The 72,089-nt window shown below is 36.6% G+C and overlaps 1 protein-coding gene across 1 annotated transcript; it reads left to right on the forward strand.

Moving 5' to 3' along the window:
• Nucleotides 1–18,602: 18,602 nt before the first annotated feature.
• On the forward strand, nucleotides 18,603–57,830 carry LOC131077614 (hexokinase-1). The gene is made up of 9 exons (XM_058015143.2): nucleotides 18,603–19,353; nucleotides 23,869–24,019; nucleotides 24,144–24,326; nucleotides 35,124–35,198; nucleotides 35,453–35,608; nucleotides 35,773–35,871; nucleotides 35,994–36,124; nucleotides 57,015–57,096; nucleotides 57,240–57,830. The coding sequence occupies exons 1-9, from the start codon at nucleotides 19,034–19,036 to the stop codon at nucleotides 57,579–57,581; spliced, it is 1,539 nt and encodes a 512-aa protein (XP_057871126.2). The 5' UTR covers nucleotides 18,603–19,033; the 3' UTR covers nucleotides 57,582–57,830.
• Nucleotides 57,831–72,089: the final 14,259 nt, after the last annotated feature.

The raw sequence follows: 72,089 nt of genomic DNA on the forward strand, positions 1-72,089 counted from the left end.
CTTTTTTCATCCACAGACTGATGGATAGACAAAAGTTGTTAACCAGAGTTCGGGAAACTTGTTGAGATGTTTAGTGGGAGATAAAACCGGAAGTTGGGATTTGATCCTTGCATAAGCAAAGTTTGCCTACAACAATTCAGTGAATAGAAGTACCAGAAAAACACCTTTTGAGACTGTTACCGAAGTGCATCCTAGAGGAATAGCAAAATTGAGAGACATAAGTAGTGAAAACCAAAAGAGTTCAGAAGCAGAAGATTTTGCAGATCACATGGAAGCATTACATATTCAGGTTAAACAACATTTGGAAGACATGAACATCAAATATAAGGAGAAGGAAGATGAGAAGAGGAGATATAAGGAATTTGAAGTTGGTGATGAAGTGATGGTATATTTGAGAAAAAGAGAGATTCCCGTTTGGAACTTATAATAAGTTGCAGATGAAGAAGTTTGGACCTTGTAATAATTTGAGGAAGTTTAGTTCTGGAAATGCATATGAAGTGGAGCTACTAGATAATTTAAGTATTTCACCTATATTCAACATTGCAGATCTTCATGAGTATCGTGAACGAGAATTTGGTGAGGACAATGTTGCAAACCTTGAGAAACAATTGCCCCAGAAGGAACCGGATCAAATTCAAGAGATTTTGGACAGTAGGATTGGGCGTAGTACCCGGAATAGTCAGTACAAAGAATATCTTATGAAGTGGAAGAGAAGACTAGTTGAAGATTCATCTTGGATTTCTCAGGAAGAGGTAGACCACCTTGGTTTCCCTTTGATCACTTTTTCATTAACCCTCGATGTCTGATGTAGGAACATCCTTGGTTCATAGCAATCTTGCATCAACCAAATTAAATTTTCCTTTCTATTTTGTTTGCAGTTTCAATTTTTCTTTCTGTGTGTCCCAGTTTTGGCTCACTAGATCCTGTGGAGTTGGATTCTACTTGAAGACTTGATCATCTTTCTTCTTTCAGATCGCATCACATTTGGATCACTTTTTGACAAGATATCGCTACCGGTTGTTATGACAGTTTCTTGTTACTGGTTGGTCTTTTGTTACCGATTGCATGAGACCTATTCTGGTGACCTACCAGAACCCATTCTGAAGCTTGTGGAGCCTTGATCATTTATCTCAATGTTTCTTGGCATGTGGTCGACTTTCTTTGTTTCATCCTTTGGATTTTCTAGAGGAATCTCTTAGTGGAGGCCGACCTTGTTCATTTTGCACGTTAGGTCTTGTTCTTCGGGTTTTGACCCCTTTTGGGCTGACAGGATCCTTTGGATTGATATATATATTTTTAATCATGCTTTAGAATGCAATCATTTTTAGAACCAATCAGAGTATCAGATAGATAGACTGTGCCTAGAAGATAGATCTTTCAATTCAAGGTCCTGGTTGTGACCTATTCTACCAGGCTTGTGTGTCGGTATGTTGTAACCCGGTTGTTACCGATTGTTACTGGTTGGATGTAATCAAATCTCATGCAATAAATCTATCTGTTTTACATTCCCTCCATCATATCGGTGTGTTTTCATTGTGTTTACTATTGCTGGATGGTCCAGATTGATCTGCTTGAGGTCCCTCCTCACCAGTGACTACTTTAGATTGGTAAAATAATTATACACAATATGCCACCCCTGTGTGGTAGTCCTGATTGAGGTTGACATGTTAGAAGAAGTGTAAACCACGTTTGAGGGCCATGGTTGAGTATTTCCCATAGGTGTACCTTGTTTTAAAGGGATAAGAATATTAGGAAAAAAGATATCAGTACTTGTATTTCTTGTGAGTAATAAAGTCATCAATTGTTGAGAAATAATCTCCCTCTCTTTCTCTAGTCTAACCCTTTCCACTTGGTCCCTTAGGGCTTATATTTTCAATTTGATTTCATCATCATTCAATCGAGCTGTAGAAACTGGACCACTAGTAATATTTATAATTTGTGAGGAAGCAGGGGGTTAGACTATGTGGGATTGATGTGTCATTAATCCTTGGGATGGAGGCGGATGATAGAAGGAAGAACTTGGATCAAGGGGTGGGAATACCCATTGAGTATTCACACCTTTATTTTGTCCCTAATATATATACAACAAGTTATTATTTTGTTGCAACCATCTCATCAAATCATATGACAGTGACATTAGGAATTATGTTTTCTGATGATATTGGACATGTACTCATATCTTGAGGATTTACACTTCTCTCCATTCCTAAACTCATTCCTATAGGAGACAAACTCATCTATTCTCCATTCTTGGGGTTAAAGAAAGGTTTTGATTTGTGAGGGTAGGAGTATTTGGAGGGGATGATTAGCATAAATACCTAGAAACCCAAGTTTTTCTCATGGTTTCTTGACTCATATTTTTATCGAATTGAACTTGAGCTCTAGTTTTTACCATTCTCTTATCAAATTATGTAGGGTTTTTCACAATCTTTGCACTGGTCACTTTAAAGGTATGCAAATTATAGATAGAGTTTTGACCCTTTAGGTTTAGGGATAAAAATTAGTGGGAATCTAGTCATAGGTAATAAGCTATATCATAGCCTATTTTGATTACAATTTTGAAAGCACTTACAAAGGCTAGGGATGAATAATTTTTTCAACTTCTGCTTCTATCAATTCTTCCTTCCTTTCTTCCTTTGTCAAGATTATATCGAATTGCATATACTCAACAAAGCTTCTCTTATGGTTCCAAGTAGTAGTACCTAGATGACAAACAATATTGGTGAGTTCATCTTGTCTCCAAGTTGCAGCGAGCCTTCTGAAATGAAGTTCATTGTAGGGTAATGCTATTATGAGGATTCTCTTAAAGCATTTTCTCTCTTTCTTATTCAATCCCCAGCAGAGTCACCATTTTGTTTGTGTTTCCAACTGATTGCTCCAATAAATCTCTATGAGAGGCCAATCTCAATCTCCAAGACCTTGGATCAATGGACCAATTGATAGAGTGAGGACTAGGGATAAGGAACTAGTCACACTCTCTACACTTTAGGCTCTATAGGACCAAGGTGGGTCTCCCTTATGGTAGCGTTTTAGTCTATTTAGGTAGATATGATGCTACAATAGATGAGTTCTCAAACTAATATGTGAATCAGTGATCTTTAGATTCTAAAGGATGTGGACTTCATCTTTATGTAACTCTGATCACAATGAGAACTAATTTTCTTATATACTTGAAAGCAAAAACTAAATAAAATAAAATGGTTATTGTAATGTTTGATAAAACTTTCTCATTGTCATAGTTAGCAATACAATATTATGATCAATGCCTTATCCATTGGACTATGCATTAATGAACCATTATTACAATAAGAAAAATATGTATTCCCTATAGTGCCTTGGGCTTAGTGTGGTTAACACCTGGTATTAATCACTGCATATGACGAATTTCTCAATTGCGACTCAATACTTGCTCTCTACATATAATCCTTTTGAATAGAAGTTAGCAAATTTTAATCTCCTACTTTAAAAGAACTTAATATCAATTCAAAACTCATTCAACACAATGAAGAGATAATGAATTTAAAATCCTTGACTCCATTAACTCATATAAGATTCTGGATCACAAGTTAAGAGAAACAACTTTGAAATTATTAAACTGGATTTCAAGGTGTTCTATATATGCAAAGCTTATACATATGATCCTTTGCAAAATTTACTATAAGTAGGACACATATGGTCACAATACTATACTGCAAAAATTCTTAAAACCTATTGCATACTATTCACCCATAGTGAAAATAAGCATAGCTTCCCACATAATTAGTGTTCTATATTTCCAATTTTCTCAAAAAAGAAAAAGAAACAAGGCCTTGAGTATCCTTTTATATAATAAGGATGCAACAAGCTTCGGGCCTTTTGCAATTTCAAAATGTAGGTAACCGACTGACAAGAAAAAGATAAAAAACTTTTAGCCCTCTGACAGGAACAAACATTCCTTTATCTTCTTTCGTAGGTAGTAGGTGTTGGAGATGATCTGGAATTCTTCTTCTCTGCATATAGGTTCCCTTATCACATTGGAAGATATGATAATCCTATAGACTTATTTAATACCAAGTGATAGAGAGTAGCTTGTGAGCCTTTTCCCAAAGATATGCAATAAATATACAAGACATGATATAAATCTTTGAGATAAGAAAAAGACTAGTGATTAGATCAAGAAATACATCATTAGATTTTTTGCCATCAAGAAAAAGAAAGAGGAAACTGAGATTACAAAAAGGGTGAGAAACTATGAATTCAATAATTTAAATTTTAAAATTCAGAAAAATATAGAAAGAAGAAAAAGAAGGGATTATAATTCTCCAAATCCATGTTTCTTGAGGTCTTGAAGAGCCTTGAGGTGTTGCTGGTACTCTTTTTCTACAACTTCTGATCCGACAATGTCCATTATGGTCATACCATTGTCAAGCCTTGAGAGGGCATCCATGTATGACCCTAGCTTCTTGTCAAGCAGCGCATAATCTGAAGTAACATCAGAAAAAATTTGATTATAGAGTGTTCTGATGTCATCTATCCATTATGTTTTTGACCTTAATACCCTCTTTCCCTCTGTCTTGCTTCTTTCCCTATCAAACAAGGTGGGCATATGGCTAGTGATTAGGCATTGGCAGGCTCTAAGTTCATTGTTGATTCTCCATGTGTATATCCTATGAATAGTGAAGAGTTGCTTTGTCTCTTCAAACTTGGCCTTAAAACTCTCTACTATAATATGTAGAAAACTTGGGAGAGGTCTAATCAATGAAATTTACAATATTGCAATCACTTTGCACATATGTGACAATGAGAAAGCTATAAAGTGCTGCCAACTCAAATGTTCCTGAGAAAAACTTAACAATTCTTTATGCTCATCCAATGTTGCATCTTCATGCTCCAATATTTCATTGATTCTTGATTGTAGTAATAATCTTGCCATATTCACCTTCACTTACCTTTTTGTCTGCAAGGCATCCACTTTTAGGATATCCCTTTCATTTCTCAGATCAACAATTTCCAATATAGCTTGAGCCAAATCATCTCTCAGCCCAATGCTCTCATCAGACACATTCTCAATCCTACTTGGGGGTGTGTATGTCGGTACTATCCCTAATTGTTCTTCTATTGTACTTACCTTTTCCCTCAAGATTGTGATCTCATCTTTTGTCTTTAAAGACACCTTATGAGAAAACTTTGCCACATTCAAATTGAGGCCTATTGCCTCTATGATGGAAGTGTCAGACACTCTCTTGACTAACATACCTCCAAACAATTGGTCAATCTCACGGCTTATGCTAGGCTTCTTTGTGACCTTGTGAAGGCACCAAATAATAAGTTGATCGAGATGATCATAAAATAACGCTCCTGATAGTACCTTATCCCTTTGTTTGGATCCATTGAATCCAAATCTCTGTCATGTCTCCTCCTCAATTCATAAAAAACAATGGCAGAGGAGATGCCCCGTCCCTCCAAAAGGAGCATTCCACTTTTCTCCACAATCTCCCTTCCTATCCCTAGAGTAATTGTAGCAAATTGTTGATTTGCAGCCTTCAGAGCCTCATCTTTCAATTTTGTCCTTCTTTATAACCTAGTTCATCAAAATTGATACCTCTGGTTCTTTCTATATGATCTGTCAAACATCTGATAACACAATGTTTCAACTCCCTTGTGTGGATCATCATCACTCATAAATTCTTGGTAGGTAGTTAATCTTACATCTTCACTCAAATCACCTCTAGGCTTGAATGAATCTAGGGCTCACTCCTTAGAAGGATCCTAAATAGTGACCCTTGTTCTACTGTCAAATCTAAGTTGCATTTTATCATTACATTAATTTGCACTCAATTAAGTGCATTTTTATTCATATAGTGTATCATCATTATAGTTTGCATTATCATTTCATTTAAGATCATTTAGTTTCATCTTTGCACTTAGATTCATAATCATTATAAACATTACAAAATAAAAATACAAAAACATTTCATATAGATCATTTGCATCATCATCAAAAGCAAATCGATCATTCATTTGCATTCCATATAGATCATTGAATTTGCATCATTTAAAGATAATAATCATTTTCATTTGCATCCAAAACCAAAAATAAAAATACAAAAACATATAATCATTGCATCCATCTAATCACTGCATGCATAAATATCATCATCCATCTAATCATACATCCATATAATCATCATATAAAGCATCATCATCATCAAATAGAATAACATGCATAATAAAGATCATCATCATAGAGAGTCTGTGTCTATGTATAGATCATCATAAAACAATAAAAGTCCAAGTATACAATGATATCAGATCAAAAGTACAACTGCCTCATCAATACAAATCAAGTCAAGAATCATGACTGCCTCTCGAGCCTGTGGATCTAACACTTGGATCACCTACAACACCTGCACTAGCATCATCATCCAATGGAACCATTCTTTAATTTCATATCTTCATCATTCATTCAACTATCATCTATCAAGTCTTATACAAGATGTATCATTCCTGAAACCAAACGTTTTGATCATTTATCATGTCTTACAGAGGATGTATCTTTCCTGAAACTAGACGTTTTGATCATCTATCATATCTTATAAAGGATGTATCTTTCCTAAAACCAGACATTTTGATCATCTTTTGTCTTATATGGGATGTGTCCTTCCTGAAATCAGACTTGATCTCAATCCAATCAATCTTATCAATCTAATCAATCTTATCAATCTGCAATCTATTCACTCATCTATCTTTCATATAACATTCTTCTTCTATTGAGAGATCATCCATGTCTTTAATACACAAATGATCTCTCGAGGGGGCATCATCATCAAATCAATATCCAAAAATCAGTATTTGGGGCACACAATCAAGATTTTTATCTCCATCAAGCACATTATCCAGACTTGATTTAATCTTTGAAACAATGTTGTCTTGACATTATTTCAAAGAGGGGCAAAATGTATACACATAAAATTGGCTATGAGCAATTAAATAAATAATTAATATTTATTTAATAATTATTCTTCTATTAAATAGTTAATTTGAAAAGATTAATTTATTTAATTCATTTTCATGTCTTTCTATTAATTAATATTTTATTAATTAATTCATCTATCCTATTCTTCTAATTAATTAAATATCTAATATTTAATTAATCCTTTTAACCAAGTTAATTAAATATCTAATATTTAATTATCTCCTCCAAACAATTAAATATCCAATATTTAATAGTTATTCTCCTATCCTATAGTCTCAAATATTAAATAATTTCTTTTCCAACTCACCCTCCATCTCCACTTCATCTTCCCTTTGCCAACTTATCAAAAATGTGGCTAAAGAAATTAATATTTATTAAATATTAATTTATCATTTATCTTCAACTTCCAAAATTAATGAAAATTGTGTACGTACACATATTTCATAACCATTTCCTATATCCTCTCCAACACCCTCTACATCTTAGGAAGGACTTGAGTCCACTTGTCCTCTCATGCCTAAATTTACTCCAACCATTCCTAGATTCTCTCAGTCAGCAACCCAGTCAAGGTGAGATGAGTGACACTTGTCTTCTCCTTCCCCCTTTCTCTCAACCTTCACCTTTGCTCATAGCCATCCAAATCTGTAGATCTGATCATGACTATTGATCTAAGCCACATCATCTAATCCTCTCAATGTCTATAAAATCCAGAGCTTCAGTTGAGAGAGTTAATCTTTAAGTTAGACTTCAAGTGCATTTTGCAAGCTAATCATATGCATCTGTGAGTTTTTAGTTTTGAAGCAAATAACAAAATAGCAAATATCATATAGCATTATAGCATAATCATTTAGCATAATCATGTAGCATTGCATATCATAGTATCAGTTAACTACAAGTTATCAGTCCATTTTTCATATGCCATCTTAGAAGCCAACAATGCATTGTCTGAGAGCACACCATCTGCAACCAAGAACAGTGGAGTTAGGACACAATGAGACATAAACCATGAAGGTAAAAATAGCATGTTTATTTCATATGTACTTCATGTAGTTTCATTGGTTGAATTTGGATTTCCTGTATGCATTTCCATTTGTATTTTGTGAAACTAACTTATTGCATGTGGATGAAATTCAAGCTCGCACATTTTGGTGCCCACCGTGGGGTTCATGGTCCTCGCATATACCTTTAAAAATCTCGCAAAAAGTGAAATTAACGCATTTGTAATGGAGATTCACACATGTGTGAATTCTGACAGTGCTTTTATTCGACAGGTTAGCGCATTTACATCATAGGTTAGCGCATATGTCATGTAGGTTAGCGCTTTTGTCTGAAAAACTACTCATTTGCATCATAGGTTAGCGCATATGTCATGTAGGTTATCACTTCTGTCTTAAATTCTATGCATTTGCATTATAGGTTCGCGAATTTATGTCTTAGGTTAGTGCATATGTCAAGGAAATTGTGCTTTTGTATCCACATAGTAGCGCTTTTGTAGTCTAGGTTAGCGCTTTTGATCTGCAGGTTAGCACTTTTGAGCAAAAAGATACCACATATGTTAGATTAGCGCTTCTATTTATAAAACTAACAAAATTTTCTTGCAGGTCCGAATGTCCAAGAAATCAGATTTTTCAGATTACTAACATGCATGTGCAGGATGGCATTTAAGGCAAATTTTATGCATTTTATCATCTAGCTAATTAAAAGTTTTCATTTGGGAAGTAATATATCGTATCTTGTTCATCTAGTTTAACTAAGAGGATGAATTGACAATATGCAACTTGCATTTTTGGTATTTTCTCTAAAATAGTTGCACATAGACTTTTAAAAAGGCTAAAATGAACACCATGCTTGTTGGAGCAACATCTCCAAATAGGACTTAGCCAACAATTGCTTTGAAAAGGTTAAAAAGAACACTTGTATTCCATGTCTCAAAAGTGGTAGGTATATGCTCTCCCCTTAATTGGGTGACCAAAAAGCCAAATGCACTCTTTTACGCTTTCTTTACATTCAAGCAATTAAATCCTTTAGAGGGCCCGCCTTCCTGAGCTGCCTTGAGGGGGCTAGTGAGAGGGGAATGACCTAAAGTGGAAACGGGCTAATACTGAGTCCTTCCAATCCACTATAAATAAATCGTATTTGTGATGAAAGTCACAAGCAACATGTGCTGATAAGTTCATACCGACACTATGTTTCCCCATAAACCCTTTGGAGCGTAACCTCTATAGGTTGGGAACCTTTTGTATTTATAGAGCTGAAAGTGCCGCATGTATGGCCACATGACTGGAAGCCTTTACTAAAAACCACTTGTACTAGTTGCCAAAATCCTTCTAGTTGTTGGCGTAGGAGGTCGAACCTCTGAAGCGGCTCTCACATACATACGGTTCCTAGTAGAGATATAAAGTTTGCCATGAGGAGTTTTCATGGAAACTAGTGCTTGGCTGCCTCGAAGAAGTGAGTGCCGAGGGTGGAGCCAGTGGGGTCAAGCATCTAAATATCTTCTTTGAATAGCGTAGCCTCGAGGGAAACCTCACGTGAGATTCAACAACTATTGTCTCAGCCTACCATAAGATTTGTACTTGCTTGTGCATTTTGTTTATTAAACATTGTGTCTTCTATTTCTATAACATGTTCCAAATGGTCAAAAATTGAAGAAGATTATCATCTACGAGTGAGCAAAAATCCAACAAATTGCTGAAAAAAAAATGATCAAAAGGGTAATACAAAGGCTTTCCAACATTTGAAACACCGGATCAAACCAAGTGATCAAGAGTATATCATCCAACTTTCTCAACGACAACAACACCTAGCTAGGTATTCAAGTTAGTCAAATCAAGTTTCCATATCAAGAGACTTTATACATATCATTTGATGTGCTTTGTCATAGGGTCCTATTGAACAAACCCTCTATTCGACTTAGTGAGCTTGAGTATCCCAAACAAAGTAGCCATCAAATCAACAACATCAACCTATCTAAACTGAAACTTTGATCACTCATATGACCATCTCTTGTTTCTTGAAAAAGAAGAAGCTTATTTAAGGAAATGAGTCCTAGCCTAAATCAAGATCAAGATATCATGGCTCTCCAATCTAATCCCATTTTTTATCAAGATCCTACCAATCAAGAATCTTATGATGATCCCCTAAAATTTTGGTATTCCATCCATGATGATTCCCTTTTATCTCAAGAGCAGAGTCCCATTCAACATCCATCTCCTAAGCAAGAGCATGATAGCCCTTCCATCTCCTTCAATAATCTAATTCAAAATCAAGAGAAAAACACAAACTCAAATGATCCTACTCCAAGTCAAGATCAAGATCAAGAAAACTCTTTATCCTCCAAATCTATTTCAGGTCCTTTCATTCCAAATTCAATCTCTTTATCCTCCAAATCCATTTTAGGTCCTTTCGTTCCAAACTCAATCTCTTCATCCTCCAAATCCATTTTAGGTCCTTTTGGAACCAAATCCATTTTAGGTCCTTTCATTCCAAAGTCAAACTCTTCATCCTCCAAATCCATTTTAGGTCCTTTCCTTCCAAATTCAAACTCTCCATCCCTTCCATCCATCTTGGGTCCTTACTTCCATCCATCCACCATTCCATCACCTCAAATGATCCATAAGAAAGATCAACAAAGGAACGCATTTGGGTTCTTATGTGCCAAAATTAAATTTTCCTCCATCTCTTCATCACTTCTTAAGTTGTGTACCAACACTCATCTTGAATACATTTACATCTATCCTCGCACAAATCTTCAAACATTCTATCTATTATCCAACACCTCTTTTCTATCCTTCCATCCCTTTCATTCAATCCTTTGCATAAATTCATCATCTATGAAATAGGCATTTGTGTCATTTTGTCACATGCTTGCCCATGCGTGAATCTCATGTTCAGTCCATTTCCTAGATATCTATTCATGACACACTTCAGAATTTGAGGTGGTTCCTCTTTAACATTATCTTTTGGTTAGGATACACACTCAATCTAGAAAAGAACCAATTATCGTAACCTTGTATCGACATCTTTTGATTACTACATCTCATACACTTAATCAATTGCTCTAAATCATTATGATCTCTTAGTCGAAGACATGGCTAGTGAAAAATCTAAAATCTTACTTCAGTGCCACTGTAATTATCAGACCCATGTAAGTTTCATTACTTACAAGCCAATGCAATCAAAATAGGAAAAGAAAAAGACAATATCAAAAGATCCAAAGCATGATCAAGAAAAGAAATATCTAAAAGAAAAAAAAATGAAATATCAAAAGCTTGGCTATGGGAAATGCGAGTAACTCCATTGGGGCTATGGATGCCTAGCTAGCAATGGAGCAATATTTATGATATTACAATGATAACCTCATTGGAGCTATGGACATTTTTTGGCAGCGAGGCGCTATCCATTATGCTTTTGAAGTCAAGGTAACTCATGTAGCTAGCCACGTTGGATTCTAAAGATTACAATGATCATATGAGCCAGAATGAACCCAACTGCACACACATGAGTAATCAAAGACTAAGTACCTTGATCCAGTTTGGGATTCTTCTTCCCTTTTGAGTCTACTTCCTAGTTTCTAGATATGTTTGGTTGAATTTTCCAGAGGTTCTAAGTGTGGGTTGGGTCTCTATCTTTGAAAAGTTCATGAACACTTATTCAGGTGGTGCTAAATATTGTGACAATCTTACATATCACCTCTTTACAAATGGAGACCTCTATACTTAGGGTCAAAGTTCCATCCACTCTATTATTCATACCACATCTCCCATTATCCTTCCTCTAGTATCCATTACTCTATCTAAGTTCATTCAGTGCTATCTATGATCTTGCTTCATGCTAATCTATACCATCTATCCTAACTATTCATTTCTTCCATCATGTATCACTACCTATGATCTTGTTTCTCCTATCCATATCCTATCTCCATCCATATCCCCTTTTCCATCCTTGATCTTGATCAAAACTAAGGACAAAAACATGATTTCAAAAAAATCTCTTGATGTGTCTCCTCATAAGCTACCTCCATATTTCACCCATTCATCTTCAACTCAACAATTCATCCATTCCTTGTCTTGCTATACATTGGGGAAACCAAATACATCTTTCTTCTAATCTAAAAAGCTCAAAAAATAAAAATGTCCAAAAACTAAAAAAAAATAACAAAATTGAAAATCAAAGCATGAGTGCATGGCCCATCCATCAAATCAACAATAAGAAAAATATCAAAGTCTGCAATCAAACTGAATCAATCATCAATTATCAAATCTATCAAATCAAATTGAAGCAACTTAAGCTATCAAATCATTTTTTAAAACGTATCAATCATGGTTTTCTATCAATCACTGAGTTCAATCAAAACTCTGCTAGGCTCTTGCATTAGAGACTAAATTGGTTTCTTAGAGCCAATCAAATCTATCAAATCAAACCGAATCAATCATCAATCATCAAATCTATCAAATCAAATTGAAGCAATTTAAGCTATCAAATCATTTTTTAAAACCTATCAATCATGGTTTTCTATCAATCACTGAGTTCAATCAAAACCCTGCTAAGCTCTTGCATTAGAAACTAAATCGGTTTCTTAGAGCTAATCAAATCTATCAAATCAAGCAATCAATCAATCAATCAATCAATCAATCAATCAATCAAGTAATCAAATCTATCAAATCAAATCAATCAATCAATCAAGCAATCAAATCAATCTATCAAATCAGTTTATCCAACAACATCAATCAATCAATCAATCGATCGATCAATCAAATCAATCAAACAAGTCCTTATTTCATCATACATGTGCATCAAACACATTAAATCTAATCATCAAAGTGATTTTTAGCTTTTGTGCTTATCAAATACTGCAATCAAACTGATCACATGTCTTGTTAATCAATTCATCACTCGAAATCTATCAACATCAACGTGTCTTATACAGGGATAGGTACACTCAAAACCAGATAGATCAGTCTTACATGGGGTACTCACTCTTTGCAACCAGACATTCTTATCAATCATCGAACAAATCAAAACAATGGCATAAATCAATATGACTGTTGGATTCTGTTCTGGGTAGTCTTATCTTTATCAATTGATGGCAGGACATGTTTCATCTCTCAAAAATCAGGAAAGACAGAAAAAATCAGAAAAATAAATCAAAATGTGCAATAAAAACAAGTGGTTAAAACCTGGTAAACAGACGTTATCTAAAAAGTGAGATCCTCCATCTATGAGATCACTTTGTGCACCTATCCACGTCATCATATCCAATCTATCACTTCCATCATATCCTAGCTTATTCATTCCATCTTTTGCATCCATTGCTCTGAACCATTTCATAGGAAATAAGCAGCTTACCAATAGTTCAATCTTTGACATACTTGTCATAGTCATTGTCCTAAATCTTATAAGAATCAATAATCTGCATTTATATTCCTGTCATGGTTTGGATCTTGATCAATTCATACATCCATAATAAATTTTTGTTTCCACTGGGGTAAAAATCCTAATTCCTTTTTGATAAGGTGATCTTTTGAATCTTTAAAAATCCCAAAACATTCGAAAAACTTAGAAAATCCAAAAACACCTAGGATTTTGAAACAGATAACGAGCAACAAAGCAACAAAAATCAAGGCATTTCATAACAACTGAATCGTCAAACTTAGAAAATGAAGAATCAACCAGCAAGCTATAAAGGATTATCAAAGATCATTCATTAAGATGATTATATCAGTTAATGACCATTAGAACATGTGAATGACATACAAGATTCGGTGTTTATATCTTGATTTTATTGCTAATCATGTACTCTATGCGACTCAACAATGTCCATGACTAGAGAAGCTATGATGGGGCATGATTATTTTCTTTGATTGTTGTCTGTGGTTTATCTCTTACTACGGTATGAACTTGTCTCAGGATATGATCAACAAAAGATCAAGGAGGACGTTCCAAGTCATGCATGAAAGGAGATACTCCTTGTCTGTTCTGCAAGCAATACTCAGGTCAACTTGATCCATTATAACAAGTTGCTTGTATTAACTTGTTATATCAAAATCCATGTAAGGAATACTCAGGTCATCTTGAATCATTATGTCAAATTGCTTGTATTTTCTTACAACATTTTAAAGCTTGATGATGAAATCAAAGCATTGTTACAAGATAGCATATGAAGAATGGTAGTATCATTTTTAGTTAGATCATTTAATTAGCTCATTATTCATCTACATTATAAGCATTTATGGTCAGTTGCATTATAAGCATATCATTTCATTAACAGATCAACGATCGTAAATAAAGATTGAGTATACTTGGACAAACAAAAACAATTTGCATTTAATCATTATAGGTGCATTCATTTTTTTAAGAATCATTTTAATCATTATCCATTTCATTTAGTTGCATTTTATCATTAGATTAATTTGCATTCAATTAAGTGCATTTTTATTCATATAGTGTATCATCATTATAGTTTGCATTATCATTTCATTTAAGATCATTTAGTTGCATCTTTGCACTTAGATTCATAATCATTATAAACATTACAAAATAAAAATACAAAAATATTTCATATAGATCATTTGCATCATCATCAAAAGCAAATCAATCATTCATTTGCATTTCATATAGATCATTGCATTTGCATCATTTAAAGATAATAATCATTTTCATTTGCATCCACAACCAAAAATAAAAATACAAAAACATATAATCATTGCATCCATCTAATCACTGCATGCATAAATATCATCATCCATCTAATCATGCATCCATATAATCATCATATAAAGCAACATCATCATCATCAAATAGAATAACATGCATAATAAAGATCATCATCATATAGAGTCCGTGTCTATGTATAGATCATCATAAAACAATAAAAGTCCAAGTATACAATGATATCAGATCAAAAGTACAACTGCCTCATCAATACAAATCAAGTCAAGAATCATGACTAGCTCTCGAGCCTGTGGGTCTAACACCTAGATCACCTGCAACACCTACACTAGCATCATCATCCAATGGAATCATTCTTTAATTTAATATCTTCATCATTCATTCAACTATCATCTATCAAGTCTTATACAAGATGTATCTTTCCTGAAACCAGACGTTTTGATCATTTATCATGTCTTACACAGAATATATCTTTCTTGAAACTAGACGTTTTGATCATCTGTCATGTCTTATACAGGATGTATCTTTCCTAAAACCAGACATTGTGATCATCTTTTATCTTATACGGGATGTGTCCTTCCTGAAATAAGACTTGATCTCAATCCAATCAATCTTATCAATCTAATCAATCTTATCAATCTGCAATCTATTCACTCATCTATCTTTCATATAACATTCTTCTTCTATCAAGAGATCATCCATGTCTTTAATACACAAATGATCTCTCGAGGGGGCATCATCATCAAATCAATATCCAAAAATCAGTATCTAGGGGCACACAATCAAGATTTTTATCTCCATCAGGCACATTATCGAGACTTGATTTAATCTTTGAAACAATGTTGTCTTGACATTATTTCAAAGAGGGGCAAAATGTATACACATAAAATTGGCTATGAGCAATTAAATAAATATTTTATATTTATTTAATAATTATTCTTCTATTAAATAGTTAATTTGAAAAGATTAATTTATTTAATTCATTTTCATGTCTTTCTATTAATTAATATTTTATTAATTAATTCATCTATCCTATTCTTCTAATTAATTAAATAACTAATATTTAGTTAATCCTTTTAACCAAGTTAATTAAATATCTAATATTTAATTATCTCCTCCAAACAATTAAATATCCAATATTTAATAGTTATTCTCCTATCCTATAGTCTCAAATATTAAATAATTTCTTAAATTATTTAATTCTTTTCCAACCCACCCTTCATCTCCACTTCATCTTCCCTTTGCCAACTCATCGAACATGTGGCTAAAGAAATTAATATTTATTAAATATTAATTCATCATTTATCTTCAACTTTCAAAATTAATGAAATTGTGTACGTACACATATTTCATAACCATTTTCTATATCCTCTCCAACACCCTCTACATCTTAGGAAGAACTTGACTCCACTTGTCCTCTCATGCCTAAATTTCCTCCAACCATTCCTAGATTCTCTTAGTTAGCAACCCAATCAAGGTGAGATGAGTGACAATTGTCTTCTCCTTCCCCCTTTCTCTCAACTTTCACCTTTGCTCACAGCCATCCAAATTTGTTGATCTAATCATGACCATTGATCTAAGCCACATCATCTAATCCTCTCAAAGTCTATAAAATCCAAAGCTTCAGTTGAGAGAGTTAATCTTCAAGTTAGACTTCAAGTGCATTTTGCAAGCTAATCATATACATCCGTGAGTTTTTAGTTTTGAAGCAAATAGCAAAATAGCAAATATCATATAGCATTATAGCATGATCATTTAGCATAATCATGTAGCATTGCATATCATAGTATCAATTAACTACAAGTTATCAGTCCATTCTTCATATGCCATCTTGGAAGCCAACAATGCATTGTCTGAGAGCACACCATCTGCAACCAGGAACAGTGGAGTTAGGACACAATGAGACATAAACCATGAAGGTAAAAATAACATTTTTATTTCATATGTACTTCATGTAGTTTCATTGGTTGAATTTGGATTTCCTGTATGCATTTCCATTTGTATTTTGTGAAACTAACTTATTGCATGAGGATGAAATTCAAGCTCACACACTATTCATAATTGAAAATCTTGCAAATATTTTCTTCAATTAACTATAAGTAAATATGTAATTCAAACATTGTTTCTATTGTTTACTATAAGTAAATATGTAATTTAAACATTTTTCTATTGTTTTACAAAATATTGTATCTATCTCAAAATCATACTAAAAAATTATAAACAAATAAACAATATATGTCCATCATATATTAACTTACAAATACTTTCCTATCACAATAACCCTTTTACCTCCTTTCAGTGCAAGTGTCGATGATACACCAAAATGAAAAACCTCAATATAACACATCTTTCTCTTTGAACTAACAAAGGAAGGTATCATTCACAATTGAAAAAGTTGCAAATCTTTACTTTAATTAACTATAAGCAAATATGTAATTCAAATATGTTTCTATCGTTTCACAAAATATTGTATGTATCTCAAAATATACTAAAAAAATTAAAAAGACAATACTTAATATAATTCCATTGTATATTAACTTATAAATACTTTCCTATTGAGATAATGCTTACACTTCCTTTCAATAAAGTGATAGTGATAAACCAAAATGACAAACCTCAATAATTAACACATCTAGCTTTTTTTACTAAGAAAGGAAGGTATCTTTCACAATTGAATATGTTGCAACTCTTTCCTTCAATTAACTATAAGCAAATATGTAATTCAAATATTTTCCTATTGTTACACAAAATATTGTATGTATCTCAAATCATACTAAACAACTATAAAGACAATACTTAATATAAGTCTATCGTATATTAACTTACAAATACTTTCCTATCGAGATAATGCTTACACCTCCTTTTGATAAATTGCTAGTGATAAACCAAAATGACAAACCTCAATAATTAACACATCTTTCTCTTTGAACTAAGAAAGGAAGGCATCTTTCACAATTAAAAATGTTGCAAGTCTTTCCTTCAATTAACTATAAGAAAATATGTAGTTCAAATGTTTTTTTATTGTTTCACAAAATATTGTATGTATCTCAAAATCATATTAGGAAATTATAAACATAATACTTTATATAAGTCCATGTAACTTACAAATACTTTCCTATTGAGATAACGCTTACACCTCCTTTCGATGGAAGTGCTAGTGATAACCCAAAATGACAAACCTCACATTTTTCTCTTTGAGCTAAGGAAGGAAGGTAGGGGAGAGGGAGCAATAGGTGAGAGGGGACCAATGCATGTTATGGTACTTGGACAAAATGGGACCAATATTGGTACCCTAAAAATGTCATGTCAATGCTTATCCCCAAAAAAGTACCTCTAAAATTCAAAAAGTTACCACTCATGTGATGCCACGTTAGTGCACAAATAAACGTAACTTAGTGCATACATATCGGTCTTATCACAATTTGGGACCATTTTGAACATCTTCACAAATATACACGTTGGTGTGGCATCATATTTGACCATATAAATATAAAAAAACATTTTTTTAAATAAGAGATTTCACAAATCAACTACTCTACAAAATTAAAATTGAAATAAATCTAAAATATCCACATAAAATTTTGAAAAACGCAAAATTAGAATGCACTCTTATAAGATGCTCTCCCTTAACTTTTCCTCTTTCATGAGAGACAAAAGGGCGCACAAGATGGATCCAAGCAATTTTGGTATTCCACTTGTTTACCAAATCAAGGAAGGCTTTGTTAATGGACTCCAATCTCCATCATGCACATGCACACCATTGGTTGGCAGATTTTTCTATAACTGAAATTTGAATCCGAAAAATCTAATCTCCTAAAATTCCACGTCACTAGTTGCGTCCAAAAAGGTGAACTTGGGTCCTCGTGAATTGGTCCAAAAAGCCTTGCACAATCTCCAATACGGAGACTCCACACGTTACATGGGATGGGAGGCTCAAAATGCTTTCAACAACTGACGATGTTCAGAGTGCCGCATGTGCAAACTGGGGACCCCATGCGAGTCGACCTGGCGACCTCCCCGTCGTTAAAGCTTAGATAATTTAGCGACGTAGCTTACAATGAATGGACAAGGAATCCAGCTAAATCTATTGTCATTTTGCGAGGCACCAAAATATTTGATCAAGTGTTAATTTGTTGTTCACCGCCAAAATTGCGCTAGATCTAGGCGTCCACAGCTCCTCTAAAAGTAGTCCCGCTTCTAAATTTAGCATTGAAATTCGAGCGACTCTCACTTAACCAGAGTCTTGCTGCCTTTTGTCTGTTAGTTCATAATATCTCACACTCCGCGAGCTTTTGTTTACCACAGGGTTTTGTATGCTTCTGGTCGCACGTTCTATTTCCAAGGGCAGCCATATAAACAAATGCAATCTTGGAGCGTTGGGCTGGTGTGTGCGCCGCTGCGGAGTTCATGATCTTTGGGGTTTGGAGGTCAGGAGGCGTCGTCTCTGCAAGAATGAATTCAAAGTTGAAAGTAGGAGCGGCGGTGGTGTGCGCGGCCACTGCATGTGCGGTGGCAGCCTTGATAGTCAGAAGACGAGCTCAGAAAAACAGTCAGTTTAGACGCGCATGGAGTATTGTAAGGGAGTTGGAGGAAAATTGTGGGACTCCTCTGCCTAAGCTCATCCAGGTGGCGGACGCTGTCATTGTCGAGATGAACGCTGGCTTGGCCTCGGAAACTGGAAACAAGCTCAAGATGATCATAAGCTATGTCGACAATTTGCCTACAGGGTACTTGCTCTTTTGCCTTCGCATTATGGCCCAATTTTGGTTGGTCATATCGAATTTCGCGAAATTGCCTGCGCTCTTTACATTTGCCTGTGAAAGATTTACATCTCGATGTTGTTAGCTTTCTTCTTTATTTGATTCTCTGTTTTCAGCTATATATTTACGCTGCAAATACGAGAAATTATTTACTGAAGAAAGAGAAATAAGTTTTATAGATAAGAAAAAAAGAACTTGCAGATCTTGTTTTCAGTTTCGACTGTCTGCTATTGGCTTGGAAGGAAATAGAGCAAATCTTTAATTTTCTGCACGCCTTTGTGAAAATTCGAAAAATATTTTTGAACAGTTATTATACACAAGACTCACGTTTCAATTTGTATTGTGGATGTGTTATAATTCGAGCCCAGGTCCTATCATAATTTGTTACCGGTATTGATTTCTTGTGTTGTTAACATTGCCCTCTTTTCAATCATTTAGTTTTGGATCTTGATTCAAATTTCAGACGCTGCAAATAGAATTTTCCTCCGCTCACACAAAATAAATGTCTAGGCACCCTTTTACAGTGGATAAAGGTGACATTGCTGAGATGGCATACAATTTGCAAATCTGAATCCTATTTTAAGTTCATGTTGTCTTGAACTGGCATGAAATGGAGCTAGAGGATAAACGCGTAATTTTCTGTGCTCTTAGTTTTTCCTTTTTTCATGTTAAATAATTGAAAACGTTCTTTTGTACAGCACTATACAGAAGATTAAGAAAGCAGTTTATGTTTCACGAGGCACGGAAACGCTAGGATTTGAAACCATGTCCAGCCATCCTGTCCTCCATTTGCTTTATTTGGTTATATTCCCATTAATGAGTTGATTTAAATTGCAAATAATCTTATAGAAATCCTAAATATTTGCCTTGAGCTGATATTCTATTCAATCAACACAGATGCAAAACAAGGACTCCATGCACAAGCTGGCATCCTCCCTTGAATTTGCTGAAAATTGGAGCCAACTAATTGATCATTTTCTTAAAATCTTTACAGATGGAATATATAATGGCATGTTATATTGGTTGCAAGTCGTTTCTCAGGCGTTATAATAACTATTACTTGGTGTTTGAGATACAAGTTTTGCCACTTGGCATAAGTCAAAATAAGAAATCTATTTAGTACTTCAGAATCTCAGATTGTTGCCTCCGAGTTACGTGTGTCAAGCTTTCTGAAGTAATGAAATCATGAACTGAATTGTGAGTCTTTTGTCTTGTTGTAATTGCTCTAAGCTGAGTCTATGGACCTGTGCTTTTCCCACACTTAATAGTTAATAGTAAATACCGTTAGATTCTGACAGATTATTTTGTAGACTCTGCATCCAAATCTGAAATCTAACAGCCTTTTCTTTTTGAAATGTACATCTCCAGAATCCTTTCTTCTCCATTCGGTGTCTCTCTATGCACATATAAATTTAGAATTACTAATTGTTAATTCTCTGTGTCAACGCGTATGGTAGAAATTGGTCTTCTATATTAGTTTAGTTAAAAAAAATGCAAGTAACTTCTTTCTTGTCAACAATATAGCAACTATTATCTATTTTTCTGTTAAAGAATTATGTTAGTATATCTATCTAGTACTAATCCAAATTTAGTAATCAGCTTTATCCAACACACAATTGATTATGTTATTATGCATGTGAGCAGCATACAAACTATACTAGATAAATGGGTGTCCTGGATTATAGGTACTTCATTGCTTGGAATCACTTGAAAAAAAATACACATAAAAATACTGTCTTTGGGTATTTGTTCAAAAGATCATGACAATTCTGACTTTATTAAATCTCAGCCAGTCATTGGGACGAGTACATATCAGAAAGGTATGTTGTTATTTAGGTTGTTTCGTTGTTAAAATTCTGTATTTAGATTATTAAATCTTATTTTCTATACTGTTAATATAATTATTCAAATGCCAAGAAATGAATAATTTATTCATAAGTATCTGGTTTCCTAGTATGAAGTTTTTACTTCTCTAAATCATATATGACTCTCAATATCTAAGCATGTAACGTAGGTTACAGATGTCATTCCATTTATGAAACCTTGTGACTGTCTTTTTCACTGTACTGTAAATTCTTCCAATCAAGTGGGCTATTAGCAAACCTTCGTTGTGCTAAGAGACCAATGGACATTTTTTATTCTGTGAATCTTGTGTACTTTTGTGTTCAAATATGGCCTTAAGGGTGTTTTGGAGAACCTATATTTATTTTGCAGTTTCATTGTCTACGTTTGAAATGGACATATGGTCTTGCATTTATCTTAAGAAAAAGAAAAACTCTTCTGAATTTGTTCTCCAAACAATATCTTGTATTTAGCTAAAACCAGAATAGAGGAATCAGAAGCCACAGTAAGAATGATTCAGCTTATGATGCTCTTCTAGGTTTTTAGGCATTTATTTTTCTTTTCTTTAATTAATTTTAACATTTTCATGTCAAAGGATTTATATCGCAATGGAATCTAGTCTCTGTTATTCTTTTACTTTTTGGGTATTTTTTCTGTCTTTCCACTCTTCTGGTTCACAGGGCCTTATACGAGAACATGGTCTTGTATAACGTAACTAAATGGGAACATGCTTAAATTGATGAAAGAGTCTTCCATACCAGCAATTATTACATTTGGAATGGAAAATAAAGGAATATCTCGTTAATATCCTTAAGAGATTGCATTAGTTTTTACTAGTTATTTTTTTTTTTCTCATTATATCATACAGGCCTGATATGACCACCTTCAACTCAAGTAAAACAATATTGTTAATTGTTTTTCATTATCTTCTATCAATGACTATGATTTCAGTACTTTTTTTACTTTTTTCTTAATCTTTAATAATACATTTAATACTTACTTTAAACCCTTGTATAATCTTCATGAGGATAGTCTTGGTACCTTTTATATCTAATTTTGTTATTATAATTATCTTCAACTAGAATTCAGGGTGGAGTTCTTTGCTTGATATCTGTGTCCTTTAGGTGAGCTTACCAGTAACTATTGGAGGTATTCTTTACCTTTTATGTTAAAAATTCACATGGCAGAAAGTTTAGTGATTAGTTTGCTCAGCAGAGAAAGCCAAGGTCGGTTTGTAAGTTTTGTTTCCTGTCTCTTTGATATGTGTGTTGTTTTTTGGGTGATGTTATGAGTTACTGTTGGACTCATTCTCCAATTTTTGCGTGCAATACCACATAGCACAATGTTTAGTGTGTAATTAACTTGACAGTGAAATCTGAGGTAATCAATTTGTAAGGTATGCATCCTGGTATGGCTCTTATTGTTGTATTAAAGATGTTCAATCCATTTATGATAAATATGGTGCTTTCCCTCTTCATGGAATTATCCATTTCACACATCATTTCTTATTTTGCTGTTGATCTTTTTGTGCTATAGTATGTGGTCTACACAGCAAGATATCTGATAGTTTTATTAGTCCTGATCTGATACATTAGAGACACGTAAAAGAGTACAATCCATTTGTGCGTGGACCTTCATCTTTAAACCAAATAGTTCTCTCTACATTATGTATATTCTTCAAGACTTACAGGGAAGCTGGGTATTTTATTATATGTGAAATTTGATAATTGGCTTTTCCTTATAAATTAAATTGTAGTGAATTTTCTACTTTGCATGCAACACTTCTGAAGTATAGGAGTAAGAGTTCTGCCCAGAATTAGAATACTCTTGGTGCCAAATTCTGACACAGACAATGAGATTACAAGCTTCAATGGCTACCATTTTGTGATTGGACATGAAATAATGAATGCAATATTTGAGGCTGTTTTAAATCAATTAATCATTAGTATGGTCCATATGGGAGGTTGACAATCTATTCTTTTGCAAGTCTTACTTGTTTAGGAAATTGATGGTAGTTTCCTTTATTGGGGTGAATGCTTGTATTGCATGAATAGGCTCTCAAAGCAAGAGCAGCAGAAAATTAGAGTCTAAGCAAGGCCATTGCAAAATATAACTAACTGAAATACATGCAACAAGTTGGCAGCATTCTTTTCCTGATATGAACTGATAATTAATTAGTTCCTTTGTGGCCTCTTCCTTGATTCAAGACTTTTGTTGTTGATAGGGTATTTGTAATAAGGCTCCTTAACAGGTATCTGCAATGCCCCATTATACTAAAATTGCATTTTACTTGTAATTCCTGAGTTTTTTGGTGGCATAAACTACAAACAAGTAACTGTTTTATTACCCTGAACTAGAGAAAGATGTCTAGTCTTTACAATAGTGTCTTTTAGCTGTAAAAGTTAAATTTTTTAATTCAACCCTATCCTTTAAATGCTTTTATAGTTATGAGTTTTGAATTTAACACAAGTTAATCATATTTATGTCCAATTAGGATAGTAAGCCTTTACTAGTGCTTTTGAATATGAAATGTTTTCTAATCGGAAAATCAAGTCTATGAACTTCTTTTCCTCTTATGAAATGATTAAGTAGTTGCGAATTCTATTTATGTTTTTTTTTTAATGCTTTGCTTGTTCCCAGAGATGAGGAAGGCATTTTCTATGCACTGGATCTTGGGGGAACCAATTTTAGGGTATTACGTGTAGAATTAGGTGGTAAGGAAAGGCGAGTTCTTGACCAAGAGTTTGAAGAAGTTCCAATTCCTCCAAAACTAATGAGCGGCAGTACTGAGGTCAGCTTAAATTACCTTGAAAGCAAATACATTTCCAGATATGCTTATCTGTTTGAGTCGTTATGGCCATTTCATCTATTTTGTCTATAACTAATCTGGTAATTTTGCTTGATGTTGATCACAGGAATTGTTTGATTACATTGCTTCAGAACTAGCAAGTTTTGTTGCAAAGGAAGGTGAGAACATGAGACCACCTCTTGGCCGACAAAGGGAGCTTGGATTTACTTTTTCCTTTCCTGTGAAGCAATTTTCAATTGCCTCCGGCACGCTTATCAAGTGGACGAAGGGATTTTCTGTCTCAGGAACGGTTAGTGCTTAAAAGTTCTACTTAATTTACATTTCAGTCTATCAGTATACTGCAACATCAGTGTTTCATTTCAAGGAATTCACACTGTCATTAAGGGAAGAAATGGGATTCAAAAGTTTTCTATTTGCTTAAACACTGTTAAAAATTATTGGTAAATTGAGTTTGTTTCTAGAATTGTAAGGGTTCCATGGAGGTTGTTTCAATGTGACGATGGAATGCAAACAGTTATCCTAGTGTACAAATTTCACCTTCCTACCTAAATTGTTAATGATCTGTAAGTGCTAATCTAAATTCTATATATCACTAGCAGTTTAAAAACAAAGTCAAGGCTTAGAAGAGAGCCAGTATACAAAACAAGAGTGAAGTATCAAAGTTATAACATAAAGGAGAAGTAGGAACAACTAGGCAGATTGAAAGCCTTCTTATCTTCCACAACAATGGCAGAAACATCACCATCAACGCCCTACCCACCAATACCAGATCCCTTTGCCTCTGGCCTGTATAAGAATTCCATTGACCAAGGCTCTTCAAGCATATCCCAGAAAATAATAGCCTCCTCAATCATGTCTTTGAGACTCTCTCCATGATCATGTCAGCAGCTCTAGGGATTAATCATCTATACCAAGATGAACTAAGAAGTACTTTGCAAGTGCCAGATCTGAACTAGAAGACAAAGTACCACTAGATTTGGAGTTAGCCATACTCAATCAGATGAAACATCAACTATATTGACAATCTCTAGGCAGATCGAAAGCTTCCTTATCTTCCACAACAATGGCAGCAACATCACCATCAATGCCCCGTGCACCAATACCAGGTCCCTTTGCCTTTGGCCTGTAAAAGAATTCCATTGGCCAAGGCTCTTCAAGCATATCCCAGAAACTAATAGCCTCCTCAATCATGTCTTTGAGACCTCTTCTCCATGATCATCTCAATAGCTCTAGGGATTAATCTTCCATACCAAGATGCATTAAGAAGGACTTTGCAAGTGCAAGGTCTGAACTAGAAGACAAAGTGCAACTAGATTTGGAGTTAGCCATACTCAATCAGATGAAACCTCAACTATATCCGCAATCTCAAGCCTCTTACTTCTCCTGTCCATTCTTTTAGAAGCCATAATTAAAGCTTGGTAAATTAGATCCTCATTGGCACACATATGTTCCCCATCACCACCCCTTTGATGCAAAGGACCACTTTCAGTTGGATTATCGATCTGCACCTCTGCATGTTAGATATAAGGTTGTTGTTGCACCAAAAGGTCAACCTTTTAATGCCCGATGCAACCATGAGACTTAATGAATCCATGGGAGGTGGTTAAGCCATGTCACAAACACAAGGAGACCAAGGGCGCACACCTTGCAACACTTAACTCCTCATTTCTTCGTCTTTTTCTTTCATATTAGGAGACCCCTGCCCATATCACTGAAATTTTGCTGGTTCAGCCTCTTGCCTGACCTTCCATTGATCAAGAGAATGAATTATACTTACATTCCAGTTTGGCACTAGGTCAATATTTGGAAATCTCCCATATTTAACAAGAGAATATGGGTTGTGCTTCAATGAGCCCCAATTTGTGAAGCTCTTGCATTTGAATTCAGGCACCCTAAGCTACATTTCAACCTGCAAAGCAACAGTACAAGTCATTACTTCCCCATTGAAGCTAGGAAATACTATTATTCCTCTATTCTGCAAGAACCAAAAAAACTTCTATTGAACAAACAAGGCAAAGTTTATTTTTGGAAATAATGCATTCCCTCTTCTAAATGCTAACTAACACAAAGCAAAGCATCATACTACAATGTTTCTTTATGAGCTAAATAGGCCATGCTAATAAGAACTACTTCATATGGTTTGTATACAACTAAAATAAAAAAGCAACCTCTGAAGATATTTTGTCCATAAAAGAGGTTGCTTTTTCCATCATGGTTACATAAGAAACAATATTTTTATACAGAAATTGAGCATCTCTTTTGTAATATTCTTGCAAGTTATGATACTGAAATTAAAGTCACCTAGAAAACTACATTGTAATTGGTACCATATGCATTATGGATAGTAAATAATTAACTTCAAAACCATTCTGCAGCATTTTTTTCATGTTGTTAAACTTAATATATACACATACATGCACCCTGTTACTGAGGCAATCGAAAAACAGAAAAAAAAAAAGATCTCTAGCAGCATGGAAAAAAACCCAGAAAGGTTTTTGAAGTTGAATTTTGATAGTGCTTCTTGGGGGAATTTGGTTCTCATGGGGCTGGCTTCTTTTTTGGGGGGACAAGTCAATTAATGAAGCACAAGTTAAACTATGTTGGATGGCTTGAAAGTAGCCATACTATCAAGATGTACAAGTTTGATTTTAGAAGGAGACTTGTAGGTCATCATCTTTTGGCTTGCCTAGGGTTCTACTAGGAATTTGACACCCAAAAATGGGATCTATGAAGCTTGTTCTCTATGTTTGAATCCAAAGGAGGTTTTCTTCATTCATTGTTTTAGAGAATTGTAACACAAGTATGTGAATTTTATAGCAGATGTGGGTATTGATCTGTTGCCCTTCTTGGCATTGGCTTGAATCTTAGGAGGGTCTTTCCTCCTTTTAGGTTTAGGATTATGCCCTTTAAAGATGTACAATGTTTATCTTTGAAATGGTGCCACAATACTTTCGTGCGATATGGTCTCTTATTGTTGCTCATGTCTTAGGCTTTCATGTGATAAGCATATGTATTCCCTATATTCTCCCTCTTATTAAAGTATGTATTTTCTTGAGTATAAAAGAGTAATAATTAGTTGAAGGATGTCTCCCTTGTTAGGAAGGTGTTATACACCTTGCATAAATATTTGGTAAGGTGTAACATTCATGCAAATGTGGGAGCCACACTTGGACTGGTAATTTCAATTTTTTCTTGTAATATTAATCATGCCACTTGGACCTCCTTTACAAGAGCATCTACAAGTTACAAGGGCATCTATGACACATAAGATGTGTAAGAGAGGATCTATGATGCACTATTCATGTTGTAAGAGTGTCTATGACACGAGTTACAATATATGAGCATCTATAGTGTAGGAGTTATAATGGCATCTTTAATTAGCTCTTTTTAGCTAGTGTAAGAAATCTTGTAAGGTGGAATTGAATGCATGGGTGGGGGTGCATGGTTTTGTAAGTTTAACTCAATGTTTTTCAGGGGTGTGGACTTTCCAAATGGGATGTTGGAATTGATGAGTCCATTCGCATGTATTGGGTGGGGTGGTTGGGTTCACATGGTGGATTCTTACCCATGATTACTGGAGGTTTTGTATTACCACTTGGTGGTATTGAGCATCATTGTGCCCATAAATACAAGCACTTGGGTGCTCTATTTGGTTAGTAGGCTAGAGCTACATTATGTGATTGAAACAGGTTGGAGTAGAAGTTGACAAAGGGCACATGTCATTAGAGGATTGAAGGTATACAATCAACACGATTAAATCTCTTTATATCATAAACATTCTATTTGTTAATATATAGAGTGGTGCCATGTATCTTGTTCGGTTTTTCCCCAAAAGGGTTTTCTAGGGTAAACCTTGTGTTAGTTGTGTGTGTGCCATTATTTAATTCTGTTGTATATTGGATTTTGTTAGCATAACTCCTCTCTTAATGTTTATTAGATTTCTTTATTTCCCTTTGTCCATTATGTGATATGTGTGGTGTAGGTTCATATTGGAGGTAGATCCATTTCAGATTTCATGTAGAATCCCTTATGCTTCTCTTCTGAGGCTTATAGTTGGCATGTGGGCCTTTGGGAGGTGTTGGTGGAGATGACGCTTCCTATGCACTACTAGAAAAGCAGAAATGTACATTATGAAGGCATGGTACTTGATATGAGGCTAAAGAATATATTCTTCATCCTTGATCTTGCCTCCCTTAAATTCATCAAGAAAATCTTAGTCAAGAAAGGGTTGGCCAACATACGTGTATTGTTGACTTATGCCTCCTTTATGGAAGACTTTAGAGATATATTACAAGTGAGGGTGTGTTGACGTGTATTTTGTACACTATCAAACACAGAATAAAATACCTAAAGGTACCTTATCCTCTCTTGAATAAAGCCTCTAATTGCTGAAGAAAAAGGATCAATCAGGATGACTCCAAGGTTCTTTGTTGTAGGATCTCTACATGTGGACAAGCACCAGTGGTATGATGTGATTTGCTAGAATCACAAGGGGACTTACACTTGATGACTGAACTTCTGATTTGCTTTGAATATTGCTAGAACACAGGATTTTACTGCCTTAGATTTGAAAAAAAGGAAAAAAGATGAGGGTGAGGAAAGAATCTAATCCTAATACTAAGGAATGTAGGAGCAATGATTGAGCTTTGATGAAATTCTAACTAAGTCTTGTTTTGACATCCCAGGACCATCTCCACAAGGTTAGTGCGATCTTCGAAGGAAAGCCTTATGATGTTCAAATCATCACTGTAGGCATAGACACCATCAGACTGATGCATATCAATGAAGAAGCGACAATTGAAGTTAAGCTTAAGCTGAATGATTCCAGTTGACTACACAAGGCAAGTCTGCAATCAACAAACTGCTAGTAGTATGGATATACGAATTTCACCATCAATCAAGAACATTTCTTCCACTCATCTAATAACATGAAATCAAATATGAGAAGTATAGAGACCATGCAAATTGTCGAATCGACCCATAAATTTCACCATTTCTTCAATGAAGTTACAAGTCTTTTACAACAACATCTTGGCAACAATCTTTGCCTTCTCTCTCTACTCTACTCTAATTGCTATTCTATCCCCCTTCTAACTAGTCTCTATTCACTAACTCCTTTCTAACTGCTTTCAACTCCTTCTAACTGCCTTTACAAAGTGAAGAGTCGGGGCTTATATAGTGCCCATAATACAATTTGATGGCTCAGATCAATTTGAGATCAATGGCCAAGATTCAATAATGAAAACCCTAATTAGGGTTTGTTACAACCATTACATAACATTTAATGCTTGACCAATGATAAAATTGTATTAATTGGACACATGTCTTCTTTGGAAAATTCAACCAATGGATAGCTGGGGTAGGTACATCGAAGTTTGTGCCACCTTCCATGAGTTAGGTACATTGAATCTGGACACGCTGAGGTGGACCACACTGACTGGATAAGTGATGACTAGGATGCCACCTCGTCTGACACTTGTAACTTGGTAGATATTCGATTTGATTTTGTTGAGAAGCTAGCTTTAATTAATTCATCTGGAACTATCTGCTTCTTCAACGAACCCTTTGCTCTGACTTCTTTTGTCTCTGATGTGCAGGATGATGATGTACCTCGCCTTGTAATGTTGGATTGGAAGAGGTCGCCTTTGTTGATGTTTGATTGAAGAAAGCCATCCTTGTCGATGCTAGACTGGAGGAGGTCGCCCTTGTCCTTGCTTGATCTTCTTGGAGGAGACCGTCCTTGATCTGGCTTGATTTTCCAACTCCGGGATCTCCATTTGATGCCTACACAAAATATTAAAGTTAGTCTTTTGAGCATCAAAACTTAAAGCATGAAATTTAAGACCTTTCAAAGGTAAAACTTAAGATATTAATTTGAAAAAAGTTATGATAAATCAAGAACTATACATTTTCAAATTAATTATGAGTGGAATTTGGATCTTCAAGACTTAGACTTTACAAAATTGCAATGGGATCACAACAAGTCTTGAATAAGAACTTCAAAAATGATTCTTCATACCTTCTCTTGAGTACTTAAGTACAAAACCTTGAATAATGAAGGAAGAAGACCGGATTTTGATGGACAAGCTTAGATTATAGTTCTCCCTTGGATGAATTACGCCTCCTTTAGCCTTCAAAAGAGCTCCACCTTCCACTAGCTTCTTCAAAATTTGGAAATTCGCCTTCAAATGCCTTCAAAAAATATGGAAATTATCCTCCAATCTAGCAAGAAATTCGCCTCTCCAATAGCCTTCAAGATGAATTTCGCCCTCCTTAGTCTCCACACTTAGTAGAAATTCGCTCCACTCTAGCTAGATTTCGCACCTTCAATTAGCTCTCCAAATTCGCACTTGAAAGGATGATTGAATGATTTGAAATATGAAACAAACCCCTCCAATATATAAAGCGCTCACCCCTTTGTTCCCTCTAGGCCGACTTGGCAAAAAAGAGGTTAAAAATAAATAAATTTCCAAAAAAAAGGGGGGCCGACTTGATAAAATAAAAAAATAAGCCCTCAAGCGCTCCATTTTTAATTTTAATTTCACAAAAATTAATTTTAAATGCCTTTATAATAAAAATTCAATTTTTTTGAGGCTTAAAATTAATTTATTAAATGCCAATTTAATTTAATTTTTTCAAATATTTCGAAGTTAGCAATCTGGCATCTAATGCAATTTTGGAGGATATTACCGCTCAAATATAGTAAAAGTGAAGAATGCCATTAATTTTGCCCTGGACCCTTGGAGAGGGACATGAGCGAACTTTCAATTTAGGCCTTGCATTCCTCATTTTTCTTGTCGAAAACTTCATCTAGGCATTTAAAATGGCATATTTAATTGGAGTTTTGAGTTTAATTCCACTTGATCTCTAGGAGGAAAGTGCCTTTAGGACTTTTTCGCCTTGGACCCTCAGAGAGGGACAGGAGCAATTTTTCACTTTTGGTCTTAATCCTTCACCTTTTATTTGTCGATTCTCGTTTTGGGGTAAGCAATGATCCCTTTCATCCATTCTATGCATGCTTAACTTGTTTTTGCAAGGCAAAATAGGTGCTCCAAAGATTTTCGCCCTGGACCCTTGGAGAGGGACAGGAGCGACTTTTGTGTTTTAGCCTAGGATTATCAAGTTTTGAAGTCAAATGTTCATTCACCATGCTTTAGAAGACTTTTTCCATCCTTGCACAATCTTACCTCAGCATAATCTTGGAGGGAAGTTATTGGTTTTGCAAAAAATCGCCCTGGACCCTTGGAGAGGGACAGGAGCGAATTTGCAAATTGTCATCAAAATTCATAATCCTTGCATCTCAATTCCACCTCAAGGCATTTTAAACATCATTTCAAACTTGCGCCTTGGCTTAGATTTGTCCAAAATTGGCGAGAAAGGCTGGATGTTAGGTTTTTCGCTCTGGTCCCTCAGTGAGGGACAGGAGTGATTTTGCAATTTCAAGCTCATCCGTCCTTTGCTAGCCCTCCAAATTATCTTCAACGGGCAAAACACACCTCCTTCCATTCATTTCAATCACAAAACTTGCTTTGTCCTTGCAAGAAAATTGCACTTTTAGAGAATCGCTCTGGTCCTTCAGTGAGGGACAGGAGCGCCTTTTGCCTTTCTAGGCAAAACTCCATCATTTCATTGCCTTTAATCAAATCTGGATGCTTTATCACGTTCATTTCGTCCTTCACCATGCCTTTGATGTCTCAATTTGACCAAACAAGGTCAGGAATGACTCCAATAAGCTTTTTCGCCCTGGACCCTTGGTGAGGGACAGGAGCGATTCGCCTTGGACCTCCTGAGAGGGTCAGGAGCGAAATTCGCTCTGGATCCTCAGTGAAGGACAGGAGCGAAATTTGACTTTTTGAACTCCCTATCAAGATAATTTTTATGGAATATAACATTCTTATACTTTAAGTTATATTCCATATATACTTTCAGGATGTTTGAGAGTGGTTTCAGACCTCCAGGAGTTATATTGCAAAATCTAGTTTTTTGAGGTTTTTCAGTTTTCAGACTTAGTCAAATTTCAGGATCAGGACATTCCAGACCTAGCCAATTTTCAAGATCAGGACTTCACTCAAGCCGGACTTGCTATCCATGTGATCCCCTTGGCGACACTCAAAATGCAAAGGCTAACGGACAAAACCCTAAAAGACCTAAAAAAACAAACCCTAAAAAGCAAAAAGCAGGGGTCCCCATTTGCAATGGGGCGATGTGTGAAATGGTCACAACAGGGTGGTAGATAAAGATGTGTTGGATTGGATTTTGAAGTAGCTTTTTCCTTCATCCTCAACTATCATGGCAACAAGAGCAGTGTAGGAGAATGAAATTTCCCCAATAGAAGAATGGCTTGACAAGGAGTCTTTAGGAAGACATTTTGGCCCTTAAAGAGTGAAATTTAGACTATATTTGAGAAAATGGAGGATCTAATGGTCTCCTACAAGGGGACTTGACTTTGCGTGTGTAAGGGTGGTCCACAAAGATGGCAATTTGGGGATTGCTAGTTTGTTTACTCTCCCTTCTCTGTCAAGGGAAGAACTCACTCCAAGCGGCACCCCTATTGAGACCCTAGGATGAAGATCCATGGTTTTGAAGAGAAAGAGGATAAGCAAGATAGAGTTTGCAAAGGTGGCTAGGAAATTGAGATGGTAAAGGATGGTATGGTTGGTCCTTCAATCTATGGTTGCAAATGGGGAAAAGATGGTAAAGGATAGTATGGTTGGTCCTCTTCTACTATTATTAGTCAAAGCTGGAAAATGGAACCTTACAGCTCTGAAAACTTTGGACATACTGATTGTGCACATGAACTTAAGGCAGAGCATGGGGGACTTGACATGGGAAAAAAAACAGAGGAAGAGGTCTCAGGCTCTGCTTTAAGACATGCAGTAAAGAAACCAGCATGGATAGGACAAACATAATCTTGCCTCTGTAAATTAAAATTAGAGCTTTTATTCGAACTTGAATGAGAAGATTTTGCAAACCATTTCTTCATCCTGGGATGGGATTCTTATCTATGATTAGAAAGGTCTTGAATGCTTCAATATTTTGGGGAATTTATAAAGGCATCAACATTTCTATGGAGGGTAGGTTTGGTTATAAAGCATAAATATCTCTTCCAATATCACAAAAGGCATAGATTTTATGCCAAAAACAGAGCAAAAGGAGGGGACCTCTTTACCATGCTTGGATTCAACTGCAATCCCAACTTAGATTCTTGATAGATTTCTTCAATCCTTTGTAAATCATTCTATTTAAAGGAGGAAAAGAGATTTAAACACTGTATGTTGCTGGGGATCTTAAATTTTTTTACAAGAAGCTCTACCAAGAAGCTCTTGAACTGAAACGAGAAAGAAAGAGTAATTTGACATTTCGTCAAATATTATTCAGCATAGGTTTTCCTATAAAATGGGAGAAGAGGCATCATTTTCATCTCTGAACAGCTAAGTATCAAAATCTTCACTCCAAATCAAAAGAGAATGTGTATTATATTTTTGCAACTTCCCCTGTTTGGAGCTTTATTATTTGCTCTTATGATACTTCCATAACCAGAGATTCTTCATCGAGCACTTTGAGATTGAAGAAGTGTGAGGAACAAACAACACTCTAGCTTCCTTTTTGGGACTTTTTTGTGCACGAAGAGTACTTGCTTGAAAATCTAGCTTTTTCTGTGAATGACCCCGAGAATAGTCCTTTTGAAATACTTGGTGAATCATTTACTTCCTTCTCCACTTTTCCAGCAAGCATCAGATTGTCTTTTATTTTGATCACTTGCTGTTGTGCAGCCTAAATATTGATACTTTGCTTCTCTTCAAAATTCAAAATGAATTAGACTCAGGGTGCATGGCAGCAATAAAGAAGCAAAGTAAATTGTAGGAACTTGCTTATGTGGAGCAAGAAATCATCCTTAACAATTTTTTGAAGCGTTCTAGGAAGTCTCTTAAAGAATCTTTTACATTTCCTAAATTTGGAAAATTTAGAGCAGTGATGCATAGACATATTTAGCTATTTTGAGCTGATAAAATCATTTTCTGAAGGTTAGTGCAACCCACTATGCATCCATTGTTGTGATGTTGAAACTGGTTAGCAACAACCAAAACTTCATTGGAAAATCTCTTAGAGATATCTTTGCAACCAACTCCAAGAATTCCACATGCAACAGCGAAAACATGGATATATTCATCTGCCATCTATAGAAAATATTGGAAATTCTTCCTTGAACCCAGAGTTCAATCATTGCCCCAAGCCAAAGCTAAGGGTCTGAAGTGGTTAACATGTGGACTGGAGGCAACCAATTCTATAATCTGAATGAGAGGAGACAAGGATAAAAACCACATTTTTTCTCTTCATAAGGGTTGCTGTGAAATGGGTTACTCTTGTATCTGTTGCAATTTTTGCCAATGTCCATTGGGTGAGTCACAATAATATTATAAAGGATAACAGTGAGAAAGAACTGTGCCAACACATGGGAAAGGCTAATCAACAGGTAAGCCCTTTGGTGGTGGATTAGTTAGGGGTGGTGAGTTGGTTTGAGTCCAAATTAGTAAGCCAAAGTACCCTCACATGAAAAATAGCAGAGTTTAATTGAGCACAGATATTTTCAAATTAATCAGTCTAGTTAATTTTCTTCACTATTTTTGACAACTTACTTCGTGTTTTAGATTCTTAGTTTTAGCAATTGGACATATTGGGAAAGGAGGCATTCTGCAATACCATGCTGATAACTATTATCATGTATTATGATATTAAATTGTTCAATTTTATTCATAGATCAGAGTTAATATTTTTTCTCATTTTTCTCCTCTTTCTGGAAGACAACCATTAAAATGGTACTAAGATATATGGAATCCTCACTATTAATTATTAGCCTTGTAGCATCTGAGAATTGAAAGATTCCTCTTTTCCATGATCTTTAAAACCTAATATTGCTTTGCTCTTCCTGCACATGCCAATGATTACTTAACTGGGTTTTCAGGCATGATTGGGAAAAAATGCTAGGGATAGGTCTTAATTTTTAGACTAGTATTTTTTTATTTTTTCTTTTTTTTTAAAATCTTTTTATAATCTCAAGTTTTTGATTGAGATTTCTCCATATCAGGTTGGCAAGGATGTATCCGAAGCATTAAATGAAGCCATGGAAAGGAAGGGTTTGAATATGCGTGTCTCTGCATTGGTAATTCTGCTTACTCCTAGCTCAAAAAGTTTCCATTATGAAAAATTTAAGATTATTTTGTTCAAGTTAGCGACATGAGCTATTGCAGTTATATAGAAAGGCTGTAAGATGTGCTTTTTTATAGCAAATCAATCTATTTGGTTAACCATCTTTCCATAAAAAACACTAGTATTGAATTATTTGTTGGTGCTTGCAAATTGCATATATCAAGTGATTCTTATGTGGGATATATTCAATCGTGACATCTAAAACAGGTAAATGATACAGTGGGAGCATTGGCTGGAGGCCGTTACTGGGATGAAAATGTGATGGCTGCTGTTATTTTGGGTACTGGCACTAATGCGTGCTATGTAGAACATGCAGATGCTATTCCAAAATGGCAAGGACCTCTACCAAAATCTGGCAGCATGGTTAAGTCCCATCTTGATTATTCCATCTTATTCTTTTTATTACTTTTTGTTTATTGTGAAGCAATACCCCTCAGTTTTAGCAATGTGATAACAACCACAAGACTGAAAGTATATAAGCACAAGATATTCCCTCATAATTGATTTTCTTTTGGACAAATTCACAGGTTATAAACATGGAATGGGGAAACTTCTGGTCTTCTCATCTTCCTATGACAGAATATGATGTGGCTTTTGATGCTGAAAGTTTAAATCCTGGGGAACAGGTAAGTTGAATTATATCTTGACATAGGTCTTATATAAACACATAGAAATAGTGCTTTAAGCAATTTCCTTAAATAAATTCTACTTAACATCTTGACTCTGTGAAGCTATTGTCCATTGGCAGATCTTTGAAAAGCTAATCTCTGGGATGTATCTCGGAGAGATTGTGAGAAGAGTATTGTACAGAATAGCTAAAGAAACTACCTTAGTTGGAGATTTTATACCATCCAAACTTGCAATCCCTTTTCAATTAAGGTATTGTATTCCGCTCTTTGTTTGGATTTTGAATTTATGGATTCTTTCTGATTTTTAAAAGTGCATTTGTACATAGAATAAGTCTTGCTGATTCTTGAGGCGAGGCAGGCTAGCATAGTCTCAACAAAGTCTCAGCAGACTTGCCGAGTTTGACTGAGGCTAGTAGAGTCTCAAATTTTGACTAAGGGAGCATTAAACAAGTTTTAAATCCTTAAAAATCTCTGAATTTCTTGGGTTTTTCAATTTGCCAAGCCTTTGGCGAGTTTTTGGTGAGTCTTGGCACTGAGTCCGAGTTCAAGTCCAAAATCAGCTTGCCAAGTCCGAGGTGAGTCTAGGTCTTGTCACTTTGGTTTGAAGATGCCCTTCAATCTAGATGGCTAGATATTTTTTTTACCAATAAGTACTTTTATTGCTGCAGTCCTCACTTCTTATGTGTTATGAATTAGTGTTCCACGGGGACATTGTTGTGACATTTTCACACATCGTCCCATTGCTAACGGGGACCCCCTCTTTTCTTGCTTTTCGCGTGTTTAGGTTAGGGTTTTGGGTTGCTTAGTGGGCAATTTTGTGTTTCCTGTGCCCGACTCTCGGAGTTCTGATCATGCCTAGTGTCATTTAGGGTTTTTAAAGTCATAGGATCAAGCACGTAAAGTTGAGATTTTTAAGCGATCCTAGTTTTGTCTAAGTGTAGACCTTTTGAGTGTTAACGTGTTTTTGAACGCCCACGTCGGTGATTTTAAGTGCTAAGGTGTTTTAGGACCTTTTGGAGTTGTTTTCTTGCTCCTAGGAAGTTTTTCAAGTTGATTTCGCACTTTATTACGATAGGTTTCCTTGTGTTTTGCTCAAATTTTCGGTAAATTTGCCTGGGTCCAGTTGAGTTTTATTGAGTTTTGAAGTTTCCTAGTGTTTCTGAGTGGAAAAATCTTCATTTTTTGGATGAAAATCCACATTCTAAGGGTTAAAAGGCCAAGATTCCATACTGGAGGTGCTTTTCCCCTCATATTCCTGACTACCCATGGTTTTCCCCCACTCAGAATCCAGACTGAACATGGATTTCCCCTTAAATCCATACTTGCCTCATTTTTCCACCACTGTGAATCCACACTGCGGTCGATTTTTCCCTAGAAGTGCTAAATTTTGACTAAGTGTTAGGATTTCTCCTGACTACCCACATTTTTCCATCGGGGAGTGTGGATTGGATTGCGGATGACGTTTGTCTTGATTCCATACCTGGATCGATTTTCCATCAGGTCTTTTGTGACAAGATTTTGAGGATTTTTGTGCAGACTCTCACTCCTGTCTGAAGTTGATTTTCCACTGAGAGTATTTTGATAATTTTGAGTCTGGATTCTTATCCAGACTAAGGTCGATTTTCCACCAAGGGGTATTTTTGAGTAAATGAAGTGATTTTTGTCTAGAATTTCTATTCCACACCTAAATCGATTTTCCCCTAACCCCATTTTTGTGTGCATTTTGATGAATTTGTTGGGAATTTCGTCCAAACTTAGATCGATTTTCCCTTATGGGGAATATTTTGACGTTTTAAATGATTTTAATGGGATTTTTAAAATCCCTACATGGATCGATTTTCCCTAATGGCTCAAATTTTGATTTGAATTGTAATATTTTAATAAAGTGAGCCCCATTTAATTGCTTTTTAATAAAAGCAATGATTATTTGAAATAAATAAAAAACAATTAAATGATTTGCAATAAGCATTTAATGTTTTCAACCTTCTAGAAGCAAATCGGTTTAACCAAGCAAGTATAAGAACAAGTTTTTTTTCTATCCCACATTGCTTGTGTGCTGAAAGTTGATGGTGAAAGCAAGTTTAAAGAGAGGAGTCCAACATTATTTTATTATTGAATTTGCAAGTTGTCTCCATGCAAGGGCGATTTTCTATCTTATTGGCGATTTTTGATGAAGTGTTTTAGAGAGGTGTTTGATCGAAGACTTATATTTTTCCTCCATTTTTCCATCTTGGCAATCCACTTGATTGCTGCCATTGGAATTTATTGACTCCATTGTTTTCAGATTTTTCGATTTTGGAGACAATGATTTTTTTTTCTAAGTGACGACTTTCTACTTTGGCGACTTTTGGTGATTTTAGAGGGATTCTTATTGCGATTTTCCCTCAAGACCGCCATTCAACCTGCTGTTATTGTTGGTGTTGGAAATAAACCACACCCGGACCGACGATGGACTAGTCCAAGAGGGGCCAATAGCTTAGTGGTAGAGCACTCCAGTGACATATGGAAAGTCCTAGGTTCGAGTCCTAGCTGGTCCATGTCTCAACATGGTATCAGAGCCAGGTCCAGACTAGGAGCCCCAAGCACACGAGAGGTGTGGCTTAAGGGGGGGTGTTGGTGTTGGAAATAAGCCACACTCGGACTGACGATGGACTGGTCCAAGAGGGGCTAGTAGCTCAGTGGTAGAGCACTCCAGTAGCGTATGGAAGGTCCTAGGTTCGAGTCCTAGCTGATCCATGTCTCAACAGTTATCAGACTGATTTGGCTGCCATTGAAGACCCCCATACCACGATTTTTGGTGAAGTTCGCCATTTTTGGGTGAAATCCACGATTTTGGTGAAAGGCGATTTGTTGTGTTGAGTTCCTACACTCCAAACTTTGAAGATTTTCCTCAACATTGCCTTGATCACTTTCTTTTATCAGACCTTCATTGTTGGCAGATTGCATACATATTGAAGACATGTTTCAGCTTTGAAGGTGGCGCCATAGCTGGGAAAATACGATTTTTATTTGGCATGTGTTTGTGGCATATTTTGGTGGATTCATGCATGCTTGATACCGCCATTGCTCCCTACTTGCTGTCATTGCCTCAGATCTGAGCCTAAATGCCATTATTACAGCAGGGGTGACCTCCATTGTTGGCTGTCCATCTATTTTCAGACTTGAACTTTCATTGCCAGCTAGCTCCAACTTCAACGATTTACCTTTGGGAGCATTTTGAGGTCATTTTCAGTCAATCACTTGACCATCCGAGGGCTGTTACAGGTCTACAACTTCGCCATGGCTGCTTGTCCTCAGAAAATTTAACTCTTACCAGCCATACCATTATTCTCGGATTTGACTTGCTTTTATTGTCTAAGTTGATTTTCATTGAGTTTTTGCATATTTCAAATAATTGCAACATGTTTTGAGAGGTTAACTTATATAGTTGCAGTTTTGTGACCTCCATTGTTGACTGTGGAAGGTGTCTTCAGACATAATTTTGTGTGAAAACACAACCTTTCACACCTTTCCCTAGTCACTCTTGATCCAGTATACTCCTTGCACTTTGATTTGCACGAAATTTCTAAGTATAAGGAGGTGTTGATTTCATGAGGGTTTCATACCCTAACTTTGTCACACTTTGTGTTTAAATTGTTGAAATCTATCTAGAGTGTCCATACCCTAATTAAGTTTAAATCATTAAGAAGTCAGGAATTTTATTAAGAATATTTTGTTTTCCTAAGTTCTAACTTCAAGCTTCGTACAGGTGCGATGTCGAAGTCTGGATTTAAGGAAAGGAGAGAATAACAAAAGATACTAGAGACATTCTATCCTGAATCCAATATGTTATCTAGATGGAAGGAGATTATGGACACAAACATGCATTTCCTGAACCTGAACCAGATGTGACAACGGATGTTCGGAATTGGAAGCTAGATTCCTTCCGGCAACTAGCCTGTTGTCGGCCCATTCATCGCTTGTCTTCATTATGCCGCCTTTAGAATAGTAGGGGCCCCCTACCATTCTATAGGCGGGGTGGGTGAGTGGGAGGCAATAGAACGCCACCACCCTGCTGCCCCGAGGCTGCCATGTTTCAGCCTGCCCCCACTTCTATATCCACCCACCCACTATGTGAACATTATGAAGAGTGGCATTTTTCAGGGCACTGGATTTCCACAATCCATACAGTGCACTGAGCTTATCCTGGAGTGTGCATGATGTTACGATCCTCGCTCCCGAATGATCAAGACTCCTAAGGGTGTCGTCATTACCTACCTCGCTAAGGATGTGATTGTTGAAATATTTGGAATTCCATGTGGAGCAGATATGAAGGATGTAACGAAAGATGAATATGAAGACAGATATAAGAAGAAAATGGATGCGTGTAAGGCTATGGTGAATAAGGAGTGGATGATCGAGCCTAGGCTACATCATTCCAAGGCTCCCAAGACATGCATGTGCACAGATTTCAAAGAGGAATATAGTGATTTAGTATTCCTGCTTAACCGAGTGATGGGGATGCCGCAGGGTGCAATATACGATGGATAAATGTTCTATTTCGTCCAGGATTGTCTAAGAGGAACATTGATAAACTGGTCTAGAATCATAAGTGACAATCTGGACTTTCAACTAAGGAATGTAGAGCGATCCAAGTCATTCGCCATGGCTTCCTACTTGGTATACCTACTTGCACGGTTTGTTACATACAAAGGATTGATATGCAAAGGTGAAGTCGGGAATGGACAAGGACAATTCAAGAGTTATGAATGCTATCCCCAGCTAAACATGTATAGAATTGAAGATTATAAGAGAGTGAATGATGTATTCACAATGTACATCATGTGGATGCTGCAAGGCGGAATCCACAGGAGGTTGTCCAAAGAGGCAACAGAGCTAATAGAGAAATATTGATCGTGGTATATTCAGTTTCTCACTTTCACATACCTAAGGATTCATGGGTTTCAATCCGAACCTTACAGGGTTCCTAGGTATCCTTCTAACAGAATGATCTTGTTGGAAGAGGTGAGACAACTTCTAAAGTTTGATTCCATTCAGAAAGAAAAGCACAGGACAGGCATGACATTCCCTATTTTAGTTGGGAAAACGTTGGAGGTTTGCCAGTCTGCCTTGGCCACCAGCACTGCGAGTGAGAAGCTTGCATTCTATCGATTTGCAACATACAAGAGGAGAGAAACATTTGATCCAGATAAGAAAGTTGGAAGGATCAGGGGAGAAAAGTTCATCCACAAGGTAGACATAGAAGATTATTGGGCCAACCTGATGGATGAGCAAGCAATGAAGAGACGAATGTGGTCCAAAATGTTAGTGGATTTCATGAGGAAGTGTGGACTTTTCCTCATTCCTAATCAGATGTTAGATGACAGAGATCATACACATCCACAATATGAAAATGAAATGAAGAGGGCAATCTTATTGCCTAATTGCTCGGAATTAGAAGAAGTAGATTTGAAAATATTGATGAGAGAGGTCTTGAGTTTCTCCCGAGCATGGGTAGATATTCAGATGAATAAGTTAGTTGATATGGGTGTTTCCTACACTTATGAAAAGATGAAACCGAAAGAATCCGCTTCCGATGATGATCAGAGGACTATTAGTGATGTCAGGATTCATGCAGATGAAGAGAGTCAAGCTCCCAAGAGAAGGAAGAACATACCAGGAGAAGTCAAGGCTAGAGGAAAAGAAGATTGAGGAAGTCAAGAAGAAGAAACAAAAGACTACCACTCATTTGCCTCCCATTCCTTCACCACCTCTCAACGTCTCACCAATCAAAGAAGTTGAAATGACTGAACAAAACAAGGAGACCCAACAATGTTCCAACATAGTGATACTACCAGAGAATATTCAGGATTTACATGCCCACATTGACATCTGCTCCACCGAATGAGAATGATGATCAGTCGGGATCCCCTACTGTCCTTTTGGAGGTTAGTTTGGTAAATGATGTATATGATTTGACCAGGAATAATCCTGATGATGTTATCTCGCCATTGAGAGGGCTTGATCGAGAGATGTGTCTCGATGATGGTATGGATATGGCCGCTATTCCTAATTGGTTGATGAAGAGTATGGAGAAAAGTAAGAAAATGATAGAGATATAGCCTATTGATAATATTGATGACTACTTAGCTAGGAGCAATAAGGAGCCAGAACCTAAGAGAGTTTAGATTTTGTCACACATAGCTAGAGATGAGACAGGAATGCGGATTGCGCAGGTGGTTGTTCCTATTGGAGGTGTGACAGCGGACATTTCTACTCCTATGGATTTCCAGATTACTTTAGTTGCCCTCGGCCGTACTACAAGAGAGAAAGAATTTCAGGAGGTTGGTGATAACCTCAGGGCGATCAGTGCAAGATTGGACAGAGAGATTGAAGAAAAAGAGAAGTATAGAGAAGAGAATATCAGACTTAGAGAGTACATTGCGGGGATAAGGCGTGAGAATCCCACCCTTATTTTCCCTATTGCAGTTGATCATGGACTACATTCACACTATGAGGCAGCAAGAGATACACTCTCGGAGGTGGAGAAATGGATTGAAAATGCAAGAAAGCAGGCGGATGATTTCCTTACTCAATTTGTCTAGGCATATGACAGGACAACAGGGCTCATGTTTAGAATCCAGTATTTGGAGGGAGTTTGGGAAGAATTCCGACCTATCCAGGAGAAGACTATTCCACGCGTCAAAGCTTTGAAGAGGATTCCCAAGTCCACATTGATCAAGGAGAATATTGTGCACAGTGGAGACAAATGCGATTTCTATGGCTGGTATTGTTCATTAGCCATGAAGAAATCAACTTTTGAGAACGCCCAGCTGAGTTGTACGGAGATGGAAGGATCAATTCATGACATTTAATTGAAGATCCTTGCCTCAATTGAGAAGTCACTGGGTGTTGATGTTAGTGATTCAAGTGGTTTACACTTAGTCAAATTAAGAGACAAGATGAAACTTATGTATTTTTTCTAGTTGGACTCTTTGAAGAAGAGTCAGATGGATGATTTGGTCTCTTTGTTGATCCATGTTCATAGTTTGCAGAAGCTCATGCCAGATTGAGAGAACACTTTGGATGCTTGCTCGGATGCTTTGGACGTGATTGATTTACAGCAGGATACCTTACCTAGCATTTCCATGGAGGAATTAGATTCTGTATTGGTTAGATTCTTGGAGTATGCTAGGAGAGAGAGAGATGCAAGGAGGAATCTTCTAGAAGATTCCCTATTTGATGACTAGGTATCTTTCTATTGGGCCATATGTTGGAGGTACCATTTTTTATGTAAAACCTAAGGCAGGCAATTCTAGGGTTTTGTTGGCATGATTTTGGCCCTTGATTTAGTGTTAATCTTGGCCATCCATTTTGTATGAGACTCTATATATACCTCATTGTCTCTCATTTGTAAGAGAGTTTTTGTAGAATTGTTGGTATATGCTGTAGCTATTTGAATCTAAATCATTGTTCAATTGTTGGTGATTTTGCTCTTCAAATGTCGTTTTTGCATTCATGGTTCTCAATTCCTCCAAGTTAGATTATAATTTTAGATTAGATTTGTTTTCATGTTTGTTAGATTGAGGATTTGTTGAGTATATTTGTGTGGAATCCTTAATCCATACCACTAGCCTCTTGTTGCTGGTAAGTGCGTTGTGTGTGGTCAATTAGAAATTTGAGTAAGCTTAACTTCAATTATTATGCATCCCTTGACAAGCATCAACTTGGATGGTGTCAATGTGTGATGGTGATAGTTTGAAAATCAATAAGTATACCTTAGATGATTGCACTAAGCTCGTGTCAATACATGTTTGTGAGACCTTGCCTAGTTCGATTCCACTAGATTTATTCATCATTTCCTACATTCCTAGGCTTAGAATAGATTTCCTGAACCCTATTCCTTTTGCCACTTTTTTTTAGTAAGAATCAAGTCCAGAGCTACATTGCAATATCCTAAGTTGTTAGCACACCTATTCCGCATATTTCATGATCAAAGAAGATAATTCGAACATTTGTGTAAGTCCCCAAGTGAACACAACAATTCACATCGACCATTGAGTTACCCACTCGTCAAGACTTGACATGTAGAAACCTTGGAATCATTTTAGTTGATCTTATCCTTAGCATCTGAGGTGATTTTGTTCAAGAGAGGGTAAATTACCTTTGGTATTTTATTCTGAAATGTTATGTGCATAAAACACACATCAACAGACACGTCCCTCCAAAAAAACGTGTCCCTTGTAGGGGGATGTTTTTGAGACTTGGGGGAAACGTTCCCCCACAACACCACCACTTTTGCCACCTTTGCAGAGGATGTTGCAAGGTCACTTGCTATATGTCACATGCCATTACATACTTATTGCATCTTTTAACTTCTTGAAAACTAATTGGCCTTTCATATATGTTATATTGCAAATTTTGCCTTGAAGATTTCGATTCATTTCTATTTTTATATCAGCACCGCTCCCCCCACCACCATCACTCTGTCGCTGTTCCCTCACTATCCCCAAATTTAGGCCCTTGGTCCCCACATCCTCAAAACCTATCCTTGTGTCTCCCCATCTCCCAATCAAGAAACTCTATTGAACACTATTATGAACCCCATTTTGTGGTAGTTAGTTCTAGTGGGCCACATGTAATTTAGAGCCTATATATATATACCCCTACCTATACCCAACGAATAAAAATTGTCGTACCCCTGTACTGTTGGCGTGTGTTTTATTATCCACCGAACATAGAATGAAATGTCCAAAGACACTCTATCCTCTCTTGGACAAAATCACCGCATATGCTAAGATTGCGAGAAGATCATATGGCAATTCCAAGGTTTCTTTTGTCAGGTCTTGAGGCGTGGATAAGCTCAATGGGCATTGTGATGTGCTGGTAGCACACAAAGGGATTTACACTTGGCTTGTTCAATTCACAATGAAGGTCTAGATAATGAATCTCTATCGTTTGGGTCTTGGATCATGGACTTCAAGAAAACTAAAAAGGAGATAAGGGTTTAAAAGTTTTAATCTATTCCTAAGAATTCAAGAGACGGTATTGACTAGGTGAAACCAATAACCATGCTTTTCTTCGCCATGTTATGACAACTACACAAAGTGGGTGCAATCTTCAAGGGGTGTGCTTATTATTTTCTCATCACAAATAACTACCATCAAATTGAACAATATTCATCTAGACATAAGTTAAGCATCCACAAAGTAAGCTTAGACTAACTTTACACAATGAACAAAAATCATATGTTCATCAAAAGTATGAGCAAAATATTCACCATAAGTCAATACTTATCAGATCTTGCATTCATCTAGCATACATGAAATAATATCTAAACTATGATGAAGGATAAGAACCATGCAAACTCCAAAATAATAGATGTAATCACCATCAATTCAAACAATGCATTACTTATTACTTTGGCAGTTGTAAACAACACTTTGCTTATCTCAACATGTTTTACAACATGCTCCCATGTTTTACAAATGAGGGGCGACCTCAATTTATAGGCTCTTCAATTACAATTCAATGGCCAAGATTGATTTCAAATCAATGGTCGAGATTACAAAATAAAACCCTAATTAAGTTTTGCTACAACTAACTACCTCTCGACCAATGAGAAAATTACATTCGGGGACACTTGTCCTCCTTCTAAATATAAACCAATAATAAAATAGAAAGTTGTTGCATTGTGGAGTGTGCCTTCTAGAAGCTTTCATGGATGTCAGGTTCATTGAACCTGGACATGTTGACTTGGAACAATCTGATTGGTTGGAAGATGACAAGGCGCCACCTCAGCATGTTGGATGTCCTCCTTGGTCACTTTGTTCTTCTTCCACGTACTTGCCTTAGAATATCTTTTCTTGCCGACGACTATATCCTTTGCACTTACTTCTTCCTAGCTTTGATCTTGGATTCCTTTCGAGATTTTGATCTCTTTTTCTCACTTGCATTTGAATCTTTGAAGTTTGGAAGTCTCCCCGTGGAGTAGATGTCTGGACTTGAAGTTATTAAAATTTTCTTTCCTGATTGCTTTGAAATTCCTCCTCCTTGAACTGGACTGTTGTTATTCCTCTGAATTCTCCAATTTATGTCAAGAAATTGTGTAAGTTTGGAAATTTGTTTGGGATTGTATAGATGAAATCCCCAATAATTCCAAATTTTTTTCTATATTTTCACCAAGTCCAACTTTTCTTTCTTGATGCCTTGAAATTCTTTCAAGTGCCTTGAATTTGGAGAAGAGTTCTTCCGTGCTTTCGCCACAATGGAGGAGATTGGAACTTTCTCTATGAAGTATTTCCCATACTTGGCCAAATTTTGGCTATTCAATTTCATTTTGTAACACCTTCATGCAGACTTTTCAACACAGCGTCAATATTTGACACTTTAATTGTGGAAAACTCCTCACTTAGCCACTTTTATTCCTTTTTTATTGGTTTCATCTTGGCGAATTCCAACACTTGGGTCAGACTTCAGAAAAAACATAGATAAAACATCCATTGCCAGGGCAGACTTTAAGGAAAACATGAATTTTTAAATATCTGCTGGGCGGAGTTTGGGATTTTCATTATTTCAGATCAGACCTTGGCAATTTTTTAGGATTTCCTAACTCTTGCAGATCAGACTTGAGGGAAAACATGGAGAATCCTCTAGGCACACTTTTCCTAGTCCAAGTTGGACTTAGCACACTTTATGACATGCTTGGATAAGACTTCAAACATTCTTTTCCTCACTTGGGTAGGACTTTGAGAATAATTTTCCTTCCTTGCTTAAAAAATAATCCACTTGTTGTCTTCAAAAATCTTCCTTCATTGAACTTGGGAGAGAGTGTTCTTTCAACTTTCAAGCTTGAGAAAGAATGAGAATGAAAATGATAAGTTGAAATTGGTACAAGGTTGAGAAGTTTGATCTTTTTAGCATCTTTACATTCTTTCATGGATTCATCGAACCTGGTCTCCTTCTCATCTTCCTCAAAATGGCAACTCAATCCCTTCAAAAGATTTCAAAAGAAAGTTTCTATTTTTGTATTTTGGCACCACTTCACACCTTGTCCTCATCTTGTCCATGTGTTGGCAAGGAATTTTCAGAAATTCATGTCTTTTAAGAAATTTCTCCAAGTGTTGGGCAAATTTTTTTGACTTTCCAAACTTGGTCAAACTCTAACCGTGGCGAACTTTGTGTGGTATCAAGACATTTCTCTCATTACCATGGCAGAGTTGACCTTTCCTTGGGACATTTCCATTGTGACTTGGGCGGACTTCATGCATTGTTAGGATGTTTTGTGCTTTTCCCAAGTGGACTTCAGCACCTGGCAAGCCAATTCACTCTTCAATCTTGGGCGGACTTGGGTATATGGCTTTAGACATTTTCACTTCAACCTTGGTGGACTTGGAAACTTGGCATGCCAATGTTTTCTTTTCCTTGAGCGGAGTTGGCTAGGTGTCATGACAACTCTCTTTTCCAATCTTGGTGGACTTGGCACCTTGGCAAGACAATTCACTCTTTGGGGGGGCGAACTTCATGCCCTCTCATGCCAAACTTTATCTCCTTTTGGCGGACCTTAGGTGGTCTCAAGACATTTCTTGTTTGGGAGGTGGTGGAATTTGTTGATTGTTATGCCATTTTCATGTTAAGTGTTGGGTGGACTTCAGGTATTGTTAGGACGTTTTGTGCATTTCCCCAAGCGAACTTCATCATTTGCTAGGATATTTCAAATCATGCCTTGGGCAGAATTGACCACGGCATAAGACATTCCCATATCCCTCCTTGGTAGACTTTTCCATTTTCATCATGGTAGAGTTGGTACTAGCTTGAGACATTGCTATCTCCATTTAGAAACTTTCTCTTGGCCATAAACACTTGATGGATTTCTCGATGATTTTCCATGATTTCTTCACCTTGGAGGTGCAAACTTTCATTTTGAAGATAGGAACCGACCAAACCCTAGATCCCCTTTCCAAAAATAGAAAAAGTAAGGCTCCCTAAAAAATGGAAAAACTTTCTAAAAATAGCCATTCTAGGGATCGGTCCCAAAGTGCCAAAAACAAATCTTCCTAAAAAATAAGAAAAAGCAAAAAAGAAAACTTTCTAAAAAATAGAAAGTTGTCCAATTTGACTCAAATCGATTGCACTTTTCGTCCTTCGGGCCATCTAAGCACTTTGATGGTGTCTAAACACTATTTCAATCACGATTTCCTTAATTGACTTTGATGACCACCTAAAAACTCTAACCCTTCATTGTAAAAAGACTGGTGATTAGTTGTTGTGACGCCAAGGCAAAACCTTGAAAAGCAAAAAAAATAGGGGTTCTCCATTTGCAATGGGACAATGTGTGAAAAGGTCACAACATGTACCTACACCCACATCCGTACTGAATCAACAACTTAGCATTAAGTCTATTACTTGAGTTTTACCTTTTTTTCATTTTTTCCTTTAAATTAGAAACTCTACGTTGGGTGTTTTTAAATTTCCTTAGAAGAGATTTTTTTCTTGGCTAAGTTGTATTTCCAATAAAGGGTTTAACAAAGTCAAGGGTATTTTGGCTCCAATACTTAGGGGGCTTAGACAACCCGTCCTGAGTTTCCATGTAACTTTGGGTATACTGGAAGATCCCTTAAGATTTTCTTGCAACCTAGCCCTAGTAACCTTTGGTCATTTTGAATTTTGTGATCCACAGATAAGTGGGTTAGCTCCAGGAAGTTACTTATCACGTACCTTGGATATGGGCTAGTGAGCTATGGATATGGTTCTAATACTCCATAGTGCTCTAAAATAGTGGGCTAACACTATTTATTAATGAGATAAAGTATATTGGTGAGCTCACAGACGAGACACACTCTGTATCGCCTTTGCTTTTCTTCCTGCCTTTGTGTTGCTCATTTTAAATATTGTCAATTTATCTTTTCTTTGCAATTGAGTATTTTAGTACTTGGCATTAGTCAGATAGCTATTAGTGTTCTCTTTGTACAACACATCTATAGATTTTAAAGTATCCTTCCACTCTTGCAGTTTTAATTTAGTAATTGTTTCAATTTGTTGACCTCCCCTCGTATTTGAGTATTTAGAAGAATTTTTTTCCTAATCTAGCCACAAGTTGTCAATTTTGATAGAAAATGTAACCCATGGGGTGTACAAGTAGTAAAAAAAGTTTGGGCCAATTTTTACCCTTTCTAGTGGATCGTACGTTACACTCATCTCTTTGAGCGAACCAAAGCCATAGCTTAGGAAAACCCTTTTTGGCCGACCTCATTTTTTTCCTCATTCAACAACCTCCACATTTGCACTCATCTTCACCTTTTGATTGTTTTCCCATATATTGTTGTTCTCAAGACACACTAGGGCTAATTGTGCACTCTCAACGACTAAATTGATCAAATGCAAATGGAAACCAATGTAGAGATAATGGACATGTTGTGACGTATTCACACATCGCCCCATTGCAAATGGGGACCCCTGCTTTTTGCTCTCTAGTGTTTGTTTTCTGGGTCTTTTAGGTTTTAGTCTGTTAGCTTTTGCATGGTGAGTGTTGTCAGGAGGATCACTGGATAGCAGGCTCTGCTTGAGCTAGGGTGAGTCAGTTGATGCTCCAAGTTAAGGGCGTTTTTTCAAGGTCTTCCTTAGGCTTGGTTTTGCTGGTGGTGTCCCGTTTGAGTTCGAGGAAGTTAGTGAGTGGTTGAGCAAATTTGGCTAAGGAATGGAAGGGATGAATCAAAGATCTAGCCTAGGACAAATTCAAGCCAGTTTGAAGGTGAATTGAGCCTAGAATGGGAATTTCGGTCCTGACCCTTCCAAAGGGTCCAGGACGAAATTCATGTAAAACCCTATTTTCCACAAAAACTGGAGCTATATGTCAACCTAAAGGAGAAATTTGCATGATCATGAGGAAAGGAGGCCTAATGAAGTTTTTCCAAGGTGTGAGGAGGAGAAAATATGTGAGAAATTGGCTCAAAAGGTGAATTTCGCTCTTGACCCTTCCAAAGGGTCCAGAGCGAAATTCATATTTCCTCTATTGTGCTTCTTAGCTTGACCAAGTTAGGAGCTTCTAAGGCATGATTTGGTAGGTTTTGGTGCAATATTTGCCTTGAAGAGGAATTTTTGGATCTCAAGATGATGAAAGCTAGCCTCAAATGAGGATTTCGCTCCTGACCCTTCCAAAGGGTCCAGAGCGAAATCTCCCTGTCTTGCCTTCCTTGGCCCTGAAAACCCATTTGGACCTTGCCTAGACCAAGTTGGGTGATGGAATATCTTGATAGTGAAAGAAGGAAGTTGATTTGATCAAAGTTTGATGGAGAATGGAGTGAACCAAGGTGGGATTTTGGCCAAGATTGTGATTTTCGCTCTTGACCCTTCCAAAGGGTCCAGAGCGAAAATCCTTATACACCTCAATTTATCACTTGTCAAGACCAAATTCCTAGTTTTTGAGGCATGTGTGGAGGTGTTTGTGAATGTTCTAACCTTAGGAGGTGAGTAAAGGTGGATGAGGTGAAGATTTTAGCCAAGAATAAAAATTTCGCTCTCGACCCTTCCAAAGGGTCTAGAGCGAAATTCTTGAAAGCTCTCATTTCTCCTTGGCTAAAGTCAGGATCTTGATGGGGATGCGTGAAGAAGGGTCTTTGTTTGCCTCTCAAAGAAAATTGGAGTTCAAAAGGTCAAGAATAAAGCTCAAATCTTGATTTTCGCTCCTAACCCTTCCAAAGGGTCCAGAGTGAAAATCTTTGTAGCCCACATTTCCTTCCCAATTTTGGCTAAGTGTTGGTTTCTAAGGCATGTTTGAGAATGAATTGATGTGTTTTTGCCCGGAGATGGAGTTGGTTGATTTTGAAGAACAAGATTTTGGCCTAAAGGAGAATTTCGCTCCTGACCCTCCCAAAGGATCTAGAGCGAAATTCATCATAAACCTTATTTGTTGCCTTGAATGGACTAGAAACCTTGTTCCTAATGTGGAAAATGATCTAATTTTTCCTTATTTGGTAGTTTGAAGTTTGAAAAGTGAGCAATCTAGCTTGGAATGAGATTTTCGCTCCTGACCCTTCCAAAGGGTCCAGAGCGAAAATCTTCTTAAAGCTCATTTCCTCCTAAGTTTGACTAAATTTTGATTTGCAGGGTATCTTGGAAGGAAGGTTGAACATTCTGGTTGCCTTTGAAATGTTTGAAAGCATTGAAAAATGAAGGATTTTGGACCAAAAAAGGAAATTTCGCTCCTGACCCTTCCAAAGGGTCCAGAGCGAAATTCCTAAAAAACTCTTATTTTTGCATTGAAGAAGGTCAAGTTCTTGGTCTTTTATGAATTGAATGGAAGGGAGATAGCTTGTCTTTGCCTCTTGAAGATGTTTTGTATTGAAAAAATGAAGAATCTAGCCCAAGTCAAGATTTTCGCTCCTGACCCTTCCAAAGGGTCCAGAGCGAAAATCTCTCTAAGAGGCATTTCTTTCCTTGTTTGGCCAAATCTTGATGACCAAGGCACGTTGAAGGAGAGAATTGACATGTTGGAATCCTTGGGGATGTTTGGAAGTTATGAAAATGAAGGATTTTAGCCAGGAAAGGAAATTTCGCTCCTGACCCTCCCAAAGGGTCCAGAGCGAAATTCCTTATAAGCCTACTTTTTGACCTTTCTTGGACATGAAGCCTTGTTCCTAGGGCAATGTAAGATGAAATTCTACCTTGCAAAGAAGTTTCAAGTTGAAAAAATGATGATTTTTGGTCAAGAATGAGAATTTCGCTCCTAACCCTTCCAAAGGGTCCAGAGCGAATTCTCTCAAAACTTCTCTTTGCTATCAATTTTTTGCTAAGATCAAGTGTGGGATAAGGTAAAATCAAGGAGAAGTTGCCCCTAAGAGTGACTTTAAGTTACTAGAAACCATGAAAGATAAAGGAATTGAGCCTAAAAGTGATTTTCGCTCCTGACCCTTCCAAAGGGGGTCCAAAGCGAAAATCCGAAAAACCATCTTTTCTTCCAAAATTTGAGCAAAGTTAAACTTGGACAAGGGTGAGAGAAGTCATTTGGATTGCCTTAGAGTGGATTTTGGTTGCCAAGAATGCAAATTTTGAAGCCAAAACTTGAATTTCGCTCCTGACCCTTCCAAAGGGTCCAGAGCGAAATTCTTGAGATCACCCTTTTTTCCTTGCAAATCAAGTCAAGATTTTGATTTTATGACCTAGAGAGGAGTGAGGCAAGGTGTTCTAAGTCTTGGAGGTAATTTGAAGTTGGAAGGATGGAGAAATAGCCCTAAAACAAGATTTTCGCTCTTGACCCTTCCAAAGGGTCTAGAGCGAAAATCCCAAAATCTACCTATTCCTTTCAAATTTTTGCTAAGCTATGCCTAGACCAAGGTAAAAGATGCCCTTGAGATTTCCCTTGAGTTGATGGTTGTCTCCAAAAATGATGATTTTGGGCTAAAGGAAGAAATTCGCTCCTGACCCTTCCAAAGGGTCCGGGGTGAAAATTCTTCAATCACCTTTTTCTCCTTGCAAAATTAAGTCAAACTGGAGTTGGATGAGAGAAGAGAAGTGTTTCCTTGCCTTGTGAAGTGATTTGAAGTTGAAATGATGGAGAAGTGAGCTACAAACAAAAAATTCGCTCTTGACCCTTCCAAAGGGTCCAGAGCGAAAAACCCTAAAACCACCTTTTTCCTCAAGATTTGAGTGAAGTCGGGGCTAAACAAGGGTGAGAGATACCATTTGGATTGCCTTGGATAGACTCTTGACCATCAAAGATGCATATTTTGAGCTAAAATTGGAATTTCGCTCCTGACCCTTCCAAAGGGTCCAGAGCGAAATTCTGGATGGGTCCTGTCCCTGGCTAGGTTTTGAGCAAATTTGACCTTTTGGCCTTGTGAAGATCAAACCAATGTTGTCAAGTTGGGAAGTGGATTCAATGTGGGGGAATGCAGATGAATTGAAGTGAAGTGTAAAATGAAGCCTAAAGAAGGAATTTCGCTCCTGACCCTTCTAGAGGGTCCAGAGCGAAATTCCCAAAATCACCTAGTTTGCCCATGAGGAAGGTCAAGTTGTAGATTCCTAGCCTTTGGTGAGGAGAAGGATAGCGTATGCTTGCCTTGGAAGACATTTTGGAGTAGAGACATGATGGAATTTGTCCAAAAATGCAAAATTCGCTCCTGACCCTTCCAGAGGGTCCAGGGCGAAATCTTTTGAAGCTACTATTTTTCACCTTGTTTGGGTCAGGCGAGGAGCTGGTTGTGAGGTAACGTTGAAAAGAGGTCTAAGTTGGCCAGGAATGCTAATTTCGCTCCTGACCCTTCCAGAGGGTCCAGGGCGAAATTCTTATAGGGCCCGTCTCTGGAAAGAGTCTTGAACTAACTTCATTTTAATATCTTTTGTTGATGATTTAAGGTGTGAAATACTATGTTGAAATGAATTTATTATATCCTTAATCATCTTTTGATTTGTTTTTACAGATGAAAGAAGATCAAGCCAAGACAAGGACGACCTTCTCCAGTCCAGCATCAACAAGGACATCCTTCTCCAGTCTAGCATCAACAAGGATGGCCTTCTCCGGTCCAGCATCATCAGGGACGACCTCTTCCAGTCCAGCATTTGAAGGAAAGGTACACCATCCATCCTGCACATCAAAGACAAAGGAGGTTAAAGCAAGGGTTCGTTGAAGAAGCAGACAGTTCCAGAAGAGTTAATTAAAGTTAGCTTCTCAGCATCATCAAATTGAGCATCTACCAAGTTACAAGTGTCAGACAAGGTGGCATCCCAGTCATCACTCCTCCAGTCGGATTGGTCTACCTCAACATGTCCAGATTCAATGCACCTGACTCATTGGAGATGGCACAAACTTCGATGTACCTACCCCGGTTCTCTATTGGTCGAATATTCCAGAGAACACATGTGTCCAAATAATGAAATTATTTCATTGGTCAGAATTAAGTTTGTTGTAACAAACCCTAATTAGGGTTTTCATTGTAAAATCTCGACCATTGATCTCAAATTGATCTGAGCCATTGAATTGTATTGAGGGCACTATATAAGCCCTGGCTCCTCATTTGTAATGGTTAGCTAATAGAGAATAGTTAGTCAGTAGTTAGAAGGTGAGCAGTTAGTTCATAGAGGTTAGAATAGCTAATGATTAATAGCAAATAGAATAGCAGTTAGAGTAGAATAGGAAGAGAAGGCAAAGATTGTTGCCAAGATGTTGTTGTAAAAGACTTGTAAACTTCATTGAAGAAATGGTGAAATCTATGGGTCGATTCAACAATTTGCATGGTCTCTATACTTCTCAGATTTGATTTCATGTTATTAGATGAGTGGAAGAAATGTGTTTGATTGATGGTGAAATTTGTATATCCATACTACTAGCAGTTTGTTGATTGCAGACTTGCCTTGTGTAGTCAACTGGAATTATTCAGCTTAAGCCTAACTTCAATTGTCGCTTCTTCACTGATATGCATCAACCTGATGGTGTCTATACCTGTAGCGATGATCTAAACATCATAAAGCTTTCCTCCGAAGATCGCACTAATCTTGTGGAGATGGTCTTGGGATGTCAAAACAAGACTTAGTTAGAATTTCATCAAAGATCATTCATTGCTCCTACATTCTTAGTGTCAGAATTAGATCCTTTCCTCGCCCTTATCCTTTTTTCTTTTTTTCAAAAAATCTAGGCTAGTGAAATCCTATGTTCCAGCAATATTCAAAGCAAATAAGACGTTTAGTCATCAAGTGTAAGTCCCCTTGTGATTCCAGCAAAATCACATCATACCACAAAGAGCTTATCCACGAGTAGAGAACCTACATACAAGAACCTTGGAGTTGCCTCGATTGATCCTTTGGCGAGATCTTCAGCAGTCGGGAAACTTTGCTCAAGAGAGGATAAGGTACCTTTAGGTATTTTATTCTGTGTTCGCATGTGCATGAAAAACATGTCAACAGGACACCAACAAGCTGTCAATGCTAATCAATGCGGTGAGCCCATTGACAATGGTCATATCTAGTATAGACAAGGTCCAATCCTTCACTACTATAGTGGATCCCCCTATCTCAATCAAGGTAGACTTTCCTGCCACCTAAACTAGGCTTCCTCAAATTTGATGGTACAAAGCCTAGCAATTGGTTGCACATGGATGGCCAATATTTTGTTGTACATCGAATTCTTTAGGATCAAAAGTTATCTATTTCGTCTTTTCACTTCAAAATAGAAGCCATATTGTGGTTTCAATGGTTGGGTGGTACTCGCCAATTTCTCACATGGAAAAACTTTCATAAAGAATCCCTCGTCCACTTTGGTCCTAGTGCCTACGATGACTTTATTGGTGCCCTCACTAAATTATGCCATACACATTTAGTATGGGAAATCAAAGTGAGTTCGAGAAATCAGCAAACTAGACCCATGGCCTTGATCAATCATTTTTCAGAAGTTGTTTAGCAAGTGGTCTCCAAAAAGATCGTTGGGTAGAGGTTCTCATTTAAACCTGACATTCTATTGTGGTGCTCAAGCCTTGGCTCAACTTGCACAACTTTGCAGCCCAACAAAAAGTTGCTGGTTTCTCCTATCTTTCAAACCAGAATAGAAGCATTAGATTGGGGTACAAAATGCTAACCAAATCACTAGCTATCTTGAGGAGAGATTATGGAGAAAAAGGAAAATGGGGTATGTTTCAACTATGGTTAAAAAATGGGAAAAAGGCCACAAATGTCGAGACCAATGCTTGTAATCTCATTGATTCTACAACCTTTCACTAGCTATGCTGAGGAGAGATTGTGGAGAAAAAGGAAAATGGCGTATGTTTCAACTGTGGTTAAAAAATGGGAAAAAGGTCACAAATGTTGAGAGCAATGCTTGTAATCTCATTGATTCTACAAACTTGCCCAATGATTTAGATGAATCTTAGAGATGCTAAATAAGAGTTGGCTTCCCTAGAACATGACTCCACTCTTGATGCTTAAATTTCTCTTCATGCTTTGGCGGGGATCTCTTTGACCCAAGAACTTAAGGTCATTGATTGTATCAAAAGACAAAAGATAGTGATCTAGATAGATGGAAGTAGCATTCAACTTTATTAGTGCAAAACTTGTCAACTAACTATGTTGCTATGTCCATGCTCGCAATAATTTTAGATTATTTTAGCTTGTGGTAATGCTATGTCTTATGGGGGCACGTCATAATGCACATTTTACTTTGTGGGATTATCAATTAACTATGGATATGTTTGCTCTTTCCTTATGTGGAGCACATGTGGTGTTGGTTGTCTTGCGTTTGCAAACCTTAGGTCCAATCACTTGTGACTACTCCTAGATATGGCTCAAATTATATTGTGATGGTTGAGAGTATACATTACAAGGACTGAAGGCAAGTGAGACTTAGATGGTTAGCTTCTATGATAGGGAAAAATTGTTGAAAAGGGGCATTCTAGTATCCTCGCCCAATTCCACTCTCAAGAGGTTCGACCTCTTTCCAGTTCTTCTCCTTTGTGAAACCTAAAAGGCTTCCTCAATAAGTATCAAAAAGCATTTGAAGAACCCAAGGGGTTACCCCCTCCAATGTTCCATGATCATGCCATTTCTCTCCTCCTTGCAAATAAAATGCAAATAAAATGTTAGCATTTGAAGCACCTGTGTTAGTGTGGGCTACGTGTATTTCTCATTGACGCATGGTAGGAATGCCAAAAAACAGAATGAGGCCTGTTAGTCTCCAGAATGGAACTGGAGCATATTAGTTTGTGGGTTACTTAGCAAAAGAAAAAACCTGTGCCTGTCACCTACTATGAATCCTTCCTTTATAACATGAATTATATTAAGTTTTGTTTTGCTTTATATTATCACAGATTAATTTCACTGTGAGAGAACTTGTCAACATCGGTAATTGATATTATTGAAAAAAGGAACCTACCTTGAGTATGCTATGTTACAGTGTTGCAACTATATAGCTTTTCATTTACGGTTTAATTTATTTTGTTTAAGGGAATATTTTGTACTTATTTGAAGTCTATGCAATTTGTATTGAAAAGGAAATTGACATAAATTTAAAACAATGTGATACTATGCCACAATTTATTCTTGACTCCACAATGTTATGTGTAAAATTCAACCACTGCATTTAAAACAATGTGATGCTATGCCACAATTTATTCTTGACTCCACAATGTTGTGTGTAAAATTCAACCACTGCATTTACAGTTGAACTTTGCCATATGCAGCACTCCACATATGTCTTATATGCACAGTGACACCTCGTCTGATCTTCAAGTAGTTGGCAGAATACTTAAGGAGGCATTGGGGGTATGATAATTTTTTTAAAGTTTCAACTATGAAGAAATTTCATGTTTCTATTCTTTGCTTAAGGTTAGCATACTTTCAATTTAATAATCTTGTTTAGGAAGTCAAGCTTCTTCTGTTTACTTGTATCCTTGTATGATTTCCAGGTTCAAAACACATCATTGAAGACACGCAAGATTGTTATTGAAGTTTGTCGGATTGTAGCAGAGAGAGGTGCCCGATTGGCGGGAGCTGGAATAGTTGGGATTTTAAAAAAAATTGGGAGAGATGTATTTGAAACTGTAGAGGAAAAAAAAACTGTTGTTGCAATGGATGGGGGGCTTTATGAGCACTATGATCTGTTCAGACAGTATCTGAAAAATGCTGTTACAGAATTGCTTGGTAGCAAGGCTTCAGAAAGAGTGGTCATAGAACATTCAAGGGATGGCTCAGGTATCGGAGCTGCTCTGCTTGCTGCATCTCACTCACAGTACTTGCAAGAAACTTGAGATCGAAAGCTCGGCATTCAAGGCATACATATACCCTAGTTCAGCAGGGTTGGTAATGTATCTTGTTGTATTAATAGATAAGACAGGCTTATGTTAGTGTATCTTGAGCATCTCAGTCAGAGCAGTTTTTTTTCTGCTCAATTTTGTGATTTACTCTAATGGTCTGCTCAGGAGGCAATAATTTATCTTCTTGTGTATGGCTCTCTTTTCAAAATGAAAATGTAGAAATGTAGAAACTTTTATCATCAATTTTGGCCTACACACTTTTCTCCAGTTAATCTAGCAATCATTCGTAAGAAATAATTCTAGTTCTTAGTTTAAATACTAGAAATTGCAGCCTTACAACAAATTATGAACCGGTCACAATGCAATTGTTTGAATCATTTTCCAATCAGAAATGTTGAATCCAAACACATATATATAAGAAAATCTGGTAGACAGTGACTGATATTCAGCTTTAATTTTTAAGCACTGAACCATAGACACTCATAGTAACTTATAAATTCGGGCAATCAACACGCACAAAATCTATTGATAGACAACACAACCAACATGTAAAAATGATGAGTTAATTCAATAAATAGTGCTTGAATAAGATTATCTAACAACAGTAATTAATGAGTTCTTCAGATGAAAATGCAGCTAGTCTTTGGCATCGACCATAGTCCTGTAAGTATAAGTGACCAGATCAGAATCACCTTCTTTGACTCTCCTTGGACATACTGGAGGTAATTCCTTCTATTACCGTAATTGCTACTGCCACGAACTCACAGCTTCTTTTGACTGTGCTTATGCTTTCCCCAGCCTCTGCCTATTTTGTTATGTAGAAGACGTGAAAATTCTAATACTTAAAAAACTGACCGTTTGACTACACTTAATTCAACTACCCCATTATACATAAACGAGTAACCTTGAAAATGGTCTGGGCCTTAGAATCCCAGTGGACAATTTTCTATCTGAGAATCCAAATAAGTAATGGTTTATGTAGAAACTTCTAGTACAATTAAATTGACAAAGATAAAGATGCAGAACCAAGTAGAGAATGTATCTTTATTTATCTATCTATTCCCTACATGGCATATCCTTGAGAAATGTGTATGGCTGTTTATCTTTTGTATTTTGATTCAGCCACTGGGAATTGAATCATCGCCTTTAAGAGAACCATTTCTTTCGTTGGTTTCTCATCCATATCAGTTGTAGAGTGTATCCAATCGCTAACGTGCCCCCGATGATTTGACAAATGACTTGGCACACCGTGAGACTTATGGTTACCAATTGATTGCCATGCTGACTATTTTGTTTGAATATTGCAGAATGATGCCCTAAATGATGCAATGAACAAGTGTGTGAACGGGATGTGGCAGTCTCTGTAATGGTTTATTTACTTGAGCTGTGACAGAAATCGTGTTGTGACATTTTCATAAATCGCGTCATTGCAAATGGGACTCCTTTCTCTCTTGATAGGTTAGTGTTTTCCCAATTTAGTCTCAGTTTGACAATAATTTCAAGGGTTTGGTCTTAAAAGGAGGGTTTGCTTTTGGTTAAGAATTATGAGAATGAATCACTCACTTGTAAACATGAAGAGGGTAAGAAGTGCTTTGACTATTGTAGGGGTGGAATTGCAAGGTCCCCTTGCAATTTAGCCCTAATATTACATTTAACCTTTGTATCCTCGAGTTGCACTACAAGAGTCACTTAAACCCTTGGAAGTTTGGATGAAGAGTACATGGGCAAACGTAAGTTTGTTGGTGCAATACATGCACACTGCTGAAGTCCACCCTTGGTTTAATGCATGATCACTCCTAATTTCCGCGCTTCCTCATGCATGCACAATAGCAATTTCTGACCTTGCTCAATGCAAGAGCACTTCAAAAACCCAAACTTAGTTACCTATGCATAAACATAACAAAAGTTTGCCTTTGACTAATGCCACTAATGCCATGAACATGGCTAGATTCTGCCCTAGGTTAATGCATAGGAACCACCAAATTCCGCTCCTAGGTATACTTAGTGCACTAAATTTCCGCCCTTAGCTTCAATCAATGCACGGGTATGGTGAAACCCCGACCTTTGTCCAATGCATATACATGGTGAAAACCCGACATCCTATACACTAGGTTCTCCAAACTCTGTTGAACGTTGCATTACATGAGCCTCCTCAACTCCCGCACACCATTACACAACTTCATATAAATCCCGCTATGTATTACATGGCCACTTGAAAATCTTGAATTCATACATACCCCTTCTAAAATCTCGATCCTCAATTCATGGGGTCATCAAAACTCGAAATGTATTACACAGGCTAATGATAATTCCAAAATGTAGCACTCAAGACCCCTTAATTTCTTGTTCTCATCACATAAAGAGGTGAAGCTTCCGACCTATAGTGCATATCCAAATACAATTTCAATATTCTACTTTGCAATATACATAATTACTTCTAATTTTCGCTCCACAATGAATCAATGCCTCCCAAAACCCGTTTGCAATTCACATATATACCTTGTAATGTGCGAAATGGAGCATCGGGCTGACTTGGAGATTAATAAATCTATTTGAATTAATGAAGTATAGGCGCTCATGCCAGCCAACCTTGGCGGAGAATTTTGAGAGTGAAAATGAAATAAAAGATGCAAGGCAGCCGATCCCTTATCAAGAATTGATGATTGCATGAGAGCATGTATAAGGTGAAAACCATCATTTTTCATCAATCAAGTGCGATTCAAATAAATTTGAGGAGCATAACTTATTGTGAATGCAACCAACCACAGAAGGAGGTATAATTTGAATTAGGAGATCAATACATTGATACCTCAAAATCCTGCCAATGAATGCAAGAGATGGTAATAATCTTGAAATTATGCATGTCGGGTTGATTTCCGATTTTATACATAACACACCTCTAAATCTGATTTTATGCATACATCGTCAAGAATTCTATGAAGTATACAAGAGCATTATCAAATTTCGATTTTATACAGTGTCTCTCAAATCTCGAAAACATGCATGGGGGTTGGAAAATCCGAGGTTTTATACAAGATTACATGAGAATCTCAAAGCCAATTGCAAGATAACCTCTAGATCACAAGAAATTTTGTGGAAAGGGAGTTAAGGATGATGAGGAGTTGATATGATTAGCACGAGAATCTATTTAAAGTCTTCAAAATGCAAAGCCTTAGACTCGCACTTTGCTTTTACATTTCATTAGCATAGAGATTTCATTACCATTATTATTTATTTTTTTCTCTTTTTAGGTGATGCATGTAAGGAGTGGAGCAAGTAAGACAAAGGATAACATCAAGGTTCAAGTGCTCAAGAAGGTCACAACATTCAAGGCTTGCACTACAACACGAGGAGGATAAAATCTCAAAAAGTTACATTGCAAGCAAAAGATGTTTCAACATTCTTGAATTTCCTTCAAAAATCCAAGATCAAGGTCAGTACAACAATGAAGCAATCTCGATCAAGGACATCATGCACAAGTAACAAATGCAAATAGAGGATGCACTTGCAATGACCACACATGAAGATCAAGCATTGACATCATGAAGGCGAGAGAAGAAGAAAATGAATAGCAAGGAATGCAACTTTGAAGTAGATAGTTTCAGAAGAGTTAATCAAAGTTAGAAACTCATTTAATGAAGATGTCAAGGATGATGTAGTTTGGGAGTATGACCCATCACATTCATCAAAGAATTGGATTATGTTGAGTATCAAGAGATATTGCTTAAGTATGAAAGTCTACAAGGTGCACATGCTAAGGTGGCATCTAATCATCATCAAGCCAATCAAATAATGACAAATCAAGGCATCTAAGTACATTGAACCTAACTCATCAACAACTATAGATGTGGAAGATACTAAACTTGATATAACAACTCCTAATTTCTCATTGGTTCGAATTTAATGTAGTATGTGTTCAAAATGTTGTAATGGTCTCATTGGTCAAAGAAGAGTTAGTTGTAACCAACACTAATTAGGGCTTTGTTGTCCAAATCTTGGCCATCGATTTAAAATTAATCCTAGCCCTTGAATTTTAATTGGGATGTTTGTAAAAGGCTTTTCCTTTTCATTTGTAAGGGTTAATAATTAGAAAATAGGAGAATAGAAGTTAAGAATAGAGTAGTAGTATTTAGAAGTAGAGTAGGAAGAGGAACCTTGGAGCTATTGTCAAGACAATGTTGAAATAAAGACATGATTTCCATTGAAGATATGGTGGATTTGTGTGTTATGTGTCTATATTATGCATGGTTTCTTGTTACTTCTCAAAGTTAACTGAAGTTCATTGATCATGGTGGATTCATGTAAAGATATTTGATGATTCCTTTGGTTCATACCATTTACATCTTGATGATTGCAAGTTGTTTTGCATGGTTAGCCTAAATCTTGTTATTGTGGCTAAGTTTGATTGTGGATATTTGTTCAAGTTGCACCAACATTGTGTATTTGGATGGACATTTACAATGTGAAAATATTTCACTACCTTAGGAGATTGAACTCTTTCTATAGTGTTGTAAGCTATCTCTGGTCAAGTAAAAGTAGTTATATAAGGAATTTGTCCATCTGAGCATCATCCATTATCATCATTGTCCTTAGGATTATCATAGATTTCCTATCCTTTTATCCCTTTTGATATTTCTTTATTTGAGAGAAGTTAGTTTACAAGTTCCATCTATGATTCGTAAACATAAGTCCCTTTATGATCGCCAACAACATCACATCATTCACTAAGTCTATCCAAATTGCATTGTCAATACCTGACTAAAGAAAACTTGCAGTAGCCATACCTGATCACAACATTTAGCATATAAGGTTTCCTTGTTCAAGAGAGGGTAGAATACTTAGTATTTTATTTAGTGTTTGAGGTGTCATAAAAAACACATCAACAAACTACAAGTCGATTGGTTGAGGCATGTTTGTTGCGGAAGTGTTTCTCTCTATAAAGTACGTTGTGTTGCTATTGGAACATATATGACATTTGTTGGAGTGGATATAGATCTCTGTATTTTTAAATTATTTGGGAGGTGTTTTAGTGTATTGTAGATCTCTATAACCCCATAATTGTTACAAGCCATGAAGATGACTCAAGTCTTCTCTAGTTGCCTTGTTTAGTGAATCATTATGGGATCAGTGGCCCTCTCCTTGTGAAGCAATAGTTCTTATTGCAATGAGTCTAGAAATCAAGTGTGGAGTGTTGACTTCTAGTTGTTGCACAATGAACCTCTTGGATTGTTATCAAAGATGACCTTTCCTAACTATTAGACACAATGCACCATTGAGAGGGGGGTGAATTAGTGGTTCTTAATATTTTACCCTTAACTAACTTATGTTTATATACCGGATATGGGATCTAACACAATGGATACATACCGGTTAGTGAGGAGACCAACTCAAAACAATCACACACAAAGAGGCATCTCATAACACCAGGATGTACGAGGAAAACCCAAGATGGGAAAAACCTCGGTGAGCAATGTTGCTAGAGTCTATTGCTCCAATCGAGCCTCACAATGAAAACTTTGTTACAAAGTTTAGGGCACCAACCCAAGGAGCATCGACCCCTGTCTTTAGGGCACCAACCCAAGGAGCTACAACCCCTGCACCAAGCTACAACTCAATGTTCACAATGTAAACTTCAATTACAAAAGTAGTTATCTTGTTACAAGTGAATCTTGCAACCTTGTGAAATGTCTTACTCTGTTGATGAGATACCTTCTCTGCTTCACCAACTCACTTCTTTGCTGCTCTTCAACTGTTGCTTCTCTACTAGTAAGCCCTACCAGTTTATCTCTCTTATGTACTGCTCTCACTGAATCTCCTCCTCATTGCTCTGCCGGTATGAACACTACCGGTTCTTATCTCCAACCGGTTGAATGCTTCAACCAGGTTCTCTCTCACTCCCACTCTCTTCATAGATGCTCGTTGAGCACTTGATTGATTTGCTCTTACTTGCAGAAGTCTCCCACTTCGCAATCACACAATATTCTTCTATTCAACAACACAATCTATCTCTTAGGCTCACATATTTATAACCCAAACTTCCCGCCAAAAACCAATTCAAACTTGGCGCCTTAGGGTTTTCTCCATTGATCACGAGATACACCGAATCCAATCAAATCTGATCGGATCACAACTCAAAGATGTCTATCTGTACATATCTGCCATTTACGTGCCTTCCTAGAATACGCCTTCCTTCTTCAGCAGCCTGCAATCAATCTTTCAGCTTTGCTAAGTCAATTCGCCATAAATGGCCCAGCTGTCTCCCTCACCTACTTCCATTCGCACAATCAGTCTATCCTAGATCTCGAGCCGCACAACTCTGCTACTCTACCTCGAGCTTTGCAGTCACCATTAATGTTGGACCAATCACAACTACCTCACTGACCTTACTTCACTGACCTATGCATGTTTCATCTGCCACTTCATCTTTACGTGGCATCACAGTCAATATCCACCTCATCACACTACTCTTTTGGTTTAGCTTGGTCACCGACCACACACTCTATCGGTTCCTCTTTCTTGCCAGTTCTCTCATTCTATTGGTTGCCTCCTCATGTCTGCCTTCTGTTGAAGTGCTAGTGGAACACCTTGAACGGTTGTTAGACATGTCTATCTTGAGAATGATTATTCCTACAAGGTGGGAAGACATCTGCATCCGCACCTTGTCCATATTACCGGTGAACATTCATACCGGTAAAACCTCTTGATGACACAAGTCATAAATCTTCACCGGACTCTATCTTTAGTCAGGTCAGATTCCTCTGTTTACATCTACTCAGCCTTGCCTTCTCCTTGATCAGCTCGGACCTTATCTCAGTCGATTTGTCTAAATGACAAACACATCACTCTTCTTCTGTATCGGCATCTCAACATGCCTTCTTTGTCAGTCCAGTGCATAACCTTGATCTCATGTTGTAGAGGCTTCCTCATCTTTCACTTGTACAACCGATCTTTGCATTCAATCACCCGCCTATCTTAGGGAATCATTCTATCGGTATAAGTATGACATTACCGAGGGGAATATGCATCATCCACATGACATATGTCATCCTGCACACAGAGGGAACATACTCTGTCAATCACTCACCTAGACTGCTTCTTCAACAGGTGGGAGTCCTGCTAGTTAACCTCACTAGCAATCTGGTGGCCCGCTCAAACTTCTCCTCTAGTCTTAATGTGAACCAAACCATATTCTGTTGCTTCAGCGTAACCAATGCTCATCATGTAATCTCTTCATACCGGTTGTATGCAACACTATATCAATACCCTTTCTGCAAAGTGATCACTTTACTGCACATCTAGCTTCTTCCTTCTGCAAGAGGGTGGTCACCAGGTTGTCATCAATGACAACACATTGATTCTTCTCCCATACCGATCCATCTTCTATACTAGTTGACATCAAATTCTAATGCCAACAACCTCTTGTTCACTAGCTAACATCAGTGTCAGTGATATCGGTAACATCCTATACCGGTTGACATCAATGACAACACAATGCCAACACTAACAACTATGTAGTAAAGTGTAGAACGATTCTGGGTGTAGATAGTTTCTAAAATATGATATTTCTTTGCCACAATAAACTATTCTTTAGGTAGAGATGATGTGTGAAATGTTGAGTGTGCATAGCTTTGCATAGTCTTCTTTATTGTCAATGTAGCAAGTATTGACCCTAAAGCCACTTTTGGAATTGATCAAGGACCGAGATGTAAATCTTGGTGGATAACCCCATCAAAGATGTTCAATTAGGTTATAAGTGTGGAATATTTATGTATGCTAGGAATTTTAAGAATATGCAAAGAACATGAAACAACATAAAGCAAATAATGGACAATTAAAATTGTGACAAGAAAATTATACTATGATTTGTAAGTCCAAATATATGGCCTATCCCCACATGGTTGTTCTTTATATTGTTTGGCCTTACAAAGAATGGTTGTATTCATATTTATACAAGAGAGAGGAATGAGATGTGTTGGAAGGTGAGAGATATTTCCATTTGCAACTGCCACAACCATTCACAATCAAATAGATTCATCTATACAATACCATCAATGTAGAGTTATGACATGTGGTTAGGACTAAGAGTATTAATTAGAGAGGATCTTGTTGATCAAATGACATTATTCATCATGTAATAACTAAGATTTGCAATAGGTTTGAGTGGTCTATATCCTCTTGGATCAATAACACTTCATTGAAGATAAATGGTCCTCTTATAGACTTGTGGAAAAATATGTTGAAATTGACTTGCAATAGCAAAGAACTTGACTTATTTTGGTAACTTGAAAGAGATGGATCTCTTGTTGTCTTGTTTGTACTTTATCCAATTTCCCTAGAATGTTGTATTCGAGAGTGATCTTTGTTTGTTGAAGTGTCTTTGCAACATTTTAAGCATCCATTGGAGGAGGGAAAGTCAAGGCACAAGAGTTATATATTGAAGATTGCGTGTAATTCAAGCTATGAAATGGATTGAACTCAAATGTGTTATCTCCTACTTGCTTGGTGATGGTATAGGGTTTCATCAAAGTGAATGAATCTAGCCATAAGCTCCTAGTCTCTTCTTTAGTAGATGCAACCAAACTAGATCACCAACTTAAAAAGCATGTGATGTCCTATGCTTATCATTGTGTTGCTTGTTCTTGGAACTAGCTTGTTGTAGAATGGTTTGCACTTCTTGTTGTATTTATTAAATGTGCTCAATGAACTAACACAACTTTATCAAATTACTTTTGAGTTGAAGGAATTGCTCACATTGATGTAGGAAGATGATAAGCTACATCGATGGGTGATAATGGTTAGAAACCTAGGCAAACCTAAAAATGACAATGTTGATAATTGTTGTATTTGTCTAGAAGAAAAGGAGAACTTTCATACCAAGTGCACTATCATCTTACTAGAAACCTCCATTTTTCCATTAGTTTGAGGATAGAATGCAATGGATTTTTTTTACATTATGTCTAGTATAGATCAAAATGCTTTTCAAAAATTACTCAAGAACTTGGTATCTCTATCTAACGTGATAGATTATGGGATTCCAAAGTGGAACTCAACATTTTGAAAATACAATGGAGCTATTTCTAGAGTTGTGAAGATCTCCTTGCAAGGAATCAAATTGCCATTTGGGAAAATCTATCACTACTACAAAAACACAATCATTACCATGTTGTGTTGTAGAGTAGCCTAATTAAAAGTTAATGACAACATATATCCATGCTCTCTTTGGAATAGAAAAAGGTGTGTATTTACTCAATTTTTTTGTTGATAGGCTTGATAGTTATACACAACTTGATGTATTTGGTGACATCTAACTTTAAGTATAGCCAAAAGAAGTACTTCTGGAACACTACAAAGGGTCCTTTCCACCCCAATATGTTCCTCAACCTTTGCTAAAATGATCCTCCTAAATTAGATTTTGTCTTTTTGCCTAACATGAAAGCACATGGAACCAAGTTGTTAGAATAGTTCATCCTACAAGTAAAAATTTTGAGCAATTTATTCCTAAGCAAGTTTTGTTAGATTCTTGAAAAATCTATCTGGAGGATAAAATTCTAAACATGAACTAACTTTATTTCTAAAAGCATCAAGAGTAGAGAGAATAGTTTGAATTAACAAATAACTTAGAAAATGTGGTACTAGATTGATTGTTCCATTCTTATGTTTGATATTCAAGTGGAATATTTGAAGAACATTTATGATGCTCATCTTCTTGCAATTTGTGTTGTATCTATAAAAACTAGACCAACTTGTAATATGTGTTGATCATGGTCATCTTTCCATAGATATAATGCTTCTAACACATGCTTGAACAATAGAATACAAATCACAATCATATATTATTCCATACCTAATTGATTTAGTGAATGTCTCACTATGATATACAAGTGGATGACTATTGATTGAGAATTGAGACAAGTGCATATTGAGATGCATCAATCTCAACCTCAATTGGTTATTGAAGATCTAATAATGTGAGGAATAACATGTAACAAAGTTTTCAATTCAAATCTATGAATTTTTTCTATTGTATTATTGTCCAAATAATCCTTTCTTTGCCAACACCTTGTGTAACTTGGTTCAACAACCAAGTCACATTTAAGAAACTAAGTACAAACCTGCTATAGAAGGTTGTGATTGCCAAAGATCTCTAAAACTCTATGAAATTATTTGGCCATAGCTAACCTTGTATGTTTTGTTGGGAAAATGGTGTCTCAACCTTGCATTTACATGAGGTTGCCATTACTAACTTTTTATTTGAGCACGAAATGGTGCAAAATTCTCCCCGAAGCTTTTGGTTGGCCAGATAAACATTCCGATAAAGTTATATCGCAAGATCACAATTAGTTTTGAAGATATTAAATTTTTCGTTTTGGAGGGGTCCAATGAAAGGTTTAAATTTGATTTTGAAGACTTTAGAGGACCTGAAATGCCCTGAAAAGTGGGAGTAAATGACGTAGCTTCTTACGAGGCAATAGAGAACTTCACAAACTTTCTGATGCTTCAAATAGTTCATCAATAGGACACATGGTTCTCAAGTTATGACCTCTAGAAGTTTGTACTCCTAAAATATGAAATATAAAATACATCAGACACATAAATGAAATGTAAAAGGGAGGGACACATGTCATAGGGCATCTAGAAGGGAGATAAGGTTTGCTACACCTTATCAGGTAGTTTTAGCCCATGGTTTTGTAATACCATTTGACGGTTTCTTGTATTGTATCTCTTATATGTGAGGTGTGTGAGATAGAGGTTGTGTGTAAGAGTCTTATGGCTATTGAGTTACCTCAAAATCTTTGATTAGTGGTACTCCTGCAAAGAGATTTGTTTGCAAGTATAATGTAATCTGTTTTGATTGCTAAATAATATATTAGGCGACTTTTGGAGTGTGGGGTTTTTCTCCCGAAAGGGTTTTCCCCATGTAAATCATTGTGTTGTGGTATGAATGTTATTTATGAATATTTCTATTAAGTTTTTGTAATTGTTGTGACTATCTGTAAAATTTTTTGCATTACCCTCCTCTCAAGGTTAGTGTAGGAAGTCGTTCCGCTACTTAACTTCCTTACAAGTGGTATCAGAGCTTGATCACCTTTGGTTTCAGTTGTGGGTTGTCGGGTTTTTTGAACTAATCCAGATTTGAGTGGGAGCTTGTGCAGAAGACACTTTTTGATCTTGTTGCAGGATTTTTTTAGATGGCAAGGTCGTCAGGGTAGATAGAGGTGGAGAAATTTAATGGAATGAATTTTGAGATGTGGAAGCTGAAGATGGAAGATCTCCTAATAGATCGAGATCTATGCGATGGTGTTGATGTGAATGTCCAAAGACCCTCAGATCCTGCGACAATGGCTTAGTATGATGTTATGTACCAAAAAGCCAAGGGTCTAATCAAACAGTGCCTGGAAAACTCTATTCAGATCAATGTCCATGAAGAAAACACTGCAAAGAAGCTATGAACTAAGATTGGTGAAATGTATCAAGTGAAATCTTTATTAAATCAGATTTTCTTAAGGAAGAAATTGTATTCCTTGAAGATGGAAGAGGGTGGATGAATTACAGACCACTTGGAAGCATTCAATATGTTGGTGGTTCAATTAGTATCTGTCGGTGTTAAGATGAATGAAGAGGAGAAATGCCAGATCTCACTTTGTTCTTTGCTTGTTTCGTGGGATTCTCTTGTTATGGCTATCGGTAGTACTTCTGTTGTTTTGAAGTTTGAAGATGTGGTGGGTGTCCTATTTGGTGAAGAGATGCAAAGGAAGGTATTCCCTAGTTCGAAGGAAGCCCTAAGTGTTTGTGGAAGACCTAAGGAGAAAGGCAAGAAGAATGAGAAGCGCGATAAGTCCAAATCAAGAGGGAGACCGAAATCTCTTGGAAAGTCCAAAGTCATTTGTTAGAATTGCAATAAACCAGGTCACATCCATAATGACTAAAAAGAAGAAAAGAAGAAGAAAAAGAAGATTAAATCCGATTCTGAGTCCAAGAAGGAAGATGGTGATGCATTTATTGCAGCTTTGGTGACTCATGCAGGTAATGATGCCTAATTAATTGACTCAGGTTCATCTTTTCATATGACTGCCAATAGAGATTGGTTTTCTGAATATGAAGAATTTAATGGAGGTAAGATGTATTTGGGTGATGATTCACATTTAGACATTGTCGGTCGAGGTAAAGTTAGAATCAGGTTTTTTGATGGTAGAATAAAAAGGATTAATGGTGTGCTACATATCCCTGGTTTAAAACAAAATTTGAGATTTGTGAGCAAACTAATAGATGCGGGTGTGCAGGTAGTCTTTTCTGAAGTAGGATGTAAGATGATTAAGGCTGCTATGGTAATTGCTAGAGGTATCAGCTTCGACACTTTGTATAAGCTAGACACATACCCTATTGAGTGTAGTAGCACTTCTGTAAAAAGTAAATTAGTAGAAGATTTGAGGGTTTCACCTTCAGCAGATAGAAATGACTTTTGGGTACCTAAGGGTGCTCTTTCTTCTAAAACAAAGTTACCTGCAGAGAAGACTATGTTATGGCACTAGAGGCTTGGCCACATTGGAGAAAAGGGTCTAAGGACCTTGAAAAATAAAAACCTCGTTGAAGGTTTGAATGATTGCAATCTTGATTTTGAGTTCTGTGAGTATTGCATTTAGGGAAAATAAAACCGCATTCATTTTACTTGAGTTCTAATAAAACTTGTAGTGTTTTGGATCATATTCATTCTGATATGTTTGGTCCTATAGATGTTCCTTCGATTGGAAAATCCACATATTATGTTTTATTTATTAATTATTTTAGTAGAAGGACATGGGTATATTTTTTAAAGAGTAAATCTGAATTTTCCAGTCGATTTAAAGAATTTAAAGCAATGGTTGAGTTATAGACTAGAAAGAAAATTAAATGTTTGAGGATTGATACTGGCTGTGAATTTTGCTCTAATGATTTTGATAGATTTGTAAAGACTATGAAATTAACAGACATAAGACAACTCCATATTCTCCATAGCATAATGGAGTTGCAGAAAGAATGAACAAGACACTGATGGAGAAGGCTAGGAGTATGCTGAGTGGTGTTAATCTAGAACAAAAGTTTTGGGTTAAAGTTGTTGCCACTGCTTGCTACCTAATTAACATGTCTCCTATATCAGCTCTTGTTGATAAAACGCCTATGGAAGCATGGTTGGGGCACAAGCCTTCATTGAGACATCTTAGAGTTCTTGGTTGTGAGGCATATGCGTGTGTGTCAAAGGAGAAGCAAACAAAGTTGGAGAACAAGGCTATGAAATGTATCTTCATCAGATTCAGTTATGGTGTGAAAGGATACAAGCTTTGGGACCCTGTTGCACAAAAGGTATTTCATAGTAGAAGTGTTATTTTTAGAGAAATTAAGTCTCCTTCTATTACATTGCAGCTAGAATAGACTAAAAAGGAAGATGTGATTCAATTCCCTTCTACACCTAAAAGAGTTGAATCGAGACCCCTAGATAGGAAAGAAGTTGAGGAGAGCCCGTCCAACTTTGAATCTTCAGAAGAGGAGGAAGAACCTCCAACTTGTCTTGTTCGAAGGTCCAGAAGACATATACAACCACTTGAAAGGTATTCACCTAATAATTAGAGATGTATTTTTGCTTTGAATAATAATGTGGATGAACCAAAATATGTAGAAGAGGCATTAGGTATGAATGATGGAGAATCCTGGAAGATTGCTATGGAAGAATAAATGACAGCTTTGCAAAAGAATGATACATGGGATCTTGTACCATTGCCTGAAGGAAGAAAGCCTGTTGGTTGCAAATGGGCGTTCAAGAAAAATATTGGTTTAGATGGAAGCATTGAGAGGTATAAAGCAAGGTTAGTTGCAAAAGGCTACTCTCAGGTTGAGGGTGTTGATTATGGTGAGATATTTTCTCTAATTGCCAAAATGACATCCATTAGATTTTTGCTTTCTATTGTTGTTGCTTATGATTTAGAGGTTTTGAAAATGGATGTGAAAACTGCTTTCCTTCATAATGATTTGGAGGAGGATATTTATATGACATAGTTGGAGCACTATGTGGTCAAAGGTAAAAGTAATTTGGTCTGTAAATTAAAGAAATCCCTATATGGCCTCAAATAGAGTCCTAGGATGTGATACCAAAAATTTGATACATATGTGTTGAGTTAGGGATTTAAGCATTCTAAATCAGATCATTGTGTTTATTATAAATCTAATGGTGATCATTTCATGTACATTGCATTGTATGTCGATGATGTGTTATTCATTGGTAAAGAGAAAGGTACGATTTCAGAACTTAAGTCTCAACTTGCTCCTAAATTTGAAATGAAAGATATTGGTGCAACAAAACACATTCTTGGGATGGAAATTAGAAGAGATAGAGTGAACAGAAAGATATGGATAGGCTATATTAAGTGTGTGAATTCAGTGTTACAGAGGTTCAACATGCAGGATTGTAGACCATTGTGTGTTCCTTTTATAGTTGGAAGAAAATTATCTACTACAGAATGCCCTACATCC

The sequence above is a fragment of the Cryptomeria japonica genome, chromosome 6 (genome assembly GCF_030272615.1).
Source record: "Cryptomeria japonica chromosome 6, Sugi_1.0, whole genome shotgun sequence".
In the NCBI taxonomy this organism is placed as follows: Eukaryota; Viridiplantae; Streptophyta; class Pinopsida; order Cupressales; family Cupressaceae; genus Cryptomeria; species Cryptomeria japonica.

Coding starts and splice junctions, on each gene's coding strand:
- LOC131077614 (XM_058015143.2), top strand. CDS start 19,034: ATGATCTTTGGGGTTTGGAGGTCAGGAGGCGTCGTCTCTGCAAGAATG. Junction 19,354..23,868: donor GTCGACAATTTGCCTACAGG/GTACTTGCTCTT, acceptor GCTTGTTCCCAG/AGATGAGGAAGGCATTTTCT. Junction 24,020..24,143: donor TAATGAGCGGCAGTACTGAG/GTCAGCTTAAAT, acceptor TGTTGATCACAG/GAATTGTTTGATTACATTGC.